This window comes from Tasmannia lanceolata, unplaced genomic scaffold (genome assembly GCF_043159265.1).
Source record: "Tasmannia lanceolata isolate RefF3 unplaced genomic scaffold, GAP_Taslan_0.1 ptg000007l, whole genome shotgun sequence".
NCBI classification, from domain to species: domain Eukaryota; kingdom Viridiplantae; phylum Streptophyta; class Magnoliopsida; order Canellales; family Winteraceae; genus Tasmannia; species Tasmannia lanceolata.
Genome location: NW_027518684.1, coordinates 5,188,016 through 5,239,595, shown reverse-complemented (window position 1 = coordinate 5,239,595; position 51,580 = coordinate 5,188,016). Strand labels below are relative to the sequence as shown.

Below are 51,580 nucleotides of genomic sequence, written 5' to 3'. Positions count from 1 at the left end.
ACGTTAGACCTAGCAAAATGGGACCCGTACCCGCGGGTACACCCGGCCCGCAGGGGTACGGGTACCAATTTCATTACCCCCGGAAAAAAAAAATACCCACACCCAACTTGTACCCGTGACTCGCAGGTTGGTCTGGGGGCGTTGGTCATTCAGTTTTCAACTTTTTATTCTTAAGGCCTAAACACTAAACAGTAAAAACATAGACTATGTGGGTGGGCCAACAAAACAAGTCAAAACAATCAGACTATGTGAGTGGTATCTTTGGTTGTACCAAAACAAACACTTGTTAAAGTAAATGAAAAATTGTATGATGAATGAGCGTATAAACATGTACTCATCATCCCATCCTTGATATTTGATCCAACAACAGCTGACTTGTTAAGAAGCTGTTGTTGGATTAAATATCAAGGCTTTGTACATCCATCGTACCACCTTTATGTGTTCATACATAAGGGTGTCAATTTTGGCTCGGGCTCGGAGGCTCGCTCGAGCTCGGATCCTTAACGAGCTAAGCCAAGCCGGCTCACCAGGCTCGTTAAGCTTAACGAGCCGAGCCTAATTTAGGCCAGGCTTGGCTCGGCTCATTAAGGCTCGTTAAGAATTTAATATATTTAAATATATATATATATATATTATATATTAATTTATACATTAAAAGGGTTGTCCAGGGAGTGAAAGGGGGGGGCAAAATATGTCACTTCATTTTTGGAACCCCATTTGTTACTAGGATCACCCCCCATAGTGTAAAAAAAGTAGTCAAATTACACTAGTAGGGCTGTCTAGGGAAGATGAGGGGTGTGAACATAATATAACCCGAGCTCGGTAAGGCTCGCGAGCCTGGCCGAGCCTGACCGAGCTGAGCCGAGCCCGAGCCTAGTTCGAGCCCGAGCCGAGCCGAGCCGAGCCTGGCCAAGCTCGGCTCGGCTCGGCTCATTTACACCCCTATTCATACACCTATTCATCACATAATTTCTTCTTTAAATTTGCCGGGTTACCCACAGGTATACCCGTACCCGCCCGAGTGGGTTCCAGCTTCATGAAAGGCTACCCGTACCCGCACGGGTTGTACCCATACTCGCGCGGGTTACCCTTTTGCCAGGTCTAGGCCACGTAGATTGGGTGTGCCCCAAAAATCTCCTCTATATGAGTTATAGATCGTGATTGAGAGTTTAAATACATGGAATTTATTTATGAATGATCATTATTTATAAGAGAAAAGTGTCTCTAGTCTGCCAACTAGAGATCATTGGTCCCATATTTTTTGTGGTGATCTAAAGCATTCAGTTGATAGGCCCCATCATAGATAGGGTGTCCAAAACAAATCAGCTTCATATGATCAACTTAACCATTCGATTTGTGGAGCTAAAAAATCGACGGATTTGTGGTGGTTTATAGCTGTCCATTTTAAACTCCACAAATCGTAGGGTTGGGAGGATCCTGTGGAGCTAATTTTTTGTGGACACCCTCTCTATGTTAAGGCCCATCAAATGAATGCTTTGCATCACCCAAAAAATGTGGGATCCATGTGTTTTTGGTCGATAGACTAGAGAATGATCTCTAGTTGGCATACTATAGACACCTGCCGACTAGAGATCATTCTCTAGTCCGCCAACCAAACACACATGGGTCTCACATTTGTTTGTTGTGATCTAAAGCATTCAGTTGATAGGCCCCATCATAGATAAGGTGTCCACAAAAAATCAGCTTCATAGGATTAACTTGACCCTTCGATTTGTTGAGCTAAAAAATGGACAAAATCTGCTAAAAAGTTAGCGTCTGATGCTGATGCTGCTGTCATGTGCAAAAGATCATCTGCAAAATGCCTTATGCGATGAATGCTAGCAAATCCCTTATTCTATATTTAAGTGGTCTTTTTTTTTTTTTATCAAAAATCTTGTATTATTATTTTGAAATTTTAACGAGTCAACACCTGTGTGTTTTGATCAAATCAAGCAGGGTTTTAGCCTATTTCAACCACAATCCAGCCCCTGTAGAGGGACTGTAGATTACAGAATCCTCTATAGATCGGAGTGTTAGGATCATCCTATGGTGATGATCTACAGAGTACAGCCTATTTACATTGTGACCGAACAAATAAACAGTTTTGATCATCCTGTGAAGTGGACCCCATTGTATTTTCTGAGAATATTGAAATATTGGAAATCACGCACACTCACCATATAAAATCTCCTCACTATGTAATAAAGGGAGATTTTACAGAGTGAATGCATGTAGATGGGTACTGGCGGTACCACCCTATATATTTGAACCAACAAATGTTCTGCCAAGTTTTAAGAGAAACCATCCATTTTCTAAGAGAGCCGTGCCAAAATTTTGGAAAAAAGTCCTAATAAAAATCTATTTTTATTAATAAATAATAACCTAATAATGTCATAGAACATTTGTGGAATAGGCAGCATTGGCTAACCCTAACCGCTCATTCCCACACTATGACTACGGTTGGATCTAGATCTTTGAGCTATTGTTGCCTTTACCCCAACCCAAGATAGTATTCCCTCAACCCTAACCAGACCCAATCCCTAACCAGGCCGAACCGAGCCTCGGATTAAGGATGGTCAACTCAAACCCAACCTGCCTCAGAATCTCTCAACCCTAACCCGGCCCATCTAACCTGTTTTCTTCCAAATCGGGTCTGGTTGAGTGGGGTTAGGTTCGTATTAGCCTAGGGCAGAAGCATAAAACATAAAAAAAGGAGGGGCGCGGGGGGCTGATGTCCACACTACCATATTTTCTAATGACTACTTACTTTGTTTAACACTTTTTTAATTAATTTTTAACGGCTGTTACAATACTTAAGATGCTACCACATCCAATCAGCAAAGTGAATAACAGTGAGTAGTGCCATTAATCAGAATATGGTAGTGCAGATATCAGCTGCCCCAAAAAACACATAACCCAAACTTTAAAAATCACGATAAAATTAGAGGACGGAGGTTGGGGTCCAATGCCTCAACCCTAACACAACCCGAAATTAAATTGTGTTGGCTTTTCCCAAGTCCCAACCCAAGTTGCAATCGAGTTGAATCGGTCGAGTTTGGGTTGAGCTTGACCCAAGTTGCATACCTACACACCCTCCCAAGCAGAAAAAACCTTCATATACACAATTCCCAGAAACAGCAGAATGAAAAAACAACAATAAAATCAGTCATCAATGTCTATTCCATCTGGGTCAGGTCTATTAAAGGGGTAACTCACTCTTTTAAACTTGAAAATCTGAAATAGAGTACACAAGAAATTCAACCAAGTATCTGAAGAACTTGAGAAATCATTCAGCAAATTACCCAATGAGGAAACGAGTTTTGATAAGTCCAAGACCTCATCGAATCAGAGATAAGTTCGTGTTCTCAGACCTTGGATAAAATAAGGAACAGCAAAAGAAACTGCAAACAAAGATGTAAGCTGTATATATTATTTTGATTCATTAGAAAGTGGAGATATGGTAGCATTATCAAGAGCATCGTACAATCTTCTACTTCGATCACAGAAATAAGTGTCCCTTAAACTGTAAACTAACACAAAACCGCGGCTAATATCAATGCTGGATATTTTCTAATTTATGCACAACCACAATCCTTACCCAACTGAGAATTGAGTTCAGAGCCATTTGAAAAGTAACCCTCCATGTGTAGCAAAGGATGGAGCAAACACAAGCGATTCTACTGCCATGAGCTTAATCAAGATGTTGAGGGATGGCCCAGAAGTGTCCTTCAGGGGATCACCAATCACAGCAGCCTTGTGTGGGTCTGATCCCTTTGGACCCAGTGACCGTGCATGATCTGAAGCACCCGCCCCGCCTAGACAGAAACCATAAACAAAATCAGAGATCAAAGTAGAAAAATTAAGAAAAGTGAACTTCTTGTGGAGATAGAGTAGTATTTGAAACAGTGCACTCGACAGAGAACTGAATGGAAATTGGAAAGCCAATTCAGATATTAAACACTGAAATTGAGGCTTGCTAATCCTACAATTTTCCACCAAAATAGAGAAGGTGATCAAGCAGCGAAGTCTTTAGCTAATTTTGTTTGTAAAATGAAAGACAATAGTATTTTTGTTTTGTGGAGGGATGTCCTTGGAGATACTAGGGGTGTGACCCATTGTGATGCTTTGGGTATTGCTAGTTATAGAGGTACTCTTTAATTTTTAGGTTGTTTTTATGGGTTTGGAGGTTAGGCATGCCTGCGTCTTGTTTTGTTTTGCATTATTAATTAAATTTAGGGCACATTTGGCTGCCGGGAATTTGTTTTCATGATAAATCGGGCATCTTCGAGTGTGAAGACCCTGAAAATCAGGAAACAAGATCCCGGGTGTGGTAGCATTTATCATGATTCAAGAGTAAACAAGGTGATGGGGGGAAGCTGTATACTTTCAGGACTAAGTTCATTAAAGTGAATCACATAGAATTCAAAATATTCATCTACGGAAATTAATAACAAAGAAATAAGTACTCATGTAAGAGTTCGATTAAGTTCACTCAAGTGAATCACATAGAAATTAAAATCTTCCGCTGCAGAAATTCATGACAAAGAAATAACCTTTTTTTTTTTTTTTTGGAGAATTGATGACCAAGAAAAAACTACTCACTTAAAAGTAAAATCTAGATTCTACAAAGATATTCATGATAAAGAAATACAGATAGCTACCTGCACAGGGCAAATTTTTTTTAGGTTGAATGGCATGTTGGTAATTACTTGACGTGAGAAGAATCCCTCGGCGAGATAAGCAATTGTCTTTTACTCTCCACGTCCATCTCTTATCACACCGTCTAGAAACAATACTCTTCTTCACCTGTGAATATAACTAGAGTACGAGGAGAAGCCCTCAGTCGAAGCAGCGATTTCTTTTTATTCTTTATCCCTCTATCACAATGTTTATCATAAGCAATACGCATCTACTTGAGGACTGATCCATTCATGAGCAAGAACTCCAAAATCCCCAAGTCATACTTAAAGTTGAACCGAGCGTCTATCCGAACTGTAACAAGGTGATGCCTCATACAGTAAAAAGGTTTCAATTTCTTCCAATAATCTTGCTCAACCATTTCTTCCAATTATCACAAATTGGAGAATCACACTGTAAGACACACAGAGAGAGAGAGAGAGAGAGAGAGAGAGAGAGAGAGTCAATGTTTATAATTTGGTCAGAGAATTCAATTACTTAAACCAGCAACATTGATAAGAGAGTTTTTTGTCACTTACATATAAGGTAATATTTTGCAAGAAAGGGGCGCCCTCTAGCAAGACAGTAAAAAAATGAGCATCATTTGCATTATCCAGGTCGATAACCATGTTGAGAATCGTTAGATTTGGAAAGTGATAACTCAAATTCTCAGGAACCTTTTGTCTGCACAAATACTTTAAAAAAAAAGAGAACAAAATATATATATATATATATATATATATATATATATATATAAGAGAATTCCATAATCTGTGATCAAATCGAAAAGATAAAATGGCCTACCCCCATATGATAACCCAGTTGAAGGCACTTGACATTAGCAACATCTCTCAAAAACAGATGAAAGGCTTTGTCCTCCTCGGTAATGTTGTGATTTAAGAGGGAATTCTGTAAAGAAAAGTTCACCAGTCGTGCAGCATTCTTCAGCCGTATGATTGACGATTGGTCAGTCAAAATGACAAGCTTTAAAAGATTGGGAATCTCAATCTCGAGATTCCTTATATCAGGACAATACATCAATCTCAACGAGTAGAGACGATAACAAGAGGATACTAAATTTGTGAGAAGATGCTCAGACATCTCAACATGATAGAACGTTAGGAATTCAAGTCAGGGTAAGCCTGCGAAAATAGGGACATAATTCAGGGTGCGATTGTGCAGGTGCAGTATCCGCAAAGACAGACAGTAGAAAACAGAGTGGGGGACCTTATAGAGTCCCGTGTGAATCGTCTTCTTGAGAATGAGTATCCTGATTCCTTTCTTTGTTAGGAAAGAAAGGAATCTGTCCATATCGAAGGGGCATTTCAGCTAAACAAATGTCTGCGATTTTGCAGTAGTGAATTGAATCGTGGTGGCGAAGTGATAAGATTTGATCGACGATTCCGACCCATTTCTGAATTTCTTGGGGCTTAACCTCCCTATCAAAGCTAGACTCACCAAGACCATTTCTTTGATGACGAAATACAAGATAGCGAAAAGAAGTGAAGAGATGTTTAAACCTTGTTGATAGAAGAGAGGTTGTGGCAGCTGGTAAGAGGTGATGATCGAGCACGAGACGAGGACGGGAAGTGGAGAGAAATCTAAACCTTTTTGATTAAATAGAAGATCTTGCAGCTTCTTTCATGGGCAAGAGAGAGAAGATGGATCCAAGAATATCATCAGATAGTTTGCTGATTCGATCTTCCTTGGCAAGATGATGATGCCGACTATAAGTCCGTATCTCCCCCATTTCTGTTGCAATATTGCTATAGAAAAGAAGAAATCAATCAAAAAAACATGACTAAGAAAGATGATAATGCAACAATAGAATGACAAATCCAACATGAAATAAGCCCTGCAATCCCAATAAGAAATCCAAATGTGTGTACTATTGATGTAAACAAAAAGAGCAAAATAAGCACCCAAATAAGAAGCCCCAAAGTAGGGTTTCCGATGGTGGAGACAACACAGAAATAGCACCCAAATTAAACAGATTTAAGCACCCAAATCAGATTTAAGTCCAAAATCCGAAACCCTAACTCAGATCTAAAAAATCAGGAACCCTAAAAGCAGAGAAACCCCTAAAAAAAATTAAAAATTTCGAAACCCTATTATCAGACTTCAACAAAAATATAAACAAACCCTGGATCAAACATTAAAAAACCTAGCTATAAAATGGTAAAATCCTACGAAAGCAAATGCAAAAACCCAACCCAACATATGAATCAGAAACTATAAACCCTAACCCTAACCCTAACCCATCTGTTAAAACGAAACCCATCTGTTAAAAAACAACCCACAAAACCCTATTTCACCAGATTTACCGACAATAAAAAAAATCACAGTGAGAAAGAAGAGAGATAGAGAGAAAGAATGTCCCCTCGTTTGAAGTGAGACCCCATCTAAAATTCCCTACTTTCCTTATAAGTAGAACCAACTCTATTCAAATTTTATTTAGAGGGGCTTACAATTTATGGTAATATCTGTCCAAAAACATTTCCCTCTAAATTGTTGAAGTAAAAAAATTTCCCAAGAAAATTTTTCCCATCAAAAATGTTTTTCTTGCAATCCAAACATGGCTTAAGGGTCTTTCAGAAAGAAAAAGGGACCATTAGCTTTCTCCATGGAATTCTTGGAAAAAATTATTAACAGATGACATCTTCCCTTGAGCCTTGCTTGGATTGCAGGAATTGTTTGGAGAAGAAACATATTTCTCAAGTATCCTACTTTTTTTTTATGACATAGGGTATCCCTACCCCATTTAGGGCAGGACTAATCCCTAAGGATGCATGCAATCACCTGTAAACCACTTGCAGCGGATAAGCCCGGGGGGGGGGGGGGGGGGGGGATTTGAACGTTCAGTCATTAGGTGCCTAATGTCATGGGGAAACAGTTCAGGACACAACCGGTATTAAAATCCATCTCGTCTCGTCTCGTTGCGTCTTGAAAATGCGTTGTTTATAGCACCTTTGGTCGCCACTCGCCGCTAAGCTGGTTGGTTGGCCAAACTCTATAGGAGGAGTTGACCCCGTGACTTGCTGACTCCTCCCCCGTTAGGCCCAGCAGGTGTGGGCAGGAGCCTTGGTGGCTTGCTCATGAGTTGCAAGAGGACTTACTTGTGCATTTTGTTGCACACAGTAGGAAATCATACTTCAACTCGTAGGCGTGCCCTAAGGGAACATTGGGTGCGGACTGCGAGCTATCCATAGGGATGCTCCAGTTTCTTTGGTTGAGGATGGGGGCCAAAGACAGTGCATGTGGGTTGGGTTCCCACATGCATTGCGCGGCGGACCGGTGCAGGGGGCTACTTATACTGTTTGCCCCTCTGCACCGCGGTACGTCTCGTGGGTAGGCCATTCTCTAGGCCTTCCATGGGTTCGTGCCGGGGCGACTTCGGTTGCCCTCGCGAGGTGTACACCTTGCGGATCAGTCCATGGGGCATCTTGCTCCTTGGATGACCAAGCCCTAGTGCTTGGCGGGTGGTGCGTGGCATCGTCATGCCTCGTACTCGATGGACTTTGCATTCGGCCCCAAGGCCTTATGTTCGATGTACTCGTGATGCAGGCTGATCATGAGTGTGGGTATCTAGAAGCGCATGTCAAGATCTGAGCCAAGTAGCCTGTTGAACAGCTTAGAGTTTGTGTGCACATTTGAAGCATCAAGGGGTGTTGGCGTGTAGGGCCTCTAAAGGCTTGCACGATTGAAGGCTGGCCCTAGCATTCGTGCATGTTGGGGCGCCGCACGGGTTATTCCGTTGCTCAAATATTTGGCCCGTGACACTAAGCTTGCTAAGAGCCATGGAAAAGTGTGCAATAGCCCAAAAGGTACACTTATCAACCAATTATTATAGTAAGCTTCTATCTAGACATCGCTCCAGACCCTATAATGTGGGCATCAAACAAGAGCTGTGGTCCGTGGCGAGCGACTGGCTGGCAAGATTGATGAGGTTAGGGATTTGGTCGCCACCATCCATCCATCGCTCCGGCCTAGGCGTCGTTCAGCAAATGGTGTGGCTGATATTTTGGCTAAGGAGGACGTTGATCGGGAATCGACCATTGAAATAGCAACCAAAAGAATATTAAACATGAAGTGAGAAGGAATTAAGACCCATTGGCTCTCTAAGTTTGAAACAGATTTCAATAATTGAAATCAGCATTTTACAGTATGAACATGTAATTCTAATCATGCTATCATAATCCCATGTAAACTTATAGGAGATTCATGGAGTGTATTCTCAGCCATGCTTCTCTCCTTGGGAAGTATTTTTATTTATTTTCGGGAGATGATATTTTCAACCCCCTCTGTAGTATGCATTTGCCCCCTTATAACGTGAACAGTGGGCAATTTTAACGCCTTTTGACGTCAAATGACGTTAGAAGGGGGACGCTACATTGGGGTGAAAATATCTTCGCCCTTATTTTCTTGCTAACAAAATCCCATGTAGACTCTCTAGGACAGCACCTTGCTGCTTAACTATTTCAGGTAAGTTGGTTCTTTGGAACTCCAAGAAAATTCCTCTTTCTAGCTTTACGTTTAATATTGAGTCCAATAAGTTTTGCACTCACATTCGGTTCTCAAAATCCAAAACAAACAGGGTTTTAGCTGATTTCGACCACAGTCCAGTCCCTCAGTTCAGCCCCTGTAGAGGGACTGTACATTACAGAATCCTCTATAGATCGTATGGTTAGGATCATCCTATGAAGATGATCTACGGGGTACAGCCTATTTACATTGTGGCCCAACAAATAAACAGTTTTGATCATCCTGGGAAGTGGACCCCATTGTATTTTCTGAAAATATTGGAAATCACGCGCACTAACGATATAAAATCTCCCTTAATAAAATAAAAGGGAGATTTTATATGGTGAATGCGCATGTAGATCGGATCGGTATTGGCTGTACCACCCTTGATATCTGATCCAACAGCGGCGCACTTTTTAAGGTATGAGCATTTACCATGTGATTTCTCATGACAAAGGTCTGCCAAGTTTTTAAGAGAAATCATCCATTTTCTAAGTGAGTCGTGCAAATTTTTTGCACAAAGTCTTAATAAAAATCTACTTTTATTAATAAATAATCACCTAATAATGTTATAGAACATTTGTGGATACCACCATTCAATAGCATTGGCTACCCCTAACGGCTCATTCCCACACTATGACTAAGGTTGGAACTAGATCTTTGAGCCATTTTTGCCTTTAGCCCAACCCAAGATAGTATTCCCTCAACCCTACCCAGACCCAACCCCTAACCAGGCCAAACCGAGCCTCGGATCTCGGATCAAGGATGGTCAGCTCAAACCCAACCTGAATCAAAATCTCTCAACCCCAACCCAACCCGTCTGACCTGTTTTTTTTCCAAATCGGGTCTGGTTGAGTAGGGTTGGGTTTGGATTAGCCTAGGACAAGAGCATAAAAACATTAAAAAAAAGGGACGGTAGCGATGTCTACACTACTATATTTCCTAATGACTAGTTTTACACTTTCTTAATTAACCCTAAGACTTGATAAAATTAGAGGACGGAGGTTGAGGGTCTATATGTGCCACGTGTTTGCCAAGTGGGCCACACGTGCGGGGCAGTGTTAAAGTATAAAAGATAAATAACGCCTTCCTCCAACAGCTTAAGCTTTTGGGGAAGTTGGTAAGTTAACATGAGCTTTTGGGGAAGATGGTAAGTTAACATGGCATCAGAGCCAAAGGTCTCGAGTTCAAACCTCCCGGATAGTAAAAATCCACATGCGATGGTCGGCCAAAGTGGGACCATATGTGCCACGTGTTTGCCAAGTGGGCCACACGTGCGGGGATATGTTAAAGTATAAAAGATAAGTAACGCCTTTCTCCAACACCTTAAGCTTTTGGGGAAGTTGGTAAGTTAACAGGGTCCAATGCCTCAACCCTAACCCAACCCAAAATTAAATTGTGTTGGCTTTTCCCAGCCCAACCCGAAATCGAGTTGAACCGGTCGAGTTCAGGTTGAGCTTGACCCAAGTTGCATGTCTAATATAAACACTTTCCCAAGCAGAAAAAACCTTTATATACACAATTCCCGGAAACAGCAGAATGAAAAAACAACAATAAAATCAGTCATGAGTGTCTATTCCATCTGGGTCAGGTCTATTGAAGGGGTAACTCACTCTTTTAAACTTGAAAATCTGAATTAGAGTACACAAGAAATTCAACCAAGTATCTGAAGAACTTGAGAAATCATTCAACAAATTACCCGATGAGGAAACAAGTTTTGATAAGTCCAAGAACTCATCGAATCAGAGATAAGTTTCATGTTCACAGACCGATAAAAGAAGGAACAGCAAAAGGAACTGCAAACAAAGATGTAAGCTGGATATGTTATTTTGATTCATTAGAAAGTGGGGAGATGGTAGCATTATCAATAGCATTGTACAATCTTCTACTTGGATCATCGATCTAAGTGTGTCCCTTAAACTGTAAACTAACACAAAACCATTGCTAATGTCAATACTGGATATTTTGTAATTTATGCACAACCACAATCATCACCCAACTGAGAATTTGAGTTCAGAGCCATTTGAAAAGTAACCCTCCATGTGTAGCAAAGAATGGAGCAAACACGAGCGATTCCACTGCCATGAGCTTAATCAAGATGTTGAGGGATGGCCCAGAAGTGTCCTTCAGGGGATCACCAATGGTGTCACCAATCACAGCAGCCTTGTGTGGGTCTGATCCCTTCGGACCCAGTGACCGTGCATGATCTGAAGCACCCGCCTAGACAGAAACCATAAACAAATTCAGAGATCGAAGTACAAAAATTAAGAAAAGTGAACTTCTTGTGGAGATAGAGTAATATTCGAAACAACGCACTTGACAGAGAACTGAATGGAAATTGGAAAGCCAATTCAGATATTAAACACTGAAATTGAGGCTTGCTAATCCTACAATTTTGCACCAAAATAGAGAAGGTAATCAAGCAGCGAAGTCTTTAGCTAATTTTGCTTGTAAAATGAAAGACAATAGTAATTTTGTTTTGTGGAGGGATCTCCTTAGAGATATTAGGGGTGCGACCCGTTGTGATGCTTTGGGTATTGCTAGGTATAGAGGTACTCTTTAATTTTTAGGTTGTTTTTCTGGGTTTGGAGGTTAGGCATGCCCCCGTCTTGTTTTGTTTTGCATTATTAATAAAATTTAGGGCACATTTGGCTACCGAGAATTTGTTTTCATGATAAATCGGGCATCTTTGAGTGTGAAGACCCTGAAAATCAGGAAACAAGATCCCGGAAACGGCTGTTTCCATGATGAGAAGCTGATAAAAATTGGAAACAAAAAACTCTGCTCAAAACCGGATCAACATTTTCCGGTTTTAGTAACTAATCATCACAGAGACAGCTGTTTCTGGGATTTGGTTTCCTGATTTTAAGGGACTTCACACTTGAAGCTGCCCGATTTATCATGAAAACAAATTTCTCGCAGACAAGGATGCCCTTAAGGAGCCTTCTCGGGTTTCTAGACAAAAAACGACGAGTTGTCTAATCAAGTGCCTGAAAACTATGATAACATGCATGGGGTCTGTGCAATAGAAACCTGACTGACTACTCCAAAAAGCTGCAGCATTACAAAACTCAAATTTGGGAGCAAGGCTTGGATTCAATACAAATCCATGAAAAAAGTTATAACTAGGAGAGGGAGACTATAGAAGACCCAACTCTCCAATCGATATGAATCTCAAACAAATAAGATTTTAGGCCTAAGATGCAAAGGTACAAATCAACTAATAATGAATGAAATAATCCATACTAAAACAGCAGTTGCCGATTTCTCTTTAGTCGCCTCCATAAATTGAAATTAGGAAGTGAATGGATTAGAAAGTGCCGTAAGGGAGTGCAGCAAAGAACTAACATTCAACCAAGTGCAAGAGATTCACATAACAAATGAGTTACCTCGATGTATTTCTTTGCATTATCCCAAGCACCACCTGTGTTAGAAGCGGAGATGGCAACCTACAAAAACAGGATCCTACAAGATTAAAGCAAATGGCAACCTAATAGAAAATGAAAGGAAAAATACAACATACTCCCATAATTTCCGTAATGGGACCTAATAAAAAATACTACAAAGAAAAAAGAAGAACGACAAACCTGCACACCGGAGACAAGTGACCCAGCAAGAACCCCAGCTAAAGTTTCAACCCCAAAGAAGGTTCCGGCAATCAGTGGTGTGAGCATAACCAGTGCACCAGGAGGAATCATCTCCTTCAATGAAGCATCGGTAGATATTTTGACACAAGTTGCATAATCTGGTTTTGTTGTTCCTTCCATTAGACCTGGGATCGTGTTAAATTGCCTGCGAACTTCTTCCACCATCTTTAGAGCTGCACTGCCCACACTCTTCATCGTCATGGCAGAAAACCAGTATGGAAGCATTGCCCCAACAATCAATCCAATGAAAACCTTGGGAGTTAAGACATCGACGGTCTTGATTCCAGCTCTGCTCACAAAGGCGCCGAATAAAGCAAGAGAAACAAGCGCAGCCGACCCAATTGCAAAACCCTGGCGATCAAAATGAGAAGATGTTAAGAATATAAGAGATTGACAATGAAGAGTACTAATTTTGAAGTCCAAACAAATAGATGAATAAATAAGAAACCGGAGAAAGTGTGAAACAACAAGCTACTCCAAAAGCTTAAGCTGTTAGAGTTGGTGTTATTAATCATCTACACTTCAACACTCCCGTGTGGCCCCTCTTTTTTTGCCTTGGCCGTACACGTGGCACATGTGGCCCCTCTTTGTGGTTCGTCGTACACGTGGATTTTTAATATGAACGAGTTGTAGAGACCAGGACTTGTCATGAGGCAATTAGCTCTAATACCAAGTGAAACTACCAATTACTCCAAAAGCTTAAGCTATTAGAGTTGGTCTAATTTAATCATTTATACATCAACATAAAGTAACCTTACTTTGCCAATTGCGGCAGTGGTGTTCCCAGCAGCATCCAGAGCATCTGTTCTCTCACGGATCTCGTGGCTCATCCCAGCCATCTCAGCGATTCCACCAGCATTGTCGCTTATAGGTCCATAGGCATCAATTGCAAGCCCTGTCGCAATTGTGCTGAGCATTCCTAGAGCAGCCACTGCAATTCCATACATGGCAGCCAAGCTGAAGCTCACATAAATGGCTACCGCAATGGCGAATATGGGAATTATGACAGACTTGTATCCCAGAGCCAGCCCAAAAATGACATTTGTTGCCGCACCTGTCCTGCAAGAATCAGCCACATCCTGCACTGGACTGCAAGATTCGGAATATTTAGATTAACAAATGAGTATTCCTTATCCTCGATGAGGGACTCAGCGACACAACCGAAAGAAAGTGGTGATAAAATCCTATAACAATAATAGTTTTGGGAAGAGTAGGGCTCACCTATAAGCATGGTTTTAAATTTCGACCGAAACATTTCGTTTCGGCTGAAATATTTCGATTTCGGACACTGCAATATTTCAATTTTGGCCGCTGCTACCGAAATGAAATCACTTGGATTTGGAAAAATACAAGATTTCGGCAGAAATTTCATGATTTTTGTTAACATTTCGATTGAAATATGCGAAACATGCAACTTTTTCATATAAAAAAACAAAGACATCGACAGAAACCCTGACAAAAATCAAATCCGCTCGGAGAAAAGAGAAGAACCAAGAGATTCCTTTGAGATGTTTCTACAAAAAGAACAAAAAAGAAAAAGAAAAAACAGTGGTAAAGAATCTTGCTTGGATTTCGGGTATGATTTCGTATCAAAATATTTCCGCGAATTTACAAGATTTAGGCCAAAATTTCGTACCGAAACCGAAATTTAAAACCTTGCCTATAAGCATATTTAGAAAAAAAAAAAAAAAAGCCCGGAAAAACACCCTAAGAAGCATTACCAGTTTCAGTTTAAGGAAGTACAAGACTCACCTATAAGCATTGCTAGTATAATATTCCGTAATGTATCCAATAACAAGCCCAGCCCACAAGCCAATTGAAACACAGAAAAAAAGGTGCCTGTGGAACAGAAAACAGATCACTAAAACATACAAGTATTATTAAGGACTGATACTGAAATGGAAAACACCCTGAGAAGCATACCAGTTTGTTACGAGCTTTTCAGTTCCAGAGTTGAAGAGAGTAAATTCGGATGGCAAAGCAACAAAGGTGACAATAGCAATCCCGATAGTCATCAAGATCGTAGAGATGAGAAGCTGGCGCTTCAACGAGGGTTCAATCTGACTTACACCCTTGATCTCAAAGAGATCGGTAGCAAAAAGTGAGGTGACAAGGCATACCACGATTCCCATAGAGCTTATAAGCAGAGGATACATCATTGCTGAGAAGTCATGGTTTATGCCAAGGGAGGAAATAGATGCAATAAAAAGTGCCGCACAAGACGATTCAGCATAAGACCCAAACAAATCGGAACCCATCCCAGCAATATCTCCTACGTTATCACCTACATTATCTGCAATAACCTGGAAAAAAATTACGTAGAAATAGTAAGGAAACTTGTGTCACATTGTGGGGAAAGGTAACAATGGGAAACAATGAGTGAACACATGTGATCATCATTTGGTGCAAAGTTATTGGCAGATAAAGGAACGCCCTGTTAGAAGTTTCTACGTTTGAAAGTTACTAAACTTGTTAGTGGCCTTATATTAAGCAACCTTTGGTTTAAGTAACCAATCACACTTGTTTGGAAAGCTTCTTGGGCTCCAAGTTAGCACTAAAGAACTCGCTAATATTGAGCCAAAAAGTGCCAAATGAATTTGCTAAATTAGGAATCTTTATGGGAGCTTCTCAGCCTATAAATAAAGGCTCGTGGTCCCTCAGCCTCTCACCACAAAATTCCAACTCTTCCTAGAGAGGGCTCACGTCCAAGGAGAGGTTACCCATAAACCGTGTGGTGGGAAGAAGGAAGAGAAGAACAAGGGGCGTTTTTGAGTCATCTTTGTGCTTGGATAAGTGCAAAGGCTTTGTCGGATTACAACCTTGGAAGAATCGGCTATGGCGCAAGGTAATTCTAACCCATCTTGAGTGAAACTTAAATTTTCTTTGATTTGAATGCCCAAGAACCAAAGGGATTGATTCGGTTAATGTTATTATAACACACCCAACCCATGATGATAAAAAAAAAATGAAGTAATAAGCAAATGAAAATGGAAAATACACAAATGCATAAGTTCTTGAAGAAGTTACCGCGGGGTTTCGTGGATCATCTTCGGGAATATTTCTCTCAACTTTTCCAACAAGATCAGCGCCAACATCTGCCGCTTTTGTGTATATGCCTCCTCCAACTCTTCCAAAGAGTGCCATTGAAGAGCCTCCAAGTCCATAACCAGTAATAGCTTCAAAAAGCCCCTCCCAGTCATCTCCATAGTACAATCTAAAGACATTGATAGAAATATAGAGAACCAGCAAACCATTGGCAGCCAGAAGGAAACCCATCACAGTGCCAGACCGAAAAGCTACAATGAACGCCTTTCCAACACCCTTTCTTGCTTCAAGAGTTGTTCTCGCATTCGCATATGTTGCGATCTTCATGCCAAGGAAACCCGAGAGAACAGAGGTCAGTGCACCAAGCAGGAAAGCAATGGTACTAAAAATGGCATTTGCTAGGGCTGGTTTACAGAGTTTCTCCGCATTATAAGTGCAAGGTTGGCTCGCTGTGCTAAAACTCTTTACCGAACCAAGGAAGAGAAAGATAATTGCACCAAAGACAACCGTGAAAATGCTGAGATACTTGTATTCAGTAAACAGAAAGGAAGTCGCCCCTGAGAACATTACATCAATCAAATTGAGGTTAAGAAAGATCACAGGAAACCCAGAAATTTAAAATAATTAACAATCTGTAGTTTTATGATAATTACGTATCAAGAGTAATTAGAAACACAATTTCATACAAAGGTAAAATAAACAGCAACGGTAAGCAAGATGATCCATATGTCTATGCACCATGTAATTTCATAAAAACAACAAACATGGAGTAAGAAAGTCATGCATCCCGTAATTGCAGAAGTACAACAATCATTGAGTAAGAGTGTATGTTACTCTACAACAAGTGTAAGCACATAATGGCTCAATAAGAAGAGGTTGTCGGAATAGGTTAGGCCCTGTTCATTTAAGATTATGGAAACCGATTGTCAATCCAAAACCTATTATTGGACGCAAAATTGTTGAATTTTGAGTCCAATAAAAAGTTTTGGAGTGACAATCGGTTGACACAATCTCAAAGGAACAGGGCCTTAGTATATATTTCAACACCATGTCAGATGCACAATCATTTGGTGTAGTGATCATTGATTATGATTATATCCATAAAAATCACAAACTGGGAAATTTACGTTGCAAGTCACTGAAACTGTGTGCAAAACCGGTAAGCTTTTCCTAGCATAATGGATGGACCAAAGCCAACCTTTCGCTTGTCAGAATCATTTCATTCCAATTTTTATCTTATCACCTATATATCGACATGTGCCACATAGACATACATGTATGCATGAACACGTGGTGTGTGTGTGTGTGTGTGTGTGTGAGAGAGAGAGAGAGAGAGAGAGAGAGAGAGAGAGAGGAAGAATTCCTCACATAAATTAAATGTAATTTCATGTCATTTTAGAAAACATAATTTAAAAAGGCAGGAAATTCACTTGGGGCCTTGGGAATTATGATCTGCCAGCTCCTATGGTGGAATCAACATGCAGTGAAATGATCTAGGTCCCACCAAGTCCAAACTATAGCATCCACCAACATTTACAAGGTATCACGCAAATACTAAATCGGTCACAGGAAAATATCTTTATTTTTGTCCGATAAACAACAACATGAACTTAAATAAACACAATACAAAAGCAGAAGACCCCACTTGAATTTGCAAGAAAACAAAATCGACATTGATAAGTTTAAACAAAAAAGACAAACTTTAGTTGCCAAAAAAATCTTTTCTGTTTCTCCAAATTAAAACTACCATTGAAAGTCAATATCCACAAGGTATAGCCCAATATTTCCAAGCATAAGAACAAAGAGGAGCAGAGTGGTGGGTGGCGTGGGGGACCCAAAATTCTGTAGTCTACACACTTCACAATCAAAGATATTGTATCATGGAAGACCACAATAAAACTAAAGCAGCAAAAACATTACCAAAGAAAAACATCCCACATCAATAAAATGATCACTATCTAGTAAGATAAACAATAATGAGAAACCAAAGCAATAATGCTTTTTTTTTTAAAGAACAGAAAAACTAGATTACTAGGAGAAAAAAATAGAGAAACCAAAGCACACCACCCTTTGGACAGATGAGCTCACTCCAAAGCAGAAATTCATCACTATCTAGTAAGATATTTGATAGACCATATTTATTTGGACTGGACTCCAAAATTTCAAATATCTGAAGAGATGAGAAAACAAAAGCGGAAAATGCAAATAAATAGTCAAATGGCAGAATATGAGAAATAATGAAAGATGAACACCCAGAGAAAGAAACATTAACAACATCAACAATACACGAACACAAAGTAGTTTGAGTGTTAATATGGAAATTTATATATGTTGAATCCTTCCAAAGAACCTCTACTTGCTAAGCAGACATATTGCATAAAACTTACAGCAACAAAATTATGTCAAAAATAAACCCAAGTGACCAAGAGGCCCAAGATTAAACATAAAAAAAACATATTTTAACAAACATTGTTCAGAGGCAAATATCATTCAAACATACACAGAGAACATTGATAGTCAGAAGAAATCCCTCATCAGTCAAAAAAAAAAAAATTGTATAATTCAATCAAACGTACTTCCCGAAAGGAAAATAAAGACGAGAGCTGCACATCTTGCTCCAGAGCAGAGAAAGAAGAAACAAAACTTATTGAATTTAATAATCATAAAAAATAAATATATTTTAACAAACATTGTTCAGAGGCAAATAGCATTCCAACATAAAAATAGACCATTTTTTTTTTCTGAAATGAAAAAATATGGTTGCAACATAAACATAAAACATTCATAATCAAAAGAAATCCCTCATCAGTCAAAAAATTGTAGTAATATAATTCTAACAAACACACTTCTCAAAAGGGAAAAAAAGTCTAGAGCTGCATGCCCTGCTACAGAGCAGAGAAACAAGACACAAAACTAAATGAATTTAATACTAAAAGAACTAAAAAAAAACTAGTAAACCATAAATAGTCAAAAATTATCAAAAAAAGTAAAACATAAATATTCAAGCCGAAAGTGATCATTTTTTTTCCTTTTTTATGGGTAAAAGATGCATATCAAGAAACAAAATAAACAATAAAAACCACTAAACCCTTAAATCACACACTCAAATAATAACTATAAGAAGAAGAAGAAGAAGAAGCAACAGAAGCACAATAAGAACAATATCTACAGAGGAAGAAAAATAAATAACAATTAAAAACCAAATAAAAAGTAAATTTAAACAATATTAATCTTCTTGTTTCAATACACGCCCCGAAATATAAAAACAGACAATTACACAAGTAGCTCCATATACCTATCAGAACAACAACAAGCAACATAAACAATAAAAAGCCATCACATCTCTTAACACTCATAATCACAAACTTAAATATAAATAATAATGAGTAGTATGATAATGAACCATCATCCCCATCTAATTACCAACACAAAAAAATTAATAAATAAATACAGCAAAATAAATAATATACACTCAGGAAACCATAAAAAAATAGTGACCTTAAACACAAAAAAATCACAAAACCAACAGAGAGAGAGAGAGAGAGAGAGAGAGAGAGAGAGAGAGAGAGAGAGAGACTCAGGATGCCATTAAAACCAATAAATAAGAAGACCAAGACACCCCCCCCAGAAACCATTAAAACAGGACCTTTGAAATCAAACAATTCACTTAAATGTCATCATCTTCACTAAAAATCATACACCACTAAAGATCAGTCCCAAAATAAAAAATATAATAATCCAACCACAGATACCAACAACAGCATCCAATAATCTCAGATAAAAACAATTAAATCTAAAAAAACCCACAGTAAATCCACCATCAAAACCCCCAACGACAAAAATCAAAAGAAAAGAAAGAAAAACACTCACCAACAGATATAGCAGTCTGAATCTCTGCACATTTTTCAACAACTTCATTACTTTCAACATTCTCCTCCACATCCTGATCGTCTATCAACTTATGTTTATACCCATTGTTCAAATCATACTTTGAACCACTTGACACCGTAACCAAAGAAACCAAAAACCATTGCAAAAGAGCAAACCCAATCCCAACCACTGCAGCCAAAGGTATAAGAATCTGTGTAAGTGTTTCCCCCATCAAAACCATCTCGCCAAACTCCCTCCCTTACCAAAAAAACCCACTTCAAAAAACCACACCTTCTGTCTTAAAGAAGCATCAACAGCCAAAACCAAGAAATGGGTTTTGGTCTTCTGTTGGTTTTTTATGTGGGTTTTGAATAAAAGTGCAATTAAAACCAGAATCACCCCTTCCTCTTCTTCTTCTCTTTTCCACAACGAACTCTGTCCCACAAATATGAAATATCTCAAGAGGCGTTTTAGAATTCACTTCCTCTCAGATTTTAACACGTACTAAGATTGATTGACGACTGGGCATTGATGGTTCTCATTATCTGATTATTTTTTTATATATTCTGTTCAAAAAAATCATTTTTTTAAAGAGTTCTTGCGATTTGTATTTCCATGAGATAATTTTTTTTGAACTGGTAACTTTTAACTGCCCCTGTTTTTATCTAAAACCTACCAAATTTACCCTTCTGTCTAATCGTAGAAACACAAGTAAGGCAACTGATATTCCTGTTATTTTGTTTTGATATTGAGACAAACATACTTTTGTCTTTTTTTACTAGTAAAAAAGGCACGTGCAAATGCGTGCGACTAAGAGTCTTAGCAAACAAGATAATACTGCGTATGAATTAAAATTCATACTATGCTAACATAACAATTGCTATGGAGCCCACTTGGCAACTTCTGAAAAGCAAGACAGAAAGAAAAGCAAGATGAAGATGCTCCGAGCATGAGGTACCACAAATGCGTAGTTGCATATCAATTGATTGATGAAGTGGTAGAAGAGCAATGACTAATAGCTAGGCTCCCTAAAATGGGTGTAAAAATAAAATGAGCATAAAATTTGTTTTACAAACCTTAAAAATGGGCATAAAATTTGTTTTACGTACAATTTTACGTGGAAAAAAAGGTAAAAAGATAAAAGTTTTTTTATGATCAGTTTGGTTAAAAAAAGCACAGTGAATAAGGAAAAGTAATTTGACCTTTTCATGAAAAAAAAAAGTGTCTTTCGTTGTTTATTTCAACGTATTAACAAGAAGTTTGTACAAAAACTTCGGAATCCATTTTCTATTCGATGGGCACTTTGGCAATTCATTTTTTTTGTCCTTCTAACTCCTCCATGAAAAGTAATGGAATAGTGTAGGTCATCCCTTATGAAATGTCAAGTGGTGAGTAATAATTATTTTTTGTTGGTATCGTATGCATGTGGGATTATAAATGGTTCCAGACATTGCCTAACGTGATTGATATTCTTAGAGGGAAGATCAATCCTCTTGGTTCCTAATTGTCTTTCGTTGTTTCGTAAGGGTTGACCTACTCTATTCCATTACTTTTATGACCAGTTTTTTTCGTTGTTTGGAAAAAAAATTGTCTTTCGTAATATCAAACTTTTTGTAATTTGACCCTCACATGGTGAATAAGGAAAAGTAGTTTTTTCGTCATTGTTAGGGGTGTAACTCGGGTCGGGTTGGCGGGGTTGAGGCCAACCCGACCCAACCCGAGGAACCCATTTTTCCAACCCAACCCAACCCGATTTGCAATTTCCTCAACCCGAACCAACCCGATTTCCAATTCGGGCTGGGTTGGGTCGGGTTGACCCGATTTGATGTGGTGCCAATTGTTGACCACCTCAACTCAAGCCGAGTTGTTTTGGATTTTGGAAACCAATAGTGAGTCACCAATAATCTGTTTTTAACTCACAATCGGTTCTCAAAATCCAAAACAAACAGGGACTAATAATTAATAAAGGGAAATGTTATCCGCACTACTATAATTTTGATGATCACAGTCCTCACTTGATTAAAGTACGGTATAGCCCGCACCATAGGATTATCCAAACCATCCATTATGGACTGTGGAGACTATTTCAATGTTGAAAAAGAAAAATACATATACATAACTACTTCAGATGGAACCCAAATTCGGGTTTCAGGTCGGGTCGGGTTGCCCCACACCCCAACCCGACCCAACCCGATTTCCAATTCAGGTTGATTTTTCCTAACCCAACCCAACCCAAATTATGGTTGAACCCAACCCGCGTGGGAACATCCAAGTAACAGCGATGGTTTCAAATTATATATAGTGCTAATGTGCTCACTGCCATATTTTATAATGGCACTACTCACCATATTTTGATGATCGCACTCCTCACTTTATTAAAATGTACGGTATGGCTCGTACCATAGGATGATCCAAACCGTCCATTAGATGGGTCACTGCCTAAATAGGTTGTGCCCTAAAAATAATTTTCATAGGTTGATCCTAACCGTCCGATCTATAGAGGGTTATAGGTTGATCCAAATCGTCCCTGTGATGGAACACAACATCAATCGGTTGTGCTTGTAAAATCATTTCCATAGGCTGATCATAGCCCTCCAATCGATAGAGGTTTCCATAATTGTTGTTCCTCTTCAGGTGCTCGGCATCCGTCAATATTTTGTTACTTGTCTCGAATGCGTCATATAACGTAGTTTTTTCGTCATTGTCATATGTCTATATCTCTTTTTCATAGTTTTTTTTTCCGTAATTGTCATAGACAGGTACCATATGACGGTACTTTTCGTATGCAATTGACGATTGTACCCTCAAATCATTTCTCATTCAGACAAACTTTCTAGCATCAAAATGACGTAAATGCCCCCAGCTAATAGAATACAATAGGAAGTTTTTCTAAAAGAAGGGCATGGAATTATCATATGTACATTATTTTGTGGGAACAATCAATTTATATTGACGGTTTGGATCATCCTATGATACAGTACAGGGCGTACGATTCTTTTGGAAAATACTTGATTGTACGGACTTACACCATAGGTTGTATGCCAAAAATCATTTCCATAGGACGATCCCAATAGTTACGGGGTTTCCAAAATATGTCATTTATCTATAGATTGTAGGGATGCGATCCTCCTTTGGGAATGATCAAATGGATGGTTTGGATCATCCTATGGTGTAGGCCGTAAAATATTCACTCCAATTTTTGATAGGTAAGTTGAGGTTTTGTGAGGACCCCTTCCGGCTTATTAAAAAATAGTTCACTACATGGGCTTACACCATATATATTGTAACAAGAATTTTGTGACAAAGCTTGCAAACCAAAAACATATTTCTTACACTCCCTATTAAAAAAAAGAATTGTTTAACTTACACCATAGGATGATCCAAACCGTCCAATTGATGGGCCACATCGTAAATAGGATGTTCCAAAAAAACACATTTCCATGCGATGATCCTAGCCCTGCAGTCTATAGAGGAACGGCATATTTTGGAAACATTTATTGATTGGAGGGTTTAATTATCCTATGGAAATGAATTTTGGAACTCAACCTACTTACATTGTGGCCCATCAAATGTACGGTTTGGATCATCCTACGATGTAAGCCATACAGTACTTTTTGAAAAACAATACTCACTATAAGGACTTGCACTATATATAAAAACTCTCATAATCACATCATTTCCCTCTAAAATCATGGGGAAACGGGTCAAGCGGGCCAGGTCAAAGTGACGCGGAAAATTTTACGGGTCATTGGGCTTGGACCCGCACATGTCCCGTGAGGGCCGGGTCGGCCCGCGGGTCAAATGGATTTTTGACGTATGGCCATACCGTACTTTTAATAAAGTGAGGAGTGCCCTCATCAAAATACAGTAGTGCGGATAACATCTCCCTTTTTTTTGTATAGGGATTTGCTAGCCACCTTCGCTGAGCGTACTTTTCTGCTTGTCGCCCATCCTTTGCTGCAAAGTTTGGTAGAAGTGCGATTTGTGCAAAGGTGGCTAGCAATACATAATAGCAATAAATAATAATCCTGTGCAGGTACTAAGTTTTAAATGAAAATTTTCGGGAACATGGAAGCAAAGCAGAAAAATTACGAAGATAATACCGAACGAAGGTACTAAAATATGACAATTACGGTCAAAATTGCAAATAAAATTGAAAAAATTATGACAATTGCGGAACAAAAAAGGCATAAAAGGAGACAACTGGCTTTTTTTTAACTCATGTGCAAGGGCATATGAGAATGGGAAATGACGAAAAAGAAATAGTGAAAAAGGACATAAGTGGGAGTTTTACGGAAATTAAGGCGGGACACATAAGGCAATAGCAGGAAATAAGCAGACGATTTTTCAGGAATTTTTCCTTTTAGTAGTAAAGGATTTAACAAGATGAGTTTGTGAATATTAGGTTTTATATGCTGTGTGCTTGAGAAGTCCAGTATTTCTCAAAAAATATAACGGGGCCACTTCATAGGATGATCCAAATCGTTCATTTGTTGGGCCACAATTATACCCCGTAGATCATTTCTTTAGGATGATACTAACCATCCGATGTGTAGAAGGACATTACATTATAGAAACCTCTATAGATCGAAGGATTAGGATCATCCCATCCCATGGAGATTTTCTACTAGGTTCAGCCTATTTATGTTGTGGCCCAACAAATGAACAGGTTGGATCATCCTATAAGTGGGCCCCACCGTACAATTTGAAAGAATATTGATAAAAGGGGACTGTGAAAAGGTAATTAGAAAAGGCTGTTGCCCACATAGGCTCAGATTTTGCTTCATTCATTTAATTCATCTGAGGTGGCTGCTCTCTCATGCAAGTATGCAATATTCTGCAAAATGCCTTCTGTGATGGTCTCGGGAAATCCATTATTATTATTATTATTATTAGGGAATTGCTAGCGTCCATCGCAAAAGGGTTTTTGTGGCTGGTCTGTTTGCACATCAGACCAGCCACCTCATTAATGAAGACAGCGGCTTTTGTCTCCATTCACGAGGTGACTGGTCTGACTTGCAACAGACCAGCTGCGATAAGCCTTTTGCAATGGACCTTAGCAAATCCCTTATTATTATTTGCTAGGGGCTATCGCAAAAGGCATTTTGCGAACAGGCAGTGGCATTATAGAACAGACACATAGTCTAACATTTTGTTTTATTCATTTAATTCATCTTATGTGGCTGCTTTCTCATGCAACATCCTGTCCGTGAAATGGCCTCTCGATGGTCCCTAGCAAATCCCGATTATATCATATCATTACTACCTTCTCTCACGGCAATTGGGAAGCTGGTTGGTGAGACTGGTAGTTTTAAATCTTATCGGAGTTTTATTTTGGATTGCAAGATTTTTTGGGAGAAGTTTCTAAAGGAAAAATATTTTAAAATTTCCTAGTTTTTTTTTACAGATGAAAATAAGATGATTTGAACCAGCTCTATTCAAATTTCATTTAGAATGACCTTCATTTTACCATGATGTCCTTCTAAATTAACCAAAATCACATCATTTCCCACCAAATCGTGGATACGAAAATTTTCCAAAGAAATTTTTTTCTGTCAAAAATGTTTTTTCTTGCAATCCAAACAGGGTTGGGAAGTGACATATCCACCCCTATTTTGCACTTCACAGCCCCTTCAGTTTATCTATGGGACTATGACTACACTTTTACATTAAGGTGGCTGTGACAAGTAAAGAAAATGGGGAGACTATATCATTTGATTCATTTGGGAATTGTACATGTGGCAATGGGTATAGGGGTTTTTCTCTGGTATAGAGAGGAGTGCACATATCAAAACGAGGGAATTTTGATATCACTTCTTTAAATTAATGAAAGTATTTTTCCACCCCAAGGTTGTTTCACCTCATCCTTCGCCTTGTGTTGCTTCAAGTCCGCATTGCAATCTTTTTCTTGAGAAGGGCTGATTTTTTAATGATGCATTTAGTCACGAGAGAGGTGAAACAATCTCTTCATTATCCAATCAACCTGTGGTCCTATATTTGAAGACGCAATAAATGCAAGGGGTGACACGTAACTAGGACCCAACCATGGGAATAAAGCAACGGGACATCCTTATCATTGGCATCCTGACGACGAAGTCTTGATTATTCTTCCTCCTAGTTCTTTTCATAAAGTTATGACTTAGTTATCCTCTTTTTATTTGATTTATCTATTTGAGAACCCGATCTTTTCAATACTAGTAAGACCCGACGTGTGATGCACGACCAGGCAAAAAATAAAAAGGAGTATATGATAAAAAAAAATTAGTTAAAAATATGTAGAAACAATAAGTAACAAAGTACGCATAACCATTTACCAAGTAATGAAAAAAATGCAAAAGAAAAAATTTTCTAGGCCGACAAAGAACTGTATGGACCACAGTATAGGTTGATCCAAACCGTCGATGTGATGGAACACAACATCAATCGGTTGTGCCCGTGAAATCATTTACATAGGCCGATCCTAGTCCTCCAATCGATGCACAGGCTGACAAAGAATTGTACGGACCACATTATAGGTTGATCCAAACCGTCCATATGATGGAAAACAACATCAATTGGTTGTGCCCGTAAAATAATTTCCTTAGGTTGATCCTAGCCCTCCAATCGATGGAGTTTTCCATAATTGTTGTTCCTCTACAGGTGTCCGGAATCCGTCAATATTTTGCAAGTTGTCCCGCATGCGTAATATCAATAGTATTTTTCGTCATTGTCATATGTCTATACCTCTTCTTGGTAGTTTGTTCCGTAATTGTCATATACAGGTACCCGTGTCGGTACTTTTCGTATTAAATGACAAAGCAATTGATGAATTTACCCTCAAATAATTTCTCACAACAAAGGGGTTAATGGTAAAAGAGTAATGCTGACGTGTAAAGGTGATAAGGATTTGAGGGCAGGGGGTATTTGAAACTTAAAGGCGAATGTGAGGGCATGTAAGGCATTTCTGTATTTTGGCTGAGGTGTAAATTCGACAGAATTTCCAAAAAACTCAAAAAAGCCTAGGCTTTTCCTCCCAACTTATTATAGTAGATTCTTGGGATTTTTTCTATGGCACATCAAAGATATGTTAAACCGGGTGAAATATAGTGTTTGTAGGGGGGTGATAACTCACTCCCCTATAAATTCCCACCCGCTATAGATCGGAGGGTTAGGATCAACCTATGGAAATGATTTATGGGGCACAACTTATTTGGGTTGTGGCCCATCTAATGGACGATTTGGATCATCCTGTGGTGTGGGGCATACCGTACTTTTTGAAAAATAATGGACTATACGGCCTTTCATCATATGTTATTGATTGTGTTGGGAAAGTTGCCTTATTTCTCATTATGTGCGATGGAGGAAAAATAGAAACATGGTATTTAGGTGATATGTGGTCCCTTGTAAGAGCGTAGATAGGCCTGTGATGTGGCACTACCCTTTGCTTGTATTTAAGCAGTGTATTTGAATGAAAATGAAAAAAGAGGGAGAATTTTTTACAGCGAAACTTTGTTCTCTAGGAGAGTCATGGCTCCTCTCGAATTGAACCATTAGGAGGTCTGGTTGCCTCGAATCAACCATCATCTTCTCAATTCTATCATTTTTCTTTTCTTTATTTGTGTTACGGTCGATCAGGCATAGAAGAAGTGGTATCAGAGCCGTTGATCATGCGTCATGGTTGCGTCTTCGGAGTTTTAGGAATCCATACGCAATGATTTCCGGCAAATCAAAGCACTTGTTTTGAAATGATGGAAGAACATCGACGATTTGCAGAAGGTTTGGAAAAAATCAGCAAAGCGTTCAAAGAAATGCATAAAGAGGAAGAAAAGTTAAATCTTGAAAATGTTGATGCGAAGAAAAATGCCAGAATCGATGGAGATGAAGATACTTTAGTTGAACAACATGCCAAGTCATTTGATCAATCCATTGTTACGATGCGGCTTCAGAAAAAATCGTATTTCTTTCCAAATTTGATTACAATGCATTTTTAAGACGGGGTTCGAATGATCGTGACTGTTGTTTTTATAGAACATGAAAGCCTAAGTGTAGTTTGTGTTGTTCAATAAATTTGTGTCCAGTAAAATTTGGAACCTAGGTGGAATAGAGTATTTTCCTTACATAATCTAACCTTGAGGACAAGGTCGTTTAAAGGGGGAAGGAATGATATGTGTTGTTAGTGTATGTATGTAGTTAGAGTGTAGTTATGGTTATGTACTTAGGGTTTGTGGTCATTAGTTATTGGTGTTGTGTCTTGTAAGTGGGTAGATGGGCTTGTGATGTCGCACTACCCTTTGCTTGTATTTAAGTAGTGTATTTGAATTAAAATGGAAAAAGATGGAGAACTTTACAGCACAAAGGAAATGTTCTAGGACAGTCATGGTTCCTCTCGAATCGAGCCTTTAGGAGGTCTAGTTGCCTTGAAACGATCATCCCCTTCTCTATTCTGTCTATTGCTTTTCTTTATTTGTGTTACGGCCAATTAGCCACGTAACATTAGATTTTTGCTACAAAAAAAATAAAAAACTCAGTTTTCTCTAGCGAGCAGTGCGGCAAAAGAGGCTTGGGTGTGTAGGCTACCTTAAAGAGAAAAAGAGAGACCAATAAGAGAGAGAGAGAGAGAGAGAGAGAGAGAGAGAGAGAGAGAAGTTAAATTCTACTTTAAGAATTCCACTATTTTAGAGAAATGAGGTAGGGAAGATAAAACGAGAGCTCATGGGTGCCACGTCACCAGACAAGCAATAATTACCTATGATTCTTGTATGGGAGTCTCGATGGATTGTGATGCTGAATTGGCAAACAAACACCATAAAGTGCATTTTTTTTTTGCTTGGATTATCCAGAGGATGCAAGGAATGTGGCAACAAAACATACCCTTGAAAATTTCTCTTAGGTTACTCTCAGTTATGGTCTTGGGTTGAGAAGTAAGGAAAGGGTTGTGGGTTTGTGTCGATACATTGCAATTCTTGTATATTGGTTTTTTTTATAATGAAAGATCGTGTTTTCGCCCGTGGATGTAGGCTTGTCAGAACCACGTAAAATCTCAGACTTCATCTTGTGGCTTGTTTCCTCATTTACTTTTCTGTTAATTTGTGGACAATCGGATTAGATTTGTCAGCATATTTTCTCAACAAGTGGTATCATAGCTCGGGTGGAGCGATCATTGAGGCTGGGTGGTTGCCTGACTAGAATATGTTGGTTTTTTTGTTGAAAAAACTCAACACAAATACACCCGTGTTTCCAACTCTTAAGAATATGTTGGGCTTTTTCTTAGACTTTGAATAGGGGTATGCTTGTAGATATGTAGGTAAACAAGGGTATTTTAGTGTCTATTGGAAGCTGAAAGTGAAAGGGATTTGATTGATTTTTGTTGAACAATACATGGTTACACTCCATTCTCTTTCGATCAAGAGATGGCTGGAAGCATGTAGTGATTGACCACTAGTGGTGGTGATCGACCACCACCACTAATTGGATAAGCTAATATCCTCCAAACACTCCCCACGAGTGGTGATCGACCACCACCACCACTAATTGGATAAGCTAATATCCTCCAAACACTCCCCGCGAGTCTTCTACTGTGACAACCGATTGTGGGCCCCAACCGATTATTGGACTCAAAATGAAACATAATTTTGAGTCCAATAATCGGTTGGGGCCCAATGATTGTCACAATCTAAAACGAACAGGCCCTTTGCTTTGACATTACTAATTGAAACAATTGATCGGAATTGACTGCTCCAAAAGTAGCTATCCAGCCATTGTCATTCCCTTGTCGAACAACCCCAATAAATTTTGGCATATTTCAATTATTTTAGCAGATAAGCCTGATTCCTCTTCTCTTTGATGGGGAACATTAATGTATATTTTGGTAGGTAAGGTGGGATCAAACCCCCCACCTCTTTATTGAAGAACAAATCCTTTTACCAGGCTCAACCAACCCTTTTTGAGCCTGGTAAACTTTAACCCTTTTTTACGTGAACAGCGGGTAACTTTAACATTTTTTTACGTCAAATCACGTTAAAAGGGGGCGAATGCGTACTGCAGAGGGGTGAAAATATCATCTCCCTATATTTTTCTTAGCCGGCGATTTGGATGTGATCCGATCAAACAGTTAGAATTGTTTGATCACAATGATATTTCATACTATAACATCTACACAATGTAAAACGTTTCTACTTACCATGTCATATGAATGAGCCCGAATCATGGTTCTTTAGTAATAGAAAATTTAGCAATTTGGAAAAAGGGAAATGATATCAGCACGCCCTTGTTTTAATATTGGCACTTCTCTTGTTTTACATTATCCTACCCACCTATCGAGAATGTTAAAAAATTAGACCAAATTCAAAACGCATTTATTTATTTATTTTATATTGTTAGGTGCTTCCTTGTATGAGCAGACACAAAAGTCTTCAATCACCTTTTGTAGACTTTGAATTTAAACGCGAGGAGTTCAACCATTCAACCTACAAATTCAAATGAAGAACCTTCCTTATTATTATAAGGGTCCCTTATTATAAAAGGATTTTTTTCTAGGATGCTGCTATCCCCAGCCTTAGAATTAGGCATGCTCACCCATTTCAGTATGTCCTATAGAATTAGGAATTGTCACCCATTTCTGTTCTTGTCATGTATGTTAAAATTAGACCCGGCAAAATGGGACCCATACCCGCGGGTACACCCGGCCCGCAGGGGTACGGGTACTAATTTCAATACCCGCGAAAAAAATATCCGCACCCAACCCGTACCCGTGACCCGTGGGTGGGTCTGGGTCGGGGTGTTGGTGCCCGCGGGTTACCCGCCATTCGGTTTTCAACTTTTTATTCTTAAAGCCTAAACACTAAACACTAAAAAATAGACTATGTGGGTGGGCCAACAAAACAAGTCAAAGCAATCAGACCATATGACTGGTATCTTTGGTTGTATCAAAACAAACATTTATTAAAGTAAATGAAAAATTGTATGATGAATGGGCATATAAACATGTACTCATCATCCCATCCTTGATATTTGATTAAACAGCAGCTGACTTGTTAAGAAGCTGCTGTTGGATTAAATATCAAGGCTTGTACATCCATCGTACCACCTTTATGTGTTCATACACCCACTCATCATATAATTTCTTTTCATAAATATATATATATATATATATATATATATATATATATATATATATATATATATATATATATATATATATAATTTCTTCTTTAAATTTGCCGGGTTACCTACGGGTATACCCGTACCCGCCTGGGTGGGTTCTAGGTTCATGAAAGGCTACCCGTACCCGCGCCGGTATTTCTTACCCGTACCCGCACGGGTTGTACCCGTTTGCCAAGTCTAGTTAAAATGTAAAAGAGAAGACACACGTGCCATGTGTAGGATAAACCTAAAAGGAGGGGCCACAAGTGAAGGGGGTGTTAAAGTATAAAAAATTAAATAAGGCCATCTCCAATGGTCTAAGCTTTCCTAGTAATCGGTTGTTTTCACATGTATGCAGAGCTCACACGAGTTGATGGGCCTAATTTTGTGCGTTTGTGTTGCCGTTTCCACTCTTCTATTGGGTATATAGTATAACCCATTTATGTTATAATATAAATAGACCATGCAAACGGCCGGGCCGGGCCGGGTTTGACCCGGCCCGTACGGGTCCGGGTCAAAATGACCCGAAAATTTTTACGGGTCATTGAACTTGGACCCGCACTCGGCCCGTACGTCCGGGTCGACCCGTGGGTCACCCGGATTTTTTACGTATTTTTTTAAAGATTTTTTTTTTGTATAGGGATTCGCTAGTCACCTTCGCCGAGGCTACTTCTCGGCTTGTCTCCCATCCTTTGCTGCAAAGATTGGCAGAAGTACGATTTGCGCAAAGGTGGCTAGCAATAAATAATAGCAATATATAATAATCATGGGAACTAAGTTTTAAATGAAAAATTATGGAAAATGGAAGCAAAGTAGAAAATTACCAAAGAAATACCAAAAGAATGTATTAAAATATGACAATTACCAAAACAAACTACAAAGAAAATTAAAAATTATGACAATTACGGGAAAAAAAAGGCCAAAATAAAACTTTGGTACTTCTCTACGGGCACCGGCGGGTCCACCCAGCCCAGCCCAGTTTTGACGGGCCGGGTGGACCCGCGGGTCAATTTCAAACGGGTCACAGATTGGTGACCCGAACCCGGAATTTACGGGCGGGCCGGGTGGACCCGTGTGTCCGGGTCACTTTTTGCCAGGTCTAAATATAAGCCCAATAAGATAATGGACCGGTGTAGTGGGCCTACATGAGCTAGAGGCCATTAACCAGTCAATAACCCTAGTGTATCTCTATATATAGGGGATGAAGGCAGTATTCTAGGTCTTCCAAACTAGATACCTAGGGTGTAATGCTTCAAGCAACCTTTGCTTGGCTTAACATCTTCTTCGGAATTAAAAGGTTATGCTTCCTTTTTAAGGAAACCTAGATCAACGTCATCTATCTGGTACATATTTTTAGGTAGACTCATTAAAACCTAATGTATTTAAGGGAAATGAAATATTCGCCCCATTTCTTCCCCGTGCCACTCTCCTCCAGTGTATTTATGGCTATTATTGTTATAACAACTGAACAACAAGGGTGTGGACTGGGTAAAAAAATGGGCCAATATAAAATCTCCCTATATTTAAAAGCATTCTTTGTTTCTTGAGTTCTTTCCCTTTATTTTACCTTATAATGGTAGCACTCTTATCTGTACGAACACCCCTTTTATTTTTATCATGTTGAGAAAAAGACGGAATGCGGATAAATATTGCAAATCACAACATGATGCGCACGAATCTTGAAAAAGTGGAGGAAAAAAGACCCTATTGCCATTCCTGATATCATCAGAGCCCAGAGAGCCTTCTTGGATTTGTTGCACGAAGTACACCTTAATGTATAGCTCGCCTCTATAAGATACAGACATTGCCGTTCATAAAGTGGATATAAAGGTTCGAGTGGGAAAAACGATGGCAGTATATTTAATAATGTTGTTGTTTCTGATTGGGGCGATCGACCACCTTAATAAAATATGGTTCAATTAGTGGATATAACGGTTCACGTGAAAAAAACGTTGATGGTATATTTAATAACGTTGCCCTTTTTTATTAGGGCAATCAGCTACCTTAATTAGCGATGGTTTGATTAGTGGATATAACAATTCGAATGGGAAAAACGCTGGCAGTATATTTAATAACATTGTCGTTTCTGATCGGGGCGATCAATTAATCAACAATGGTTCGATCAGTGGATATAACGGTTGGAGTGGGGAAAACGCTGGCAATATATTTAATAATGTTGTCGTTTCTGATCTAGTGCCTGACTATCCATCTTAATCAACTCGGATCAAGTGGAAGAGATGATGCCAATATACTTAATAACATTGAAGTTCTTAATTTTAGGGTTTCTGTTGGTTGGCAATGACGGCGAGAAACGTTACTGGTATAACTAATAGAGTAGCCACTATAACTAACAACAATGGTTTCCATTGGAGGGCCATATCATGAAGGGTATTGATATGTATTAAATGCTAGCCAAAAAAGATAGTAAGAAATAATAAAATAATCAAAATGGAACTGCAAAGAGAATGATTGAGATTGGGCTCTGATGGTGTCAGGAAAGGCAAAATAGCCTTTGTTCTTCCACATTTTCAAGATTCGTGCATGTTTTGAACTAAAGTCCCAAGCTACCCGCATCATGTACTACTTTGCAATCTTTATTTGCATTCCCTCTTTTTCTCTTATTTTTAAACTGATAGTGACTCTTACTTCTCAAATTCATGCTTTTATAGGACACTGTACGGTGAAGGATTAAAGAGGAGTGTCCTTATAAAGAAGGGTGGCTGTTCAATTCAAGAATTTTATACTTTGCCTAATCTACTATCTTATCAGTGTGTCATCCTTCAATCTCAATTGTAGAATCTATTCTTTTGGATAAGTGTTTGAAAAAAAAGAAGTTTTGGCCACAAAAGTGAATGCAAATAATTGGATGGTTAACATCCAATCCACGCAGGTTCTTAGGCTATCCGCTCTTTTTATTCGTGCCTTCCATTTTGCTTCTTTTCTCCGTTTTGTTTGAGTTTTCATTAGAAAAAACAAAGATAAGGTTTGGTTGGTAGGAAAGTGGCGGAAAAGAAAACATTTTCCTAGTTTCATTAGATTCTTTTGTTTTGGCTGTGCATGGAAAGAATTTTTAGGGTGGAAAGACCCCTATGCTGACTGTTCTTTCTGGTTTGTATCCAGTACAGTATGAATTATTATGATATTTGTGGGCTCCATTGAATTTTATTATTAATCGGGCCCTTCATAGCCTCAATAGTAGATCATTAATTAGTATACATGCGGGGTTTTCTCTATGTGGGCCCTACTGGTATATAACTCATTATCATACATGGGCCCTATTGGTTTTTGGTTGTTGGGCTCCATTTTAGCCCCACTAATAGACCACTAATTACTAGACACTTGTGTTCTATTGTTTCTTTTTTTGCCATTAGTCCCTTTATGTACGCTCACTGATATGTAACTTCTTATCACATGTGCCAATTGAGCACTCCCTTTTAGATATACAAAGTAGATTGAGGCCAGTTTGTATAGGAATGAGTTAGTAATGAGGCCTAGTAGGCTAATTAGCCACACTAATAGATCATAGATTAGCATATAAATGGGCCATTAATTGAAATTTTAACCATTAGTTAGGACCTCTTGTAGGGCCATTAGTATAAAACTTAATAACTTTCAGGGATTTGCTAGGGAATCTAGCGGAAAGGCATCTCACTGCTAGCTTTTGCACGAGAGAACAACCATCTCAAATGAAGTAGGGCCCCTTTGGATGCCGAGATGATTTTGATTTGGATTTCTCACATTTTCAGCCCATTTTGCATTGTGATTTGGATCCGGATCAAATCCTTGGATTTCCATATCAGCATCTGACAGTGAAAAAGTCAGATTTCCAAATATGTTGTGGAAATAAGTAATTGGAAATCCACAGATCTGACAGTTTCCTTCACCCTCTCTGCTCCTCAACCTCTCACCTCTAGTCGAAAAGTACCCCCTTCCCTCTCTGTCTCCCTAAACATGAGCTGGCAGATCTATGCATTTTGTATTCAAAACTCAAATCCAAATCCAAATACAAAGTATCCAAATATGCTGTGGAAATAAGTAATTGGAAATCCACAGATCTGGCAGTTTCCTTCACCCTCTTTGCTCCTCAACCTCTCCTCTCTAGTAGAAAGTACCCCCTTTCCTCTCTGTCTCCCTGAACATGAGCTGGCAGATCTATGCATTTTGTATTCAAAACTCAATTCCAAATCCAAATATAAAATATGAGGTATCCAAACGGCTCCTAAATGAATAAGAAAAAAATCTGCTCAAAAGTGAGCCTTTGTGGCTGTTCTTTTGTTCTCTTGTGCAAAAGTCAGCTGCGAAATGCCTTTCTGTGAAATTCCCTAGCAAATCCCTAACTTTTATATAAGTATCCCATTTATTTCTGGACTTTGGCCCTGCATTTTAGCCCCTCTATTAGATTATTGATATGTATACCTTCGAGGTCTACTAATTTTTTTGCCTTTAGGACCTCTATGCTAAGATATATCTCATTAGTACATATTTTACGTAAAAGACAAACAAAACAAAAAACGGGTGAAATTATCATTTACTTGATCTAAAATGCATCACATTTTTATAAAGGGAAATGTTATCAGAACTACTGTATTTTGATGAGGGCACTCCTTACTTTATTAAAAGTACGGTATGGACCGCACCATAGGATCATCTAAACCGTTCATTAGATGGGCCACAGCCTAAATAGGCTTTGCCCCAAAAATCATTTCCGTAGGTTGATCCTAACACTCTGATCTGAATGTTAGAGGGTTGATCATAACCGTCAATAGATCGGAGGGTTAGGATCAACCTATGAAAATGATTTTTGGGTCAAATAGGCTGTGACCCATCTACTGGACGGTTTGGATCATCCTATGGTGCGGTCCATACCGTACTTTTAATAAAGTGAGGAGTCCCATCATCAAAATACAGTAGTGCTGAAATGCTGATAACATTTCCCTTTACAAAAGACATAAACAATATAGCACCACGCGAAATCAAAATCCAAGAGAAGGCTTGTGGATGAAAAAGAAATAATAAGGGAAAATTATAGATAGACCCCTTATGGTTTGGCCATTTTCCGCTTTAAACCCTGTGGTTTGGAAGTTACCAAAGACACCCCCTCAACTTTCTGACATTTTTAAGTAGACCCCCTCCGTTGACGGTCCGTTAGTTTAACCTGGCGGAATGACTAAAACTAACCATGGTTAATATTTTGAGGACAGAAATACCCTTTATCACTGGTTTTAAGCCTTGCAAAGGGATTAGGCTTACGCCATTTCCCACCGCCAACTTCGGCCACCGCTGCCGTCGCCATCTCCGGCCACCGTCGTCACCTCCACCACAGACAATGAAACCCTACATTAAAAAAAAAAAAAAAACATTGATAAAAAAAAAAAAAAATCTCTAAAATATTAGAGTTTATGCGCAAATCATTATAATGATTTGAATGAAAACAAATAAAACTCCTAAAGTGAGGGTTTATGTTGATAAATAAACAAGGGTTTGAATCAAATCTTAATTTTCAGTTTTAAAGTATGAAAATCTTAATTTTAGTCGGGGAAGACAGGGGCATAACAGTCATTTCCCCCTTTCCGTCTACTCCGTCATGTTAAAACCTTTCCGTCCACTTCGTCACATTAAAAAACCCACGCAAAGTTGAGAGGGTGTCGTTGGTAACTTCCAAACCATAGGGTTTAAAGCGGAAAATGGTCAAAAGTGTATATGTAATTTTCCCAAATAATAAAACAGTTAAAGGGATAAGAAGAAACAAGTTTGTTGAGGATCCGAGGGAGATAGGGTCTCACGTGTCGTGATCGAAACTTACGTGTCAACCTAATGACGTCATTGCTGCTTCTGGTTTTGTTTTTTTTTGTGATGGGTAAGCTGAGGTTAGGCAACGCTGCTTCTCTAAGCAACGAAGAGCCTCGACCGCTTTAATAGATCGTCTTAGCCTTGGTTTGTGGCCCCATCTTAGGACAGCTTGATAATGAAAGGGAAATGATATATACACCCTTTTTTATTGCAAGAGCCACTCCCTTGTAAAACGAGATCTCATAAGTCATAAATAAGGGGATTGCTAGAGACCAACTCGCAAAAGGCATTTTGTGAATGGGCTGTTGTATGTGAGAGCAGGCTGGCCCCACATGCTCAGATTTTGTCATATTCATTTAGGTTACGTTTGGATACCTCATGTTTTTGAATTTGAATTTGGATTTGGATTTTAGTTTTGGATACAAATTACATCAATCATCCTCATGCTCATGTTTTGTGGGGACGTCTACAGCAGCAAGGTCGAGGAGCAACGGGGGTGAAGGTAATTGCCACAAATATTGATTTTCAAATAATGTCTTGTAGAGCAGATTTGCAGCTTCTGATTTTTTTTCACTGTTGTAGCTGATGTGGAAATCTAAGGATCTAATCCAATTCCAAATATCACCTGCAAATGCGAGAAATCCAAATCCAAATCTTGTGAGTCTCTAAATGTGGCCTTAATTCATGTGAGGTGGCAGCTATCACATGCAACAGCCCACCCGCAAAATGCCTTCTGCGAGATGGTCTCTAGCAAACCCCCATGAATAAACTAGAGGGTGGTGGGTGGATATATTCACCCTCCTCGTAGTGTAAAACAATAGTTATAAATACACTAGAGGGGCTGACCCAAGGAATACAAAAGGGTGAATATATCTTTTACTTCATCCCTAATGAAAACTAATGAGCCACATGTATAACTAACGTCCGAGATGAATTGTTGGATCCCACATAGAGGGTAAGTGACCAACTTGTATGTTAAACAATGATTTACTAGCAGTCTTATATAAAATGTAGGTCCTGTAACTTAAAAAGTAACTAGTGTTTATGCTAATCACGAAACTATTAGTTGGTCTAAGATGGATAGTCCAATTGAGGGCCTAAGAGTAAAATAAATAAATAAATAAAAATAATAACCCTCACATGTATCTAAACAAGTGGTATACTAGCTACAACCAAACAATGAAGCATGGAAAAGTGTTTCCTTTCCATCTCTTTCCTTGCCTTTCTCCCAAACCAAACAGGCTAGAGAAAACTTGGTGGAAAAGTTTTCCTTTTGGAGTAAACTTGATGAAGTAGTATTTCCTTTTCGATCTTCTACAACCCTGCATTCTTTTCTCACTTCTCTTGTATTAAAACCCTACTATATCCCCTTAGCTCATTCCTTAAACCGGCCTCATCAAATCTGTTGTCCAAAAGCTCCAAAAGCTTCTTGAATGCAGAAAAAAAAGATAGAAAAAATGGCTGCATTCATCTCCCCCCTCTTCGCAAAACCACCCTTCGCTCATCTTTCCTCCTTCCCTTTGCAACCAGAAAAGCCTGGACCTATATGAAGCCTTCTACTAAGAAAAAAATCTCCCAAAACCCCTCAGAACCCTCTCCATTATTCCCCTTCCATACCAAATCCAATGCTAAACGTGTCAAAGCCGAAGTGCGTCTCCGCCATACTCTTATCGATGAAATATATTCCGTAGATAGCGATGAGGTAAGTGTAGACAGAAAAACCCATCAAATTCTCTCTGGGTTTTTCTTCAAAGATTTGTGTTGCCATGCTTTTCTTTTTCTTTCCGGTTAAAAGATGTGAAACTACCTATCAAAAAAAAAGAAAGATGTGAAACTACCAAGTACTCCAAAAGCTTAAGCTGTTAGAGTTAGTGTTATTTAAACATGGGTTTTGCTAACGGGTGCCCTCGTTAAGGGGCATTTAATTGCCTTTGGGATCGTGAATTTACACATGTTTTGATAATAAAATCTCAAAACAGGTGTAAAAATCTCAAAGTGTAAATTCATGTTCTCAAGAGCAATTAAATTAAATGCCCCTTAACAGATGGCCGGTTAGCAAAACCCTTTAAACATTTATACTTCAACACTCCCTCTTTGGGTTGGCCGTACACGTGGATTTATAATATCTATCAAGGAGTTATTGAGTTTTGATCTGCACAGTGGCTCCTATACCATGTGAAACAACCAATAACTCCAAAAGCTCCAAAAGCTTAAGAGGGGCGGAGGCACATATAGCATGAGTGGGGCCATGGCCCCCCAATGATTTTAAAAATCTCATTAAAGGTGCATGTACATCCATGCATGCATAGGTAGTATAGTGGCTATGGCCCCCCAATGCCCAATGCTGGCAAGTGTAAATTAGCCTGTCCCCCCCCCCCCCCACTCCCCCAAGTGTCAATTCCTGGCTTCGCCCCTGCTTTTAGGGTTCATGTTATTTAATCATTTATACTTCAACACTCCCCCTCGCGAGTGGCCCCTCTTTGGGTTGCCGTACACATGGATTTATAATATCTACGAAGGAGTTATTGGATTTTAAACTCAGGATTTGCAGTGAGGCAATAGCTCTAATATCATGTGAAACAACCCATTACTCCGAAAGCTTAAGCTGTTAGAGTTGGTGTTATTTAATCATTTATACTTCAACAAGAGCCAACAGATATTTAACTAACCTAGAAAACCAAGCCCAGTGGTCAAAATTTAAGATTCATGTGATTCCTCCTATTTTTTCTTTGTAGGAACCTGATGTTCCAGAGGGGTTACCATTCAAGATCATCGATGATGTTGATAAACTCATATTGAAGAATTATTTCCCGGGTGAGAGTATCCAAGTTGAGGTTAAAATGCTTAGAAGTCTTGCTGAGAAAAAAGAAGAAAAGGAAAGTTCAAGTCCGCCGAATATTCTATTGCACTGCTTCTTCTACACATAAAACCGTGGATAGAATGCAAATAAAGCGCCCTGATGTTTTCCCTGATGTTTCACCTGTTTTTACATGCCCCAAATTTTCGTAAGTCCCCCCCCCCCCCCCCCCCCCCCCCCCTTTTTTTTTTTTTTCTTCACTTTTCTACAAAAATTAGAAATGGGAACTTCAATTTGTGGAAAGAATAAACAAGGGATTCGCTAGGGAATTCTCAGAAAGATATTTCACAGCTGACTTTTGCACTAGTGAACACCCACATCAGAGGAATTACATGCACAATACAAAATATGCTGAAAAGTGAGCATATGTGGCTGTTTTTCTTATGCAAAAGTCAGTCGCGAAATGCCTTGCGGCGAAATCCCCTAGCAAATCCCCCCAAAAAAACAAACAATTGGGTAGTAAGCAGAGAAAAGTTTGTTTGGCATCAATCAACTGAAAAGGGGGAGATTTAGGAAAATCAATCTTTGCCTTTTAAATGGGTTTTTAAGGTCCAGTCTATCAGTGAAGGATTTTAACTTTTAAGACATCAATTTCACGGAAAAAGGATTGTTTTTTTTCTTTTTGTGGGGGTGGGGGGACCAATCCACACACAAAAAGAATAGTAAGGGGTCTGTCTAATGCTAACAATCTTAGCTAAAGTAAAAAAAAAAAAACAGTGGGCTTTTTAGGTATGAGTTGAAGCTGTAAGTTTATTTCTTTTGTGTGCAGGGATTTGGATGAGCAATTACAGGAAGCTTTCTACAATTTCCTTAAAGCAAGAGGTATCGATAGCTCTTTGACGAATTTCTTGCATTGTTACATGAGCTACGAGGCTGGAGAAGAGTACTTGGCATGGCTAGATTGCACGGCGGAGTTCATTATGAGGAAGTAGTGGTAAATGCATAGTTGATGTCAGTAAGAAGCTCAAAACTACTCAATTTGGGCCAACACTTAATGGGACATATGATCACTTTGGTAGAATTTATAATTGATGTTTAGAGTTAGTTTTAGGATAGTTTTCATATGGTTTGATAAGGAGATTTCATATGAGTTTTTTCTTTCTATTTTCCTTTCAAAAACCGTCTGGATAAGATGCCCTCTAAATAGTTTTAGTAACCTTTTGAAAATGCCCCTTAAATAAAAAAAATGTTAAACCATCAGTAAGTGGAGATTTCATTACGCGCTCTGGTTGAGGTTTCAAACCGCATTCGATTCAACTATGGGCCCACATGGTGGCCCATGCACGTAGGTCCCCATCTCCTCTTCTCATTCACAATGCAAGGGAAGTAGGGACCACATTATATGCCCATGAAAAAATTCTCACCTTTTAAGGTGAGGCAAAGGTTTTAGGATGAAAGAGTAAAAACACTTTCTTTTAAAATTGATGGTAAAACTATAAGCAACCAGAACTTAAAAAAAAATTAATCGTGTGTTATATTAAAATAGTAACAATCCTCATTACAAGAATTTTATTTTTTATCAGGAGCGCCGGTAATAGCTTACCTATCCGCCGGTACATCATATACAGGTGAAATAGGGGCTGTCTATAATTCACCACTAAAGGAGGCATTCCTAAAGATTTTACCGGTGCATAATGATGTCCGGCGGTGTATCTTTTACATTCCGGCCAAAGTATAGCATACTCGAATTGTTGATATTCCACATATTCTGGTAGTCAGGATCTCCCTTAATTTATTAAATGTATAGGGCCAAGTGAATTCAAAGGAGGCCCCTTTTACCGGTGAATATGACTGCCAGTAAAGATATTAAAAAATAAAAATGTTTTCAATATTCAAAAGGGCAGTGATAAATCCACCCTCAACTCAACTCAACTCAACAAAGCTTTTGTCCCAAACTAGTTGGGGTCAGCTAAATAAATCCACCGTCAAATATCTTAAATCGACCCCTATTGCTCTTTCTCTCTTGTCTGAGTTAGAGATATAGAGAGGAGAGAGAAAGAGACATAGGGGGTCGATTTATCACTCCCCTCTTAAAAAACCACAAAATTCTGGGTACAAAATACACCCGTGATACTATCGATTCATTTGCTATATTATAATAGTTTTGCCCATGTGACACTACCAAATTGCTTTTAGCATCACTCAGAGTATGAAATAAAAGTTGCAGTTAGGAAATATGATCTACCATTCTCAAAAAAAAAAAAAAAATGCATCAGCTAGCTATAGGTTTTTATTACCAATTCTTACATGCAAGTGAAACACAATCTTAGACAGAGTTTTTGTATATGAAGTGAACAAGAATTCAGTGTAAATATTATCTCTCCACTCTAGAGAAAATTAGGGAATAGCTCTGCAAATAACACCTTCACGATGGAGGCAGCATAACCAATAGCAGTATCTGCATGCACATCCAACCCTCTCCCCTTTGTTGAAAAGTGTGCTTCTTTATTGGAGGGGACAGGACAGTTGTATTTGGAAGAAGTCTATCTTATCCCATCTCTAATTGATGCCACAGATTTGTTCAAGTAGAGGTCTTGCCTTTTCGCACTTTTCATGAATTGTTCAAGCAATAGATTGCAATTCAATTGGGACATGCCAAACAAGAAAGTCAAACTCAAACATCCAATACTGCAAAAACTAAAGGGGTGCAACTCAGGTCGGGTTGGGTCGGGTTGAGGCCAGCCCGACCCCAAGAACCCATTTTTCAAATCTGAACCCGACCTGAGGAACCATTTTTCCAACCCGACCCGGCCCGACCCAAGTTTTTAAACTTAAAAAATTATAAAATTATAAAAAATGTTGGGTTTTCACTCGGGTTCGGTTGCCAAACACTCAACCCAAAACCCGACCTAAGCTCTACCCAGGTTGAGAAAAGTCAACTCGAACCCAACCAGACCTGACCCGACCTTTTTTCGGCTTCAACCCCTTGGGTTCGGGTTCAACCTGACCCGAGTTGCTCCCCTAAAAAACTATATGGCCCAAGTATGGCAATCCTAGAGAAGGGCAGTGAATTGGCTTTTAAAAAACATTTTCCTTATTAAAAGATCAGTTAAAATTAAAACAAAAAATAAGCCAATTAGAGGAGAATTTATATGGTCGACGGAGCCCCAAAAATGAGTGGGGCCTATAATTTTTGGTGATCTAAACCGCTCATTTGTTGGACCCTGATGTAGATAGGATGTGCCCAGAAAATCTTTTGCATATGATGATCCTAACGCTCAGATTCATGGAGGTTTTTATATTTTGCAGTCCATTTTAAACTTACAAAAATCGGAGGGTTAAGAACATCCTATGGAGATGACTTTCTGGCACACCCAATCTACATCAGGGCCCAACAAATGAATGGCTTGGATCACCAAAAAGGTATGGGCCCCACTATTTTTTTTTTGGAGCTGCACGTGCATGCACGGTCATCCACCATATATCATTTCCAAAACATGAGGTGTAACGGGCCACCCCCTGATGCTATGCAATTGTTTGGTTGGAGATTGTGAGCGTGCATCAGGGTGCCATTATGAGATGTCAATCTGGTATTATGCGTGGGCGTTTGGTTGCGACTGTTATGGTGTGGCGGCAGGGTTGCAACTTGGGTTGGGTTTTACCCGACCCGCATCAACCCCACCCGAAAAAAACATGAGCCGGGTTTAGGAATCGTGGGTTTTTAAAAAAATAATCCGACCCGAGTTAGCTTCTAGGGTAGGGTAGGGTAGGGTTTTGGAAAGCCCGACCCGAGTTGCAACTCCAGTTCTTGTAATCCTAATAAGTGGAGTGATGTAAAAATACAGGGTGACTAAATTTTGATGTTGTATATTGGATTCTGGTGCTGTTGATGTTCTAATTTTTAAACCACTTATTTTTTTTTGAAATTTTTTTAAACCAGTTATTATTAATCTGCTTCTACTAATTACATGTTATGTGCTAGTTTGAGACATGTAAATGTTTCACATAAAACATAAACATCTACTTCTAATGTTGATCTAAGTAACTGATTGGATGATTAATGTGTTTTTTGGGGCACAATTACAACTTCGTTGTCTGGGTTATCGGGAAGAATATTTTCATACTTAAATATTCACCTTTTTTATTTGTAAAAAGACCGGATCTTTGTCTCAACAAATAAGAATTTATTAAAGGAATTGAGTGTAGCTAGGGCTAATGTTTGCTTGTACTTGTGACAGATTTAGGGTAGTGATATGCCCCCCCTCCCCCTCTTCATAGATATCGTTAGGAAATACAAAGGGGTGGAAGGGGTGGAGGAGCCACCGTTAACTCCAAAAGGCTTAAAAGCTAACGATTTCTGTTGGGGGATGGGGGGTGGGATGGGGGGGGATATCACTACCCCAGATTTAATATTCCACTTTAGGGTCTGCTAACTCCAGAGAACAAAAAAGCGTAGCTAAGGCGACAATGTTGAGAAACTCGATCCGGCCCTACCCGAGAAACTATCTCTATGAATCGTGGGTTTTCAAAAATAAACCCGACCCGACTCGACCTGAGATAGTTTCTTGGGTAGGATAGGGTTCTTGAAAACCTGACCCGCCCGACCCAACTCAAAATAGTTTCTCGGGGAGGGTAGGGTTCTTGAAAACTCGACCCGCTCGACCCGAGTTACAACCCCAAGTGGCAGGGTTGTTATCATCAAAACGTAGGAATAAAATGGTGGGCCTCAAAATACCCTGGGCCATTACAAGTGCAATTGGGCCATTACAGGTTCAATTTTTTTGGGAAGTGATAAATCCACCTGTTTTTTATTACTTGGGACACTCAGCAGCAGCGGCAGTGTATCAATGACTGCAGACGGGGTGATGTACTTCATGTCCGAAGGATTCAATCAGGCTGATTGCCACGTACACTGTTGCTCTCCCAAATAATCAAAAGGGGCGGACCTAAACCCTCTTTCAATTCTTGGTTCCAAAACCTCCAAAAGCTTATTCCTTTTTTCTGAGTGTAGAAAAAAGAGAGAAAAATGCCTCCACTCATTTCCTCCCTCTTTCGCTAAACCCTTCTTCTCTCATCATCTATTCTCTCTCCACGCCCTTATTTTTCCTTAATCTCTAATTTTTCTACAAAAATCTCCCAAACCCCTTCAGAACCCTCTCCATTATCCCCCTTGGACGAAGACAAATCCTCTTCTGAACGTCTCAAATCAGAACTCAGTCTTGGCCGTATTGTTATTGATAAATTCAATCAGAAAAATATCAATGAGGTAAAATGCAATAAAAATACCCATCTCTAATCCTCTCTGGCTTTTTCTTCAAATACCCTTTTTCTCAAAACTCTATTATGGGTTGTGTGATTTTGTGATTCCTCCTATTTTTGTTTCTGTGTAGGAATTTGATTTTCCAGAGGAGCTCCCGTTCGATATCTTTGGTCATGAAGATAAACTTTTATTTAAGCGTTATTTCCATGGCGAGAGTATTCGAGTTAAGGTTAGGAGCCTTGGTTTTGTTGAGAAATTAGAAGAAAACGAGAGTTGTAGACCACTGAATCTTTCTTTGGTTGTATAACTCACTAGGAAAAACAGGGATTTCTTTGAAAGTCTATTGCAGTTGTGTCTTCTTCTTCACATATCACCGTGGATAGAATGCAAGCAAAGTAACCTGGAACTGGTTCACCTGTTATTACAAGCCCCAAATTCTCGTAAGCATTTCAGTAGTAAAGTCTTGTGCTATAACGCATAAGCAGGTAAAGAGTACATGTGTTGAGCTACCAAGGAAGTAATAGCCCCTAAAGAGGCTAGAGCAAGACCTAATTGAAAATGAAGGGAGTTTTGTGGAAAGGCATTTCGTGATTGATTTTTGCATGGGCAGTCCATTATGTTGCTTATGAGTTAGATTATGCCCTTTATTAGACTCTGGATTCTTCATGGTTAAGTCACTAATGGCCCTCCCAACCTAAGAGTTTAATAGGAAGGGCCCTATTAGTATGGCCCTAGTAACTTGAATGGTGTTCACTAATGCAAAAGTCATCCGCGAAATTCCCTTCAAATCCCCAAAAACAAACAAAACAAATGGGTATTGAGCTGGAAAATTTATTCTACAGCGGAAAATTGGGCATCAATCAATTGAAAAAAGGGGATTTAGGATATCCTTCTGTGTCTTTTAAATGGGATTTTAGATTTCAGTCTAGCGATGAAGGATTCAAACTTTTAAGATATCATTGTGACAGAAAAAAGATTTTGTTTTTATTTTTGGTGGGTGTTTCAATCCACACACAAAAAGAATACTAGGGATGTCCATGTAACTGTACAAAGAGGAATGATAGAATGAAAGGCGCCCTTGCAAAAATCAGCTACGAGGGCGCTCATAAATGGACTTTGATGAAAAGGACCACTGGGGAGCACCCTTATAGCTGGTTATTGCAAGGGCACCTTTCATTCCATCATTCCTCCTCTAATAATCTTAGATAAAGTAAAAGAATTGGATTTTTGGGTGTGAGTTGAAGCTGCAACTTTATTTGTTTTGTCTGCAGGGAGTTGGATGAGAAATTACAGACGGCTTTCTACAAATACCTTGAAGAAAGAGGTATCAATAGCTCTTTGGCGAATTTCTTGCAATGTTACATGACCCACATTGCTGGCCAAAATTATGTGGGACTGCTAGAACACGTGAGGCTGTACATTGATATTTAAAATTAGACAATGTTAGAAAGAATCCCAAAACTACTCAATTTGGTTCGAAAAATAATGGGATATATCATATATGATCACTTTGGGAGAATTTGTGATGATTTTTAATTGATGGTTAAAATTAGTTTTGGCTGGTTTTCTGATAGGTTGTTATGGAGATTTCATGAGTTTTTTTTTTTTTTTTTTTTTTCCAAAGATGCTTCTTTTGTGAAAGGTTTCTAGTTGTTTGAAGGCTAATATTAAAATGGTGCTTGGGCCGTGAATAAGAGAATATTTTAAGGTCTATTATTTAATACAAGAGTCTCAAGCGCAATCACCCCTAGGACACAACAGTATGATGCAGCATTGATCTCTATGATCAAAGGGACTTAAAACACCTCCTGTAGTACTCTTGTAATACTCTGATTGACCCAAGCAATGAAGAAATAACGATAAAAGGACGTTAAAATGAGAAATCTGGGGTATATAAATGCAAAACAATATAGGAGGCATGTTGTTTTTTATAGTTTGTTATTTTCTCAAAGTTGGCATTTTATAAAGGAAAATGATAAATTCGTCCCTTTTCTTTACATGTGACCAGTGCAGGTGGGATTTTGCCACATTGAATCCTTCCAATGTGAAGTACATCAGCCCATTTGCAGTCATTCATACAACGTTCTGCTCTATTTTTCTCCATTCTTGGATTTTCAGACTCTTTTTTCTCTTTTGTGATTAATCGTGATGCTTGGATTCCGGACTCTTTTTTCTCTTTTTTTGATTAATCGTGATGCTTTCCCTTGAGGATCTTTTGTTTGGATTCTGGTGAAGGTTTACCTGCTTTTTCCGACGGATTCTAGTAGTTTCCTTCCCATGATCTGGTTTTGAATTTTCCTGTGTCTTCATTGCTTTTTATTTTCTTCAACTTCCAGTTGAATTTTATGAGTAGGTTGGGATACAAAAAAAAAAGTAGTGTACAGAAAGAGAAAAATAACTAAACTAGTTGCTTTGCCATGGCTAGGAAATGGCTGGATTGTAAGGGTGTTTGATTACTTCTGACTTGGTTCTGCGATTGTCCTCTACAGGGATTTTTTTTCTTTTTTTTTTTTTTGGGGGGGGGGGGGCGACGGATAAAATCCCCCCCTTTTACGTTATCCGTTAAGTTTTGAAGACAAAGAAAACGTTAAAGGGGTGAATTTATCCTCAAGCAGTGATCCATTCTCACAGAAACCGTTAAAGGGGGGGGGGGGGGGGGGGGGCAGGAAATATCATTTCTCTTTTTTCTTTTTTCTTTTTGATAAAAGATGGTAAGATTTAAAATATTTTGAAAGTGGCATAACATTTCATACAAACTTAATACAAATCTTGCACAAACAGTACTCAATCCACCTTTAATGGCTAAATGGAAACAACACCAATGCTATTATTTTAATCATTAGCAATTCCCTTAACCAATGGAAGAATTTGCAAGATCTTAATCTTAAGGAATCTTGCACTACACCAATTACCTTATGCATATTAACTCCATTCCAATGAATTAGCACTAGTGTTCAGCTGTCCAAAATTATAACTCTGATGACCTGATGTTCTAAAGATCTAAAACAGAGTAGGTATGGCTCTTGGATAGATGATTTTGACGTTGGATTCCACCTAAGTTTCTGCTTTAAATGAGTTTTAATCACCAAAGGCAGAATACTCACCAGAGCAGAACTTTTTTTGTCTCTTTTGGGGACAGCTTGTCTCCTCAATTGTTCTCTTTGCGATTATCGGAATGAAAATTGTTTTCTTTTTTAAAAAAAAGACCAGAGCATGTCTTCTATTAAAGATCTTGATGTCAAGATTCAGCAAGAGCAGCAACTTTTGCAAAGTAGCACATGAATAGAAGTTGGAGGGACTTTCTTGCTTCTTTCTTTGATGATTTTCCTCATCAACAAGAACCTCGATGCAGCAGTTTGGGTGACGAACCGATCGAGGAAGAAATGGTGATAACAAATGAGGAAAGAGCTTGAAATCTTAGCTTTAATTTTGTGATCTGGTTTCTTAGTTTAAGGCTTTGTTTGGAGATTGTGGTGCAAATCATGGGTTTCATTGGAGATTGTGACAAAATTTACTATGCGGTGGGTGTGTCGTTGAGATTGTTCCGGTTAGGGGTGCAACATGGGAACCCGAACCCAACAGGTTCAACCAGATTTTGGCTCGGGTTGAGTTGGCTTAGGGTTGGGAAAAGCCAACCCAATTTAATTTCAGGTTGGGTTAGGGTTGAGGTTTTGGCAACCCTACCCGACCCGAACCCAACCTTGTCCTCTAATTTTATCATGATTTTCTTAAGATTATGTTTTTTCTTGTATTTTTTCTGTTTGGTCCTAGATGAAGCCAAACCCAACCCAACTCAACCCGGCCCGATTTGGAGGCGGGTTGGGTTAGGGTTGACCATATCAACCTGGGTTGGGTTTGGGTTGGCCTAAATCCGACCCAACCCAACCCCAGTTGCATCCCTAGTTACCGTGCGGCAGGGATGTCATAATCAAAATAACCAAAACGGAGGTATAAAAGGTCAGGCCCTCATATACCCTTATGTCCGGCGCCATTTCAAGTGCCATTTTTTATTTAACGTTTTTCTTTGCTTTTAAAACTTAACGAATAGGTTATTTTATATTTTACTTGGAGGAAAAGTATTACCTTTTCTAGTAAACTTGCTACAAAAGTAATTCCTTTTCCTTATCTTTTACAACTCTATCAACGGCAATGAGCCAACTCTCAAAATCTTATTCCAAAAGCTTATTCCTTCTCAGTGTCTAAAGAACAAAAAAAAAAGGGAGAGAAAAATGGCTGCATTAATATCCTCCCTCTTTTGCAAAACCATTCGGTCATCTTTACGCCTTTATTTTCCCTCAATCTCTCCTTATTCTACAATTGGGACAAAAACCTCACAAACTCCTTCAGTACACAAATCCTCTGCTAAACTTACCAAATCCGAAGTCCGTCTCGGGCGTATTGTTATTGATGAATTCAATAAGAAAGAAGATGAGGTAAGTTTAAATAAAAACCCCATTAAATCCTCTCAAAACACTATTATGGCTTGTGTTAATAAGGGGTGCAACTCGGGTCGGGTTCAACCCGAAGAAAGGCCAGGTTCAGTTTGACTTTTCCCCATCCGGGTTGAGTTCAGGTCGGGTTTGAGTTGACTTTTCCCCACCCGGGTTGAGTACAGGTCAGGTTCGGGTTGAAGGTTTGGTTTGGCAACCTGACCTGAGTGAAACCAAACATTTTTTTTATGATTTTTTACTTTTTAAGCTTAAAAATCCTGGTCGGGACGGGTTCAACTTGGGCCGGGTTGGAAGAAAGAGTTCCTCGGGCCGGGTCGGGTTGAACCTCATCGGATTGGAAATCGGGTCGGGTCGGTTTCCGGTTGGAAAATGGTTTCCTCGGGTCGACCCAAGTTGCACCCCTCGTTTGTGTGTTTTTGTGTTGCTATGATTTTATTTTTCTTTTAGGAGACAATAGAGATTTAACTCACCTAGAAAACCAAGCCAGTCAAAATTTGAGCTTCTCTTTTAATTTTCTGTGTAGAAACTTAATGTTCCAGAGGATTTCCCGTTCCAGATCAGTGGTGATACCGATACACTCTTCTTGAAGCATCATTTCCAGGGTGAGACTATCCGAGTTGTGGTTCGGAAAGAAAAAGAAAACGAGGGTTCGAGTCCCCAGAATCTTTTTGTGATTGTAAAACTCATTAGGAAAATGGGTATTTCTTTGAAATTCTATTGCAAGTGTGCTTCTTCTACACATTTCACCATATATAGAATGCAAGCAAAGCCCCGTGGACCTCGTGCTATTCTTACAAGCCCCGAATTTTCGTAAGTTTTTTCTATCTTTAATTTCACTTTTATACAAATACAAAAACTCAAACTGGGAACTTCAGTTTGTGGAAATCTAAAATAAGGGATTTGCTAGGGATTCTAAAACAAGGAATTTTCTTGTTGACTTTTGCATGAACAGAGTCCATTATGTTGCTTATAAGTTAGATTATGCCTTTAATTCCACTATGGATTCTTCATGGTTAAGCCACTAATGTTGTTACCAACCTAAACTTTTAAACAGGAAGGGCCCTATTAGTAAGACACTAATGCAAAAGTTAGATGTGAAATGCCTTTGTGTGAAATTCCCTTCAATTCCCCAAAAAATAACAAAACAAATGGGTATTGAGCTGGATAATTTAATTCTTCAGAAGAAAATTGGGCATCAATCAATTGAAAAAGTGGGGATTTTGGAAATCAATCTGTGTCTTTTAAATGGGTTTTTAGATTTCAGTGTATCAATGACGGATTTTAACTTTTAAGATATAATGTCATGAAAAAAAGATTGTGATTTTTGTTTTTGGGGGGTGTTTCAAATCCACACACAAAAAGAATGCTAAGGATGTCCATCTAACTCTAACAATCACAGGGGCCGTTTGGATACGCGGATTTTAGAATCTTGGATTTCCTCCAAATCGTAGTTGGGAGACGAGGGTAGAAAGAGACCCGCTCCCATTTTCTGTTCTCACCCTTCTTTCAGTCAGCAAGAGAGTAGGAGATCATCCCATGTTTCTAGATTTTAGAAATCTCGGGATGTGGGAGAGATTTCTAAAACCTGGATTTCTTACTTAAAAAGTTAAAATCCAAGATTCTAAAGAGAAGAGAAGCAGTTGGTCTCATTCTCTCGTCTCCCAACTACCATCTTGAGGAAATCCAAGATTCTAAAACCCACGCATCCAAATTGCCCCTTAGATAAAGTAAAGAATTGGGATTTCTAGGTATGAGTTGAGGCTGTAACTTTATTTATTTTGTCTGCAGGGATTTGGATGAGAAATTACAGAAAGTTTTCTATAGTTTCCTTGAAGCAAGAGGTATTGACCGCTCTTTGGCCAATTTCTTGCAATATTACATGACCTACCATGATGGCCAAAATTACAAGGGACTCCTATATAGAGTGAGGAAGTACCTTGATGTTTAAAATTTGACAATGTCAGTATCAAGCTCAAAAAACTACTCAATTTGGTCTGAAGCATAATGGGGTGTCTGATCACTTTGGGTGAATTTGTGATGATTTTTTATGGGAAATGATTTCTGCGCCCAAGTGTTTTGATAAACACGCGCTCCACTTGTTTGCCGTGTAGTATTTAAAGGGTTTGAAGAGCTTTTTGAGAACCGTAATATCCTCTGACATCCCTTTAATACTACACGACAAACAAGTGGAGCACGTGATTATCAAAACCCTTGGGCGCAGAAATCATTTCCCTTTTTTATTGATGTTTAAAATTAGTTTAGGTTGGTTTTCCTATGGGTTGATAAGGATATTTCATATGAGTTTTTTTTTTTTTCTATTTTCATTCCAAAGATGTTGCTTCTGTGAAAGGTTTCTAGTTGTATTGAAGGCTAATATTAAAACAGTGATAGGGCTGTGGGT

General features: G+C 38.9%; 2 protein-coding genes and 1 long non-coding RNA gene across 4 annotated transcripts; 2 read left to right on the top strand and 1 right to left on the bottom strand.

Moving 5' to 3' along the window:
• Nucleotides 1–3,416: 3,416 nt before the first annotated feature.
• On the bottom strand, nucleotides 3,417–20,253 carry LOC143881557 (pyrophosphate-energized vacuolar membrane proton pump 1-like). Of its 2 annotated transcripts, none has more exons than XM_077384689.1 (8): nucleotides 19,761–20,253; nucleotides 15,873–16,447; nucleotides 14,769–15,148; nucleotides 14,598–14,684; nucleotides 13,604–13,934; nucleotides 12,786–13,196; nucleotides 12,589–12,647; nucleotides 3,417–3,811 (listed from the first exon to the last, which is right to left on the bottom strand). In XM_077384689.1, exons 1-8 carry the CDS (start codon nucleotides 19,999–20,001, stop codon nucleotides 3,616–3,618), a joined length of 2,280 nt encoding a protein of 759 aa, XP_077240804.1. In that variant the 5' UTR covers nucleotides 20,002–20,253; the 3' UTR covers nucleotides 3,417–3,615. The 2 variants fall into 2 exon arrangements, with proteins under 2 accessions (XP_077240804.1, XP_077240803.1); XM_077384688.1 differs by lacking the exon at nucleotides 3,417–3,811 and adding an exon at nucleotides 11,010–11,418 and having other exon boundaries at nucleotides 12,588–12,647; nucleotides 19,761–20,248.
• Nucleotides 20,254–38,020: 17,767 nt separating this feature from the next.
• Nucleotides 38,021–40,523, top strand: LOC143880848 (uncharacterized). Its single transcript, XR_013251799.1, has 3 exons — nucleotides 38,021–38,373; nucleotides 39,407–39,676; nucleotides 40,298–40,523. It is a non-coding gene; the product is annotated as an uncharacterized LOC143880848 (long non-coding RNA).
• An 8,434-nt stretch (nucleotides 40,524–48,957) lies between these two features.
• Nucleotides 48,958–51,127, top strand: LOC143881272 (uncharacterized protein At2g39795, mitochondrial-like). The gene is made up of 3 exons (XM_077384258.1): nucleotides 48,958–49,161; nucleotides 49,703–49,989; nucleotides 50,968–51,127. The coding sequence occupies exons 1-3, from the start codon at nucleotides 48,958–48,960 to the stop codon at nucleotides 51,125–51,127; spliced, it is 651 nt and encodes a 216-aa protein (XP_077240373.1).
• The last annotated feature ends 453 nt before the right edge of the window (nucleotides 51,128–51,580 follow it).

What these genes read in the sequence shown, in the direction of transcription:
- LOC143881272 (XM_077384258.1), top strand. Translation starts at nt 48,958, where the DNA reads ATGGCTGCATTAATATCCTCCCTCTTTTGCAAAACCATTCGGTCATCT. An exon ending in TCAATAAGAAAGAAGATGAG is followed by an intron (nt 49,162 to 49,702) that starts GTAAGTTTAAAT and finishes TTTTCTGTGTAG; the next exon opens with AAACTTAATGTTCCAGAGGA. An exon ending in CTTACAAGCCCCGAATTTTC is followed by an intron (nt 49,990 to 50,967) that starts GTAAGTTTTTTC and finishes TTTTGTCTGCAG; the next exon opens with GGATTTGGATGAGAAATTAC.
- LOC143881557 (XM_077384688.1), bottom strand. Translation starts at nt 20,001, where the DNA reads ATGGTTTTGATGGGGGAAACACTTACACAGATTCTTATACCTTTGGCT. An exon ending in TCAGACTGCTATATCTGTTG is followed by an intron (nt 16,448 to 19,760) that starts GTGAGTGTTTTT and finishes TAATGTTCTCAG; the next exon opens with GGGCGACTTCCTTTCTGTTT. An exon ending in GAAAAGCTCGTAACAAACTG is followed by an intron (nt 14,685 to 14,768) that starts GTATGCTTCTCA and finishes TCTGTTCCACAG; the next exon opens with GCACCTTTTTTTCTGTGTTT.